Source organism: Lactuca saligna, chromosome 9 (assembly GCF_052625555.1).
Source record: "Lactuca saligna cultivar CGN05327 chromosome 9, ASM5262555v1, whole genome shotgun sequence".
NCBI lineage: Eukaryota > Viridiplantae > Streptophyta > Magnoliopsida > Asterales > Asteraceae > Lactuca > Lactuca saligna.
Window position 1 is genome coordinate 120,026,507 of NC_136425.1, and position 72,089 is coordinate 120,098,595.

The 72,089-nt window shown below is 39.1% G+C and overlaps 2 non-coding genes across 2 annotated transcripts; both read left to right on the forward strand.

Annotated features, from left to right (window-relative positions):
* The first annotated feature begins 16,310 nt into the window (after window positions 1-16,310).
* LOC145019034 (small nucleolar RNA R71) lies at window positions 16,311-16,417 on the forward strand. Its single transcript, XR_013667354.1, has one exon. It is a non-coding gene; the product is annotated as a small nucleolar RNA R71 (small nucleolar RNA).
* A 10,971-nt stretch (window positions 16,418-27,388) lies between these two features.
* On the forward strand, window positions 27,389-27,495 carry LOC145019063 (small nucleolar RNA R71). Its single transcript, XR_013667383.1, has one exon. It is a non-coding gene; the product is annotated as a small nucleolar RNA R71 (small nucleolar RNA).
* The last annotated feature ends 44,594 nt before the right edge of the window (window positions 27,496-72,089 follow it).

A 72,089-nucleotide genomic window follows, 5' to 3' on the forward strand; every position in this document is an offset into this window, starting at 1 on the left:
CAGGCTATATTGACCCTAGACACGACTACATAACTGCCCAGGTTTAACCGTAGTACACAACACCCATTTACTTCTGTTCCGTTCTACTTGTGGTTACGGATGGCGACGGTTCGGTATACTTGTATATTTTTGAAAATACTTATATTTTGAAGATACTTTTAATTCAGAGCACTTAGGCCCTTTAGTGTTTATAGTTTTATACCATGTAAGGTTTGGTATACTTTATTCACTATAACCAAGGGCTCTGATACCAATCTGTCACACCCCGAAAACCGAAGGCGGAATACATTTTCGGGGTTGACTACCGTGTTGAGTATCAAACCCAATGTACATTGTAAGTAAACTAAAACAAGCATTACATTACATAATAACAGTTTTACAGTTGTTTCAAAAGTAACATTTGTACAGTTGTGATACATAGTATATATAGACAAAATGTAACGGGTCTTCATGTACACCATCTTCATGCAAAAGGATCTTCGGGTACCTGTTCTAACGCTGACCTGAGAACACAAGCGGTTTGAAAATCAGCATAAAGCTGGTGAGTTCATAAGCGGTTTTTGTTTGTGAAAATGCTTCGGTTTCCTTTCTGTTTCTGAAATGTTATTTACACCAAGAAAATCCTGTATTTTCTTAAAAGTTGGTTATTGTTTCACAAATGTAAAATATAGTAAGTTTGTACACTGAAAACATGTTTACTCATGTGAAAATGTGTAGTTGGTTATCTGACTGGTTAAACTGTTCTGTTTACTTATCATGTGTTACCAGGAAAGTCCCATACTTTCCTTATTGTATGTTACAAATTGTAAAAGATGTAATGTTATCCATTCTGTGACTCTTTCTAGTTATGTAAGTGTTACCCAGGAAAGCCCCATGCTTTCCTGCATGTATGTATCTTATGTAAACGATGTGAAAGATGTAAAAGATGTAATCGTGATTAGATTCCATGTTTTCCCCAGGAAGGTCCCGTACCTTCCTGAATGTTAGTTATAGTAAGTAAAAGATGTAAACGATGTAAACGATGTATAAAGAAATCCATTATTACTGTAAGTAAATCTCTGTTATCCTAATTGCGAGTTCCATAACCATACAATAGACTGAAACCTGTGGCAATAAGTAGTCCACATGTGGCAATAAGTCGTCCACATACTTATGACTTTCGTCACCCTTGAACCATTTCGGTTCGGCTGTAGCTAGCAGCCAGGTGTGGGGTAGTCAGCCCCGTATAGATCTATACACTCAAGTCACGCTCTCTAAATACCAGAGATTCTGGTTATGGGTGTAGTCCTCCACTCGCGTAATCCAGGTGGAGTGTTCTCCGAGGACGTGTCTCCAAGCGTACCGGAATAACAAATTTACTAGTAATAATATGAAAGTCCTCCACTCGCGTATGTGCGTGGAGTGTTACCGAGGACAAAACAGTGTACAAGTATTATATTCAAATGTTTTAATGTCATGCTTTTAACTGATAAATGTGGAAAACCATTTGTGAAATACAGGTAAAACATACTAGTTTAAAGACTTATTTCACAAATATATGTTACGTGATCTGTATGTTCGATCTATTATCAGTTATAAAAGCATAAGAATATGAAACACACATTTGAAAACATGTTATGGGTACAAGAATTCCCTTGTACTTTGCTTGTGTTCCCCCCTGAAAACAGTGAAAACAGTGAAAAAGGGTAGGGGTATGAACTCACCGGACTCGGAAACGTGTCGGTTTTGAATGCTAGACGTCGGTTCGGGGTTTGATTACTTGCGATGACCCTATGTAAAATGATATAATGTCCATATATATACAATTAGAGATACATTCACTAATCATATGGAACATTACACTCCAATGAGGTTAAACACCTCAAAACGAGCGTTTGGAGTGACCCGGGTGACATCTTTGGATTTGTAATGACACAAGGGACTTGGGACTTGAGTTTACTCCCCATAAGTAAACATTTTAAAGAGTTTACAACATTGGAATACCCACATACATGAGTTTACGGCCGTAAACTCATGTGGGTGAGGTTTTAGTGTTTTAAGGGCTCAAATGGACTTAAGGATTGCTAGAAATAATTATCTAAACACCTTGGAACACTTGGAATAGATTTAAAACATTTAAAACATGAGTTTACGGCCACACTCATAGAGTTTACGGCCGTAAACTCACAATGGCTAAGAATAATTGATTTAAGCTACTTTAGGGCAATCACATGTGATTCAAACTAATTTTCTAAGCATTGTTATGAATTTAGAACATCAATTAAGACATTCATTGGAGTTTACGGCCTAGAGGAATGTTCTAAGGCCGTAAACTCTCTTTAACCATTGTAAAATATAGTTTTTGGTGTTTAAAATAATCACATGTGATTCTAGAAATTTGTACAAGCCATTTGGGTGTGTTTGATGCATCTTAAACATTGTTTTATGAGTTTACGGCCAAGGGTATGTTCCTAGGCCGTAAACTCTCATAAATCATACTTTTGTTGTGTTTCAATCCTTTAAACCATTTTTAGATGCATCTAGATTTTACCGCAAAGCCATAGATTGAGTTTGGAAGCATTTGGACATGTTTAAAGGCCTTAAATCATCCTTTTAGAGGAGTTTACGGCCCAAGAGAGTGTCTTGGCCGTAAACTCTTCTTTGTTACACAAAAATCAAGTTTAAAGTGTTCCAAGTCTAGATTAGCAAGTCCATGGTTCATGTCTAAGTCCCAACTAGGTTTTGGAAGGGTTAATTGGCTTAAATACCCCTTGTATATGAGTTTACGGCCCAAGAGAGTTCCTTGGCCGTAAACTCACTTTTGTCCTTCTAAATCCATGTTCTACATGTTATAAGTTCATCTCTTTAAGCCCTTAAGCCATATCTAGTGTCCAACTATGCAAAGGAAGGGTTTTAGGGCTTAAAAACCCTTGAAATATGAGTTTACGGCCCATGAATGTTCCATGGCCGTAAACTCATGAATGTTGGCCTAATTCATGTCTTAAACTCGAAATTGGATGCCAAATATGTTATAGATTAAGGCTAGGAAGGTACCTTAGAGATTAGAAGCCTTAATTTTGAGTTTTGATCTCTTAAACTTGGATTAGGAGAGAGGTGGGTAATGTTTAGTGATAATTTGACCAAAGGCTTCAAATGAAGTCCTAAACACGTTTATATAGTGTTTAAGTTTTGGACACGGTGGAATTTTACCCGATACCGGCGTTAGACGGGGTTTTTGGTCGTACCCGATTGAGTTACCGTAACCCGATACGGTAAATTCTAGAATTATTCCGATCACTAAAGTTGAGTGTTAAAATGATTTCTAAATGTATTAAGACACCCATTAAGTCATTTTAAATGTGTACTAATTAATGACTTAATTAAACGGAGAAATCGGAAATCGGAAATCGGAACGACGATCGGTTGCGCGAGTTGATTTATGAAAAAGTTATATTGAAATGAAGCGGAAATTTCGGGTTGTTACATCTAAGGTGTTGGACAAAGGGCTACAACACTCATGAGTGCTCATAACTTCTGAGTATTAGATTCAACCCGCGCTCATTGGAATCACTTCATGGATTTTATCACAAGTGATCATGAGACGATAATATCTTATATTCTTCAAACCTAGAGATATGAGTTCTTACTATGAGTTGATAGTACATTGATTGCACGAAAACGCATTGGTAACTCGATGTTATAAAACGTGTCTTTGTGTATGATTCAACAAGTAGTAGAACAAGCCATATGAGTCGAAGTTTATCCATTCCTTTTACCTTCGGGATAAAAGCAATATCTGTGGGCCCCTCGATGATTTGATGATGACAAATGGAAGTGCTCGGCCGGGCCAGGACTGATTTGATTTGTTCGATTAGTCAGTCGTCATAAATCGGAAATCGGGAAACAACAAATGGACAGAGAGAATGATTATAATCCATGTCTCGGTCCATATGATATCTAGAATGGAGGAATATATGATCCCTTATCTAATGGACAAGTCATTGACAAAGGTCAGAGTTTATCGACAAGGTCAGAGTTCGACAGAAGCTTTTGAGAGCTATGATTGCCAGTTGGTTCCTGAAGTCATACGCAATAATAGTTTTAGACTTATCCAAGTGGGAGACTGTTGGATTAATGTCTAAGTGCATAACTATAATTGGTAAGACTTGACCCGACCCGGCATGGTCCATTTGGGTTGCATGGCATCATGCACTTGGATAGACTATAATGAGAGAAATAAGACACTTATGGTTATTAATATATTATAAGTTCTAGTATATTAATAATAAGAATAATGAGATTATTTAATTAGTATTGATCAAGAATTAATCTAGGAATAATTAAGTGATCAAAAGAAGACTAATTAAATATATGGGTTGATTGTGTAAATCATCCATACTTGTATAGTGGGCTAATGCTCCATGGATAATCAAGTTAGGATAAAACCCATAGGATGGTCCATGGATGATCCATGGTGTATTTGAACCCATGGATCCAAGGAAATGGAAAGTCATGACAATTAGGGTTTACCCTAATTGTAACACTATATAAAGATCTTATTCTTGACAAAATCGGCACTAGTATCATTCTAGAGAGGGCTAGCCGATTTCATGAAGTGTAGAATTCTCTCTAAGTTATTCCAAGTGCTTATGGTGTTGTGTGAACCATTTGAGGTGTCACACTTGGGGCACTAGGCACTCAAGCTTCATGAAGACAAGCACTAACAAAAGGTATGTTATTCAAACTTGTGTTATTCAAAGTTTAGTATGCTAGAATAGAACAACACCTTGGAAAGTTTATATTTGCATGTATAATAGAGAAAACATAGATCCAGGGTATTTAGGGTTGCATGTACACTTAGGAGTGTTAGAATGCTCATAACCCAACAGATATATCGAAGAAAGCTTTCAAGACTCGGTATAGGCACTATGAGTTTGTTCTGTGTCATTTGAGCTCACCAATGCCCCCAACAACATTCATGGATCTCATGAACATAATATGCAGACTGATGTTGGATTGGTTAGTGATTATTTTTATTGATGATATCCTGGTCTATTCTATGGCCAAGGAGCAGCATGACCAACATCTGAGGGAGGTATTGGATACACTAAGGGTGGAGAGACTTTATGACAAGTTCCCTAAGTGTCATTTTTAGCTGCAAGATGTACAGTTTTTGCGGCATGTCATAAACCAGGAGGGCATTTTGGTTTATCTAGCTAAGGTTAAGGTAGTGATGCGGTGGGAAGTACTGAAGAACGCATCCAAGATCCATAACTTCTTGGGTTTAGTGAGCTATTATCAGAGATTCATCCAGGATTTCTACAAGATTGTTGTGCCTTTGACTCGCTTGACCAAGAAGAATGTGACATTTTGATGGGGTACGGATTAGCAGTTGGCTTTTGAGACACTGAGTGGAGGTTATGCGAGGCTCCGATTCTACTACTACCTGAGGGGTTAGATGATTAGGTAGTGTAGTATGCTACATTGACCTCAGGGTTAGGCACGGTAATGGTGCAGAAGGGCATGTGATAGCTTACGCCTCGAGGCAGTTGAACCCTCATGATGCAAATTAACCCACCCACAACCTAGAAATAGGGGCAGTGGTATTTTTCCTCAAGATTTAGAGGCACTACCTGTATGGAGTACGGTGCCCTATTTATACTGATCAAAATATTTTTAAGCATTTGATGGATCAGTAGAACCTCAACATGCAGTAGAGGAGGTGGTTGGATGTGCTGAAGGAGTATGATTGTGAGATCTTATACCATCCAGGGAAGGCCAACATGGTGGTTGATGCTTTGAGCCACAAGGCAGTAGGTTTCCCAATTGGGAATGTTTGTTTGAGGATGATGGTGATCTCTCCATTATTGGATATGATCAAGGAGACTCGGGTCGAGGGTGTGAAGAATGAGAATTGGAAGATAGAGCGGATTTGGGGATAGTATTCCTTGTTTGTTTGGGATAGCAGAGGTCTTCAGACACAGTGTGGTTGGGTGTGGATACCGGTGACTGGAGGAGTGAGACAGAACATATTGGAGGAGGCATGCAAGTCCAATTTCTGTTTACACCCAGGGGCTACAAAAATGTATAGATACCTAAGAGTAAGCTATTGGTGGTCGTGCATGAAGTGGGAGATCACTTGGTTTGTGAAGCGGTGCTTGACCTGTAGGAAGTTCAAGGCCGAACATCAGCGGCCTTATGGAAAGGTTGAGTCGCTACCCATTCCCATGTGGAAGCGGGAATAAGTCACTATGGACTTTATCATGAAGTTACCAAGGACAACGAGGGGTGTGGATGTCATATGGGTGATTGTGGACAGGTTAAAAAAGAGTGCCCACTTTATTCCGATCTCTGAGAGTATGTATGTTGAGAAGTTAGTGGATATTTATGTGCGAGAGGTGGTGGCTAGACACAGGGTGCCAGTGTCGGTAATCTCTGACAGAGATGTTCGATTTACATCTAGATTCTGAAAGAAGTTCCACGAGGAACTGGGCACTCCGTTGCATTTTAGTATGGTGTACCACACCCAGACAGATAGCCAGAGTGACATGACGATCCAAACACTCGAGGATATGCTTCGAGCATGCGTGCTGGATTTTGGAGGTAGTTGGGATACATACCTCCTGTTGGTAGAGTTTTCATACAACAGTTACCATGCTAGTATCGACTGAACTTAGTTTGAGATGTTGTATGGTCGGAGGTGTAGGACCCTGGTTTGTTGGGGCCAGGTTGGACACCGAGTCATGAGGAGCAATGAGGTAGTGATCAAGACTACCGGGCTGGTTCAGTAGTTGCGCGACCAACTACGAGTCGTGCAGAGCCGTCAGAAAAGCAATGTTGATCGGCAACGATCGGATATTAAGTTCCATGTGGGGGACTTCGTGTTAATAAAGATGTTGCCATGGAAGGGAGTCATCAGGTTTCGCAAGAGAGGAAAGTTGGGGCCCCGATATATTGTACCCTTCAGGATTACAGCCTGGTGGATAAGGCGGCCTATCGTTTTGAGCTGTTGGATGAGCTTAACCAGATTCACAACACCTTCCATGTGTCACAGCTTCATAAGTGTGTCACTGATGAGGCAGCGGTCGTTTCTTTGGACAACATTCAGGTGAGCGAGAGCCTGAACTACATTGAGAGGCCTGTTTTGATTTTGGATAGGAACACCAAGGTTCTTCAGAACAACAAAGTGAAGTTATTAAAGGTGTAATGGCAGCACCGAAGGGGCTTCGAATGGACATGGGAGCCATAGGATGAGATGCGGGAGCATTAACCCAATTTATCTGTGTCTACGGACTTCAAGGACGAAGTCTAGTCCAAGTGGGCAAAAGTAGTAACACTCTAATTCAGGTATTACTCTTTAAACCTTCAAAAATGAAAAGATGGCATAAAAGGTCCCTTAGTACGCGGGGCATACTCCAGAAGTACGCTTAGCGTACTAAGGATGCATTATCGCGGAAGGTGGCCGCATATGCAGGGCGTTCATATAGGTATGCGGGGCATACACCACAGAGGGCCAAAACCCTAATTCTCAAACTTGAAACCTATTTAAACACCCTTAAGACTCTTGGACTAAACCCTAATTAGCCTCCATGGTCTTATTTCACCCTTCTACACCAGTGATACCATGTGAGAGTGTTTTTGAGCGTAAGGAGTGTATTTATCGCCATTTTAGTGTCCATCCAAGAAGAAGAAGTTTCTAAGGAAGCTTAGAAATGCATTGGGCTTCAAGGATCTGCATCTAGTTCACCTTGAAGATCTTTTGGAGGTATAAAGATTTGAACTTTCCATATTATTCATTAGATCTAGTTAGCGTTTTCTATTTGGTCCCTTCAGTTGGTTTTGGACCTTCTCTTGAGAGTTGAGCAACTCCAGAGGCTGAAATGGTTAGATCTAAACTGTGTAAGCATGCTAGATGCATAAAGGTGCTAGCTTGAAGAGTTTCTAGACTCCATGCATGAGTTTAAATCTTTATATAAATTCCTATATAAATTCCTATCTGAGAATGAAGTCTTTAAGTTCCATATAGCATGCAAGGGCATAAAGTTGCAACCTTTATTCCCTAGGATGTCTTAATGAGCTTAGATCTGGTATTGGATGTTAGAACCTCGAGTATTGAGCACTTAATGGAAGAAAGTGCTTAAACTTTTTGTACATTAGGTGCAAGTTAGAGCACGTCGTGCATACAACTCAAAGACTTAGTACGTTGCACTTACTAGGGTGGTACACAAGGTGTACGCACCTCAGATGGAGTCATAATTGTTTTGGGCTTGTAAGCTTTTGGACCTTAATTAGTTATTTGGCCTGGTTATGTTTTGGAGTTAGTAGACCAGCTTATCTGTTTTGGTCCATGGATATTATGATTGGGATTTATTGGGCTAAAAGGCCCTTTAATGATTTTAGACATCGACTTTGGGCCCATTAACAAAGGAAGTCTTTTTGGGCCATTGTGTAAGGACTTGGGGTTTGGGGTCCTTCAGTTGGATTGTGTTCAGTCCTAACCTTAGTTAATGTTATTATTGTTTAGCATGGGTGGTTACAGATTGTTAGGAGAGCAGCTTTCGGATTCAGCAGACAAAGGTGAGTCTCCTCACCATGGCAAAGGGTCGAAAGCACCAAGGTCGACCCATTTGGTTAGTTGTAGTGTTTATTTTGGATTCACTACTGATATGTATGGTATGCATGTATATGAGAATGTGCTAGTACTTATTTACTAGATATGTGAAGACCCTGAGGGGAGCCCATGGCAGATGGATATAAGACGATGTGGGGGAGCCCATGGCATTCCTAGGTAAAGACCATGTGGGGGATCCAATGACACATAAGAGTAAGACCCTGGAGGGAGTCCACGACATCCTTATATGTTATATATGAGTTATGTGGTATGATAGATATTTCTTTTATATATGATATGCTAGTCGACGATTATGTTATTTGCATGGAAGACCCCGAGGGTAGCCAATGGCAGTTGGAAGTAAGACCATTTGGGGGAGCCCAATGCATTCCTAGGTAAATACCATGTGGGGGAGCCCATGACAAGTAGGTATAAGACCCTGGGAGGACCCCACGGAATCCTTATATGTTTGTATGCATGGATTATGTGATATATGTAGCTTGTATATGTAATATGATATGTGTTATGCGGATTGTGTGTGAGATATGATATGGGGAACTCATTAAGCATTAGCTTACAGTTTGTGGATTTGTTTTAGGTACATCTAAACCCAAGGGCAAGGGCTAGGCTTGATGGCGCGTCGTGCACTCTCAGGCGTTTTTATGGGACACTCTGACGATTTGAAATAAAATTGTATCTGACATGAAATTTGAAAACAATCGTATTTGGGATTTCATGGTCTGGGGAAAGTATTTTGTTTAATCAAAAATGAAAACTGTCTCTTGAAAATTGGGTCGTTACAAGTACAAATGTGTATGCCCATCGTACTAGGGCACGCCCTAGTACGCTTAGCGTACCCACATGTACGCCTATCATACAACTCAAGATCCCAAAAATTACCAACTTGCCACTAGGGCTTCTTAGGTCTAATTCCAACCAATTTCATTGACCAAAAATGACATATTTAAATACCAAGGGAAGGATTCGAAAATACCTGAAATCCTAGGATGTTACAGGCCTCCTAAATTTCGAAATCTAGGGTTTCCTAACCCTTGGGTTTACCGAAATAAGGCAAGGTTGAAATCCTTACCTTCCACTCCAAGTTCAAGATTTCTAAAATCAAGGGTTTGATATGGTTGTTATATTTGGTAATTATCTTCTTAATTGTTTAACTAGACAATTATAGAATCTTATAAATCCCCCTAATATTTTCGGAATTAAGTGATAAGGGATTCTGTTAAATCAATTTTTTTAATTTATAGGATAATCATTTATTGATTTCAAAGATTAATTAAAGGTTTAATTAATAGATAATTAGTAACCCAATTCATGACCCTAGTATTTTGAAATGTTTAATTCAAAGATTAAATAGATTTAAAAACCCTAGTATTTTGAAATGTTTAAAATACACACGTATACTATATGTAATATTTAAAGGTTAAAACTATACTATATGTCTAAGACAAGTCAGTCGAACTGCTAGTACGCCTCATTCACGAAGCCGATCTATAAGGGGAGTTTAAGGAAACGGCCAATAAAATGATGTCGTTGGGTATCCAATCTTACTCACCGCTCCTTTGATTGGTGGAGGGTCATTAGCCAAACGGGTTTGATAGGACACTTAATTCTCATTAATAAGTATAATGGAATAAATAAAGTAACTAAATGTTTTTATTAAATTCCCAATCTTACTTACTTTAGGAAAATATGAAATTGATGCTAATCCATGAAATTTCACATTGCACTTTATAAAGGTCATTAGTGGAGCATGTGTGGTTAACCGGAACACTAAGATAGACTTCTAAAGGGTGGAAATGGGTGTCTCATAAATTATCATTGATTTATAGAGCATGTGTGGTTAACCGACACATTAATTAGGTGATAAATGACATCGAGAGTGCCAAGCTAATTTACACGGTTATTCACACCTTGTTTGTGATCCTCGGTATCCCAGTCATAAAGGGAAAGGGGATAATCAAGATTAAACATGCCATTGAATAGTTCAATAAATCTCAAAATATCTAGGAATTTCGTTTAAAGCCTAATTCATTTAAATTTCATTTTCGTGGTGAAATTGGTAAATGGTTATTTACCTACCTTTAAATAATATGCAATTAGATTACGGAATCCCCCTTCTGAATTGTGAATTATTTAGTTGGATCCTAGCCTTGATATTTCATTTAGGTGTTATATTGACGATTTTGTTATCTAATCAAATATTGTCCTTCTTTTTTTTTCAGATGTTAACTTCGAACAATGCTTCTGGTTCCTCCTAACATTACCTAATTTATGGCTAAATTGAAACCCTAGAATTTGAGGAAACCCCCAAATCCAAAATCAAGCAAAATCGGGGCAAATTTATGATAAAGATCGAACCTTTAATTAGTTTATAGTGTAAAGATGTAACCTTTTTCTTTGAATGATGAAGATTGAGTGGAAAATTGAAGAGAATCGGACGAAATCGCTGGCTGCTTGAGAAATCGTTGTGCACGGCGAGTATGGGGGTTAAATGGTGAAAACCCTCTTTTTTTACAGATTTATATTTCACCCATGTAAATTGGCTACTCGCCAAGTAGAAAGGTTCTACTCGCCGAGTATAAATGTCGTTACACGTTTTATCGGGCTACTCGGGCAGGTACTCGCCGAGTATACGTGCCTACTCAGCGAGTAAACCTTGCAGATTGAAAAAATTGTGATAATTTTGAAAAATTAATGTATTTTATCATGTTTTTAAGCCATCCACCCCACACTCTACGCATTGCTTGTCCTCAAGCAGTTATGTTCTTAAACGTAGATGAAGAAAAGAAAAAAAATAATGAAAATAAAGAAAAGGAAAGAAAATGCAAACTTGAAACTCGGGTTGCCTCCCGAGAAGCGCTTCTTTTTAGGGAGTCATTAGTTGGACTCCTCCCCTTTCTACGTGGTTGCAATCCCTTCCAGCAGCAGCAACTCTTCCATTCCTTCATTCCGGGGGACTCCTTCTTTATACTTTTTGACCCTATGACCATTGACCTTGAAAGGTGTGCCATCTCTTGATAATAGCTCTATAGCACCATATGGAAACACCGTATTCACTAGAAAAGGACCATCCCATCTTGACTTGAGTTTTCCCGAGAAAAGCTTTCGTCGTGAATTGAAGAGCAACACTTTTTGGCCTTCATGAATTTCTTTATCTTTAATCCTTTTGTCATGCCACATCTTTGTCTTCTCTTTATAAAGCCATGAACTAGAGTATGCATCATTCCTCAGCTCTTCAAGAGCATTCATTTCCATTAACCGGTTGCTCTTTAGTTCCTCCATGTTGAAGTTACAACTCTTTAAAGACCAAAACGCCTTATGCTCTAGCTCTACCGGTAAATGGCATTGCTTTCCATAAACTAACCTATATGGTGTAGTACCAATAGGTGTTTTGAAAGCTGTACGAAAAGCCCATAGTGCATCATCTAGCTTATACGACCATTCCTTGCGGTTGCTCCCCACCGATTTCTCCAAAATTCGTTTTAAAGCTCAATTTGTCACTTCGGTTTGTCCACTAGTTGTGGATGGTATGATGTGGAAAACTTATAGGTGACCCCATATTTCTTTAACACCTTTTCCAATTGTTCATTGGCAAAATGTGTGCCTTGGTCACTTATAAGGGCTTTCGGGACTCCAAAACGTGAAAATAATTTCCTTAAAAACCGCACCACTACCCGACCGTCATTTGTTGGTAACACTTGTACCTCCGCCCATTTGGATACATAATCAACTGCCACTAATATGTATTTGTTTCCTTTGGACATGGGAAATGGTCCCATGAAGTCAATTCCCCACACATCAAACACCTCGCACACTTGGATACTATGTTGTGGCATTTCATTTCGTGATGAAATGTTTCCCACTCTTTGACAAGCATCACATTCTTTGACAAATTGGGCTGCATCTTTAAAAATTGTGGGCCAATAGAACCCAATGTCAAAGATCTTCTTTGCAGTGTAGTGTGCTCCATGATGTCCACCCGTGGGCCCACTATGACAATGTTCTAATATTTTCTGGCTTTCCTTCCCGAATAGGCATCTTCGTATGATCCCATCCGCACAGCTCCGAAAGAGGTATGGCTCGTCCCAAAAGTAATATTTTAATTCAGCAAACAATTTCTTCTTTTGTTGACTGCTAAAATCTTTCGGGATGTATTTTGTAGCTAAATAATTAGCTATGTCTGCGAACCATGGCTCTTCTCCCACTGTCACCATAATGTATTCGTCCGGGAAGTCGTCTCTAACTTTATCTTCTTGCAATTGCGGGTTCTCAAGCCTTGACAAGTGGTCAGCTACTACATTCTCCATTCCCTTCTTGTCTCGTATCTCTATGTCAAATTCTTGAAAAAGTAGCACCCATCGTATCAGTCTTGGCTTACCATCCTGTTTTGAAAACAAATACTTGATAGCCGAGTGGTCAGTAAAAACAGTAGTTTTAGATAAAACCAAGTAAGGGCGGAATTTGTCAAAGGCATACACCACAGCTAATAACTCTTTTTTCAGTGGTGGTGTAATTTTCTTGGGCTGGGTTTAGAGTCTTGCTAGCATAATATATAGATTGAAAGTGCTTATCAACACTTTGACTAAGGACAGCTCCTAATGCATAGTCACTGGCATCACACATAATCTCAAAGGGTAAGTTCCAATTTGGTGCAATAATGATCGAGACATTAGTTAATTTTTCCTTTAAAAATTCAAATGCCTCTAAACACTCTTTAGTAAAATTAAATGGTGCATCTTTTAGTAGTAATTGTGTTAGAGGTCTAGTTATTTTGGAAAAATCTTTTATGAAATGCTGGTAAAAACCCGCGTGTCGTAGAAAACTCCTAATGCCCTTCACATTAGTTGGTGGGGGTAATTTGGCAATGGTGTCAATCTTTGCCCGATCCACTTCAATTCCCCTTTTGGAAACTTTGTGGCCCAAAACTATACCCTCCTTGACTATAAAGTGACATTTCTCCCAATTGAGGACCAAGTCGGTTTTTTCACACCTAGCAAGCATTAAGTCAAGATTTGTGAGACAATCATGGAAAGAAGATCCAAAAACGGAAAAGTCATCCATAAAAACTTCCATGAATTTTTCCACCATATCGTGGAATATGGCTGTCATACACCTTTGAAAAGTCGCGGGTGCATTGCATAACCCAAAAGGTATGCGTCTATAAGCAAAAGTCCCACTTGGGCAAGTGAATGTGATCTTTTCTTGGTCCATTGGGTCTATGGGTATTTGAAAATAACCCGAGAATCCATCTAGAAGGCAATAATAGCTATGTCCCGATAGTCTTTCTAACATTTGATCAATAAAAGGTAAGGGAAAATGGTATTTGCGAGTGGCATCGTTTCGCTTTCGATAATCGATGCACACTCTCCAACTGGTTACCGTTCGTGTCGGAATTAGCTCGTTCTTTTCGTTGGTTATGACCGTCATCCCTCCTTTCTTGGGCACCACTTGGACCGGACTCACCCATGCACTGTCGGAAATGGAATAGATAATTCCTACATCTATGAGTTTGACCACTTCCTTCTTGACTACTTCTTGCATGTTCGGGTTTAACCTTCTTTGGTTCTGTACAACCGGCTTTGCTCCTTCTTCCAGATTGATCTTGTGGGAGCAATAGGATGGGCTTATTCCCTTGATGTCGGTGATGCTCCATGCTATGGCCCGTTTGCGCTTCTTCAACACTTGCACGAGCTCTTCCTTTTCAGAATTGGACAGGTCAGATGCTATAAATACTAGCTTTTGGTTACCTTCTTCAAGAAAAGCATACTCCAAATGTTCTGGTAAAGTTTTGAGCTCCGTTTTTTGTTCTGACTGCTGGACTCGACGAGTGCAGGTAGTGTACTCGGCGAGTTTGCGGCTGTATTCACGATTTCTGCCTTTTCTTCAGAGGAACTCGGCGAGTAGATCGGTCCTACTCGGCGAGTAGGACTGTCAGTTTGTTTCACCAATTCTTCATAATCTACTTCTTCCAGCAGTCTTTCAATTTCCATTAAGTCTTTTTCGGGATCAAATGCTTCATCATAAGTTGTGAACTTGCTAGAATCTTCACTTACGCATTCCTCCAATAATTCGTCAAGCATATCGATTGAGAATGTTGTGTCGTCACTGTTCCTTGAATACTTCATAGATTGGTCTACCCCAAATGTGACTGAATCTTCTCCTACCCGCAAGGTGAGCTTTGAGTCCCTAATGTCTACTATAGCGCTTGCCGTGTTATGGAAGGGCCTTCCAAGGATGATTGGAACTTGTGGATCCGCCTCCATATCTAGAATGAAGAAATCAGTGGGAAAGACGAATTTGTCCACCTTCACTAGTAAGTCTTCGCATATGCCTCTTGGGAAGGTGACTGTCTTGTTTGCCAAGTGTATTGCCATGTGAATTGGCCTTGGCTCCGGGAGATACTGCTTCTTAAATAATGAGTATGGCATTAGGTTCACACTTGCTCCCGAATCAGCTAAGGCATGAATAGCAACCAAGTTGCCGAATTGGCAAGGTAAAGTCAAACTCCCCGGATCACCTTTCTTCTTCGGTAGCTTATTTAGCATAGCAGCAGAGCAGTTTTCGTTGAGTACTACCTTCTTCACTTCTTCCATCTTCCTTCTATTAGTTAGAAGTTTCTTAAGGAACTTTGCATATTTGGACATTTGCATGATGGATTCAATGAAGGGTATGTTGATTTGAATAGTCTTGATATGATCTAGAAACTTCTGATACTCCTCTTCCTGCTTCTCCTTCTTAGCTCAGGCTGGGTATGGCATTGGAGGCTGGTAAAGATTTTCAGGGACCTGCTCGTTGGTATTTGATGGTGTACTCGTCGGGTCCATACGAGGTACTCGGCGAGTAGGGCTATCAGAATGTACGTTTTGGTTTTCTGCTTGCTTTTCTACCTCCTCCTTCTATGATTCCTTGGATGCCTCAGTCTGAATAGGTGTCAGGGAGTGATTATCTTCCCACTTCTTGTTGTGATTATGTTTATGTGCGCGCCTCGTGGGTTATTTTCAGTTTTTCTAGGAAGTTCGCCCGGTGACCTTTGGTTAATTTGTTGAGCAAGTTGCCCAAGTTGCGTTTCTATATTGTGGATAGATGCTTGTTGGTTCCTAAGCATGGTTCTTGTTTCTTGAATTGCAGCATCATGATCACTATGTCTTTTTTCTGAGGCAGCTACAAATTTGGTGAGCATTTCTTCCAAGCTTGACTTCCTCTCTTGCACCGGCTCCTCCTTTTGGAAGAACCCTCTCCCTTTTTGCCTAAACCTTTCATCCTTGGCTTTCTTGTACTCTTCATAAGGGAGCCACTCTTTCTTTTGTTTATGCCAAACTTCATCATATCGGTCTCCACTTGAGTAACACACTTGCGCCTTCTTTTCCCATTCTAATCGCAGTCTCTAGTGAGGTGAGGCCCATTGCAGTTTTCATAACCTACCCAAATATCATGGATCGTTTGATCCATTTTATCCATTCTCCTATCCATGGTTTTTAGCATAGCCATGACCGCAGATAAGTCTTCAGTAGCTGCATAAGCAGCTCCCCTAGTGACATCATGTCAAGGGTTGTGGTATTCTCTAGAGTGTTTAGAGAATTCTTCAATCAATTCTTTGATAACCGGGGGCGGCTTCTTTGTGAGCTGGCCTTGCGAGTCTAGTAACTGCCTGGTTGTGACATTGACTCCGTCATAGAAGATGGAGACTTCTTGCTGGCTGTTTAGGTCATGGTGTGGGCAGTTTCTTAGTAAGCTCTTGTACCTCTCCCATGCTTCATATAGCGACTCTCCAGCTTGTTGTTCAAAGTTAGCAATGGCCTTCTTCAACTTGGCTATCTTGGAAGGTGGGCAAAAGTGATCAATGAATTCTTCTTTCATCTTGGCCCAAGTGGTAACTGATCCGGGGGGAAGTGACTTGAGGCAGTCTTTTGCAGCACCTTTGAATGTCACCGGAAGCATACGAAGTAGTTGAGTCTCACGGGGCACATTTGGAACATTGCAGTAATCAGCTACATCATTGACTTCATCCAAATGCTTGTAGGCATCTTCATGGTCTTTTCCATAAAAAGGTATTTCTTTAAGTGAAGCTAGGATATGACCCTTTAGCTCGAAGGTAGCAATCGCGGGAATTGCGGGTTGCACAAGTCCCGGGCCAGTGTCGTCGCGCATCCTCTTCTTCCATTCTCCCATGGGGATTTCATCAATGTTAGCCATTGTGATAGCTAACTCTTCCTCGGACTCGGTTTCATGCTCGTATGTAAGCTCCTCTTCTTCCTCGGTCTCGTACTCGATATCTTCTTGAATTGGGTCTTCGATTGTCAAAGAGGCATTGGATGCTCCTGATTTGATGCTCTTCTTTTTCCCCAAAATAGTCTTCAAATTGGACAAAGGTGACTTCTTTGGTGTACTTGAGCTCTCCACGTCCTTTCCTTTGTTCCTTTTCAATGCGGATTCGGGATCTTCAAACGGGGGTACCAGCGGAGTGTTTGATCCTCTGGTCATGAAAGTCCTGAAATAAACAGAATAAAAACGAAAAAAGAACAAAAAAAATGTACTAAAAAAATCGAAAATTAAACTGCTAAATACGCTTGTACTCGCCGAGTAGGTGCGACTGCACTCGGCGAGTATCAGTGTGATTTTGAAAAAAATTTAAACTTAATATTAAAACTAAAACAAATGCTAAAACCTAATTACTAACTACTAAATTGCAATAAATGAACTCTATGCAAGTAAACTCGCACAAAGGATCGAAAAAATTAGGAATTAGATTAATTATTTAGAACTGTTCCCCGGCAACGGCGCCAAAAAACTTGATGTGTGTAAAATGCACATGTTTTATCCTTACTTTTTATTAATAAATTTAGCACACAAAGGCAGTGAACCTGTCTTTTAGTGGTATAGTTAAGTAAGTAAGGTATCGAACTCAGGGAACGGAAAATTAAACTAATAACTAATTTTAACTAAAACAATTAATGAAAGTAAAAGGTTTTTCTTCTAGTTTTGCAAGACTAGAACCATAAAACACTTAATTAACTAAATAACTAAAGCAAACAACTACTTCTCCAAATTTGATAAAGATGTTTCTATTTAGGTTCAACCAATTCACTCCTATGGTTATTTGTATTTATGATAGATTAATTGTTATTGGCTACCAATTATAGTGGTTAGGTTCATGTTCATTACTCCTCACCCTTAGACAATTAACTAATTTAAGCGGTGATCAAGTGCTTAAACTAATTAATTCCGTCGATTAATAATTTGGATTAAATAAGATTTGTAGTGGTCAATTAAGTTGTTAGTTCAATTAACCTCTTGTTTGATGGTTTCTCAAACAAGCTCACACATTAATCTTCCTATTGTCTTATTAATCTTAGTTTCATAATCATTATTCCTAAGCATATGGTTAAGTGTTCACATAGACATATGAGGTTAACAACTAAGAGATGTTCATTCAGCCTAATTATCTTCCAATTAACGGAAAATAGTTGTGATTAATGCATAAGGTTCTGTAACAAACTTAATTTAATAGATCACCAATAAACAATCAATCAAAAACTAAGAATTAAACCATAGGAGTTCCTTGGTATTCTCAAAACAGAAACAAAAACGTATTTAGCTCATAGTTGCAGTAAAAAAAACCACAAAAACAAGTTTAACTAAATTAAACATATTCAATTCCTAAATCTAAGTGGAATGATTAACCTAGTTTCTTTAATTCTTCAAGAGATTGAAAATTACAATTCCTCAGCGTCTTCAAGGGTTCTTAGTCACAAATGGATCTTCAAAAACCGCTAGAAAAGTTATCCCCTCGTATAAAGGCTTGGTTTTTATAGATATCTCAAAATAGGGTGTACTCGGCGAGTAGCAGACCCAACTCGCCGAGTAGACTCATAGTTATCCGTCTTAAATCAAGAGTCGTGGTTATCTTCTGGAATATTCTGATGGACTCGCTGAGTAGGCTCGTGTACTCGCCGAGTAGATGAGCTTTTGTCCCTCAATCTTCATTCTTTGGTCTTCAATCGCTTTCCCTTGTTCCCTTTCACTCCCAAACATGCCTTTTGGACTGAAAACAAAATTTAAACAGTTTTAAGTACGTTTTGTCCACATTATGCACATAATTAGTTAAAAATGATTAAAAATGTAAACTAAATAATTAACTAATTATGCACATATCAAAATACCCCACACTTGACTTTTGCTTGCCCCCAAGCAAAACTAAATTTTAAACATATTAGAATCACATATGACAACTCCAATCTAACCCAACCATTATGCCAAGACCGCAACGCATGCATTTGTGTCTAAAGTTTTTCCTAAGGACCCCCCATACTCCAAATACTCACAATCCTCATAAACATTCGCCCACTCACCCCGAACTATGCTCATTTTATGCAACCCTCCGAATCCATCCACAGAAAACCTCTTACCCTCAAGGTATTTTTAGTTGAGCAACCCAAGCATACATAATCTAGAATTACAACTTATGATACCACATTGGAGCTCTTTTGAATTCTTCACTTCCTTGATAATTTGATCTTTGATATCTTTGAATTCACCACCTTTGTTGTTTGATTTTTGGTATCTTCAACTTTTTGAATTTCTTGGAATTTTGATCTTTAGATCTTCACTTTCTTTGCTCCAAAATTCTTACAACTTTTCTTGTAATTCTCTCTTTTTTTTACATGTACCTCTATTTTTCACTCAAATCCCTACATGCTTAAGCAGGGGCGCTCAACCTCAACCTTTATTGGTTAACGATAACAATTTTCCTGGATACATTTCAGGTTTAGGCTGCTAAACATATTGCATCCCTCAGGCTAAGCGAGGTCGTGTTTTTGTCCCATGATTTCACTGGAATAAGGAAGCCACAAATGCACTAGAACGTATATAGGCTCAACTAAACATTTGGGTTTTCATGCAATCATCAAATATAATACTAACATGGAATCCTAATTTACTTTTACCAAAATTTTCTAAATTAAATCCTAAGTAATATTTTTGATATTCAAATTTTTTTTTAAATTAGCCTAAATTAAGATTCTAAATTGTCTAATATGTGACCAACCCCCTACCCCACACTTGTTTTATGCAATGCCCTCATTGCATATTATGCAAATAATAAAAATGCAAATATAGAGAGAGAATTGGAACAAACTCCCCTGGGGTAGCAGTCGATAGGTTGATACTCTCTTCTTCAGCTCCTTTTTTCTTGACTTTAGCCATGGGAACAGCTCATCCATGGCTCGGGTATCATGCGTCTTGTGTGGTTGATAGCTCGAAAATTTCACGGAACAAACTTGTTAGAAAGTCTCCAATGGCAATTCCTTACAAAAAGTGGGTAAATGTTGCAGTGAAAGTGCTCAAAGCAGTTCTGGAAATTAAAAAATGGCACTCTACTCAGCGAGTAATAGTGTGGTCTCGGCGAGTATCTCTTGACTTGGAACGATATCGTGTAATATCTCAAGTACTCGCCGAGTAGAGTTTGTGCACTCGGCGAGTAAGCGTTGTTTTTCCAAAACTGATATAGTTGATGCTTCTTTCGACTCTGGTTTTGAAATTGGAAATGCAAACTGACCCTCACTCTAATTCCTTCAGCAGCAACACTCTCCATTACTCTCGACTCTCACGGACTCAATCCTAAGGACAAGACTCCATACTTTTCTTGAAAATCTTTCATTCCTTTCTTGTCCCTCAACAAATTAGTATGCTTGCTTATCTTCTATCCCTGAAAAATAAACAACTAAAAGTGACAATAATAATCAACCAAAAAAAATAAAAATCATCCAAGTGTTTGACAATTGTTCAAAACATAACATCATAATCATAAAAACATAAAAGAAAATTCTTCATTCTTCATCTTCCATGTCAGCTCCTCCCATGCCACTTCCTCCTTCTCTATCTCTTCTCCTCATTCTCTCGTCCCAATTCATAATATATGGATAGCCGGGTCCAGGTCTTGGGGCAATGTTCATCTGTTGGAAGAGGTATTCATCAGATTGATTACTATAATTCACCCCTTGTCCAATGTCGTCCAAGTAGTGTCGGTACTCCAATTGGTTCCATCCATCATTGTCCTCCTCCACCGGAATAACCGGTCGGTCTTCCCGCGCCTGCTCACTACGTTGTCGGACCTGCCTTCCCGGCTCCTCGGGAATTGTCGGCTCGTCTTCATGTGGAATGGTGAATGAGTCGCCAAACTTCTCAACTATCCGAGTCCTCCGATATAGTGTAGTGTTGAATGGTGGATGGTGGATAACCGTGAGTGCCCGAGCTTGTGGCAAATCTAGAACCCCAAACGACTTGGCCAGCCGAGTGATAAACATGCCTCCATTGATTTTTGAGTTGACTTTTTCTTTAACTGCCCATTCAGCAAGGAATTTTGCAACGCAGTAGGGGAGGTTGCACAAAGCGTCGGGAGTAATGATACTCCATAGATAGACGATATCAAGAGTTGGGACCTTGTCCCAATCCTTCCGCATGTTGATGGTGGTAGCCACAAAGCGGTGAATGAGGCGGTGGATTGGTGAGCGAATGTGGCCCTCTTGAGCGGTGGAAGGGATATAAACTCGGTTAGCGATCGTGTTCCACCATGTAGAGGCTACCACTTCCTCGGGAAGTTCCTTATCACAGTTCTCCAAAAAAGCTTCAAAGTCGTCAGTCATCATCATGCTCTGATCATAAATTTCTAATCTCCAAGACAACTCAGCAATGCTGCATTGTCGCAGCTCCCCACCCAAAGAAAAAGAAATTGTGTTGGGGTTGTAATACTCACTACCACCTCGGAATGAGATGGTAGCGAAAAATTCCCAACACAACGCGACATATACAGGCTCTTCAATCTTGAATAATTGTAACCACCCATCACATGTGATGGTGGTATACCCCAGACTGCATTCCTTCACCAAGTAAGGTGTAAGTTCCTCTTCCAATCCCACATTTACCAACCACCCCCAGTCAACTGCGTTTGGTAGATGAATTTCCTTTTGTTTGAGCGCCTCCCATCTGTTTCTGGCCCTTGTTTGTGATGACTTAGAAGTGATTTGTTGAAAAGAAAGCCATGGGATATCACTTTGGCTCCCCCCAAGAGAAGACTGCCCCCTTCTGGCCATGATACCTGCATACAAACATCAAAAAAACACACAAACAAACAATACCCAGTAATTAAAAACGTAGAAATTGGGTCTGAATAATCATCTACTCGCCGAGTACACGACCTACTCGGCGAGTAGGATGAACATCGAAACTGTTCGGTGACGGTCCTGTATAAACTGTCCAAAAATCCAAATTTTTCACAGGGTTTTGTTGTAATGACTTATCTAACCATAAATCCTAAAAAAAAAAATTCCTCCTAACATTACCTAATTTATGGCTAAATTGAAACCCTAAAATTTGAGGAAACCCCCAAATCCGAAATCAAGCAAAATCGGGGAAAATCTATGATAAAGATCGAACCTTTCATTAGTTTATAGTGTAAAGATGTTACCTTTTTCTTTGAATGATGAAGATTGAGTGGAAAATTGAAGAGAATCGGACGAAATCGCACGAAATCGCTGGCTGCTTGAGAAATCGCTGTGCACGGCGAGTATGGAGGTTTAATGGTGAAAACCCTCTTTTTTTATAGATTTATATTTCACCCATGTAAATTGGCTACTCGCCGAGTAGAAAGGTTCTACTCGCCGAGTATAAATGCCGTTATGCGTTTTATCGGGCTACTCGGGAAGGTACTCGCCGAGTATACGTGCCTACTCAGCGAGTAAACCTTGCAGATTGAAAAAATTGTGATAATTTTGAAAAAGTAATGTATTTTCTCATGTTTTTAAGCCATCCACCCCACAATCTAGGCATTGCTTGTCCTCAAGCAGTTATGTTCTTAAATGTAGATGAAGAAAAGAAAAAAAAAATAATGAAAATGCAAACATGAAACTCGGGTTGCCTCCCGAGAAGCGCTTCTTTTTAGGGAGTCATTAGCTGGACTCCTCCCCTTCTACGTGGTTGCAATCCCTTCCAGCAGCAGCAACTCTTCCATTCCTTCATTCCGGGGGACTCCTTCTTCATACTTTTTGACCCTATGACCATTGACCTTGAAAGGCATGCCATCTCTTGATAATAGCTCTATAGCACCACGTGGAAACACCGTCTTCACTAGAAAAGGACCATCCCATCTTGACTTGAGTTTTCCCGAGAAAAGCTTTGGTCGCGAATTGAAGAGCAACACTTTTTGGCCTTCACGAATTTCTTTATCTTTAATCCTTTTGTCATGCCACATCTTTGTCTTCTCTTTATAAAGCCATGAACTAGAGTATGCATCATTCCTCAGCTCTTCAAGAGCATTCATTTGAATCAAACGGTTGCTCTTTAGTTCCTCCATGTTGAAGTTACAACTCTTTAAAGCCCAAAACACCTTATGCTCTAGCTCTACCGGTAAATGACATTGCTTTCCATAAACTAACCTATATGGTGCAGTACCAATAGGTGTTTTGAAAGTTGTATGAAAAGCCCATAGTGCATCATCTAGCATATCCGACCATTCCTTGCGGTTGCTCCCCACCGATTTCTCCAAAATTCGCTTTAAAGCTCGATTTGTCACTTCAGTTTGTCCATTAGTTTGTGGATGGTATGATGTGGAAAACTTATGGGTGACCCCATATTTCTTTAACACCTTTTCCAATTGGTCATTGGAAAAATTTGTGCCTTGGTCACTTATAAAGGCTTTCGGGACTCCAAAACGTGAAAATAATTTCCTTAAAAACTGCACCACTACCGGACCGTCATTTGTTGGTAACGCTTGTGCCTCCGCCCATTTGGATACATAATCAACTGCCACTAATATCTATTTGTTTCCTTTGGACATGGGAAATGGTCCCATGAAGTCAATTCCCCACACATCAAACACCTCGCACACTTGGATACTATGTTGTGGCATTTCATTTCGAGATGAAATGTTTCCCACTCTTTGACAAGCATCACATTCTTTGACAAATTGGGCTGCATCTTTAAAAATTGTGGGACAATAGAACCCAATGTCAAAGATCTTCTTTGCAGTGTAGTGTGCTCCATGATGTCCACCCGTGGGCCCCCTATGATAATGCTCTAATATTTTCCGGCTTTCCTTCCTGAATACGCATCTTCGTATGATCCCATCCGCACAGCTCCGGAAGAGGTATGGCTCGTCCCAAAAGTAATATTTTAATTCAGCAAAGAATTTCTTCTTTTGCTGACTGCTAAAATCTTTCGGGATGTATTTTGTAGCTAAATAATTAGCTATGTCTGCGAACCATGGCTCTTCTCCCACTGTCACCATAATGTATTCGTCCGGGAAGTCGTCTCTAACTTTATCTTCTTGCAATTGCGAGTTCTCAAGCCTTGACAAGTGGTCAGCTACTACACTCTCCATTCCCTTCTTGTCTCGTATCTCTATGTCAAATTCTTGAAAAAGTAGAACCCATCGTATCAGTCTTGGCTTACCATCCTGTTTCGAAAACAAATACTTGATAGCCGAGTGGTCAGTAAAAACAGTAGTTTTAGATAAAACCAAGTAAGGGCGGAATTTGTCAAAGGCATACACCACAGCTAATAACTCTTTTTTCAGTGGTGGTGTAATTTTCTTGGGCTGGGTTTAGAGTCTTGCTAGCATAATATATGGATTGAAAGTGCTTATCAACACTTTGACTAAGGACAGCTCCTAATGCATAGTCACTAGCATCACACATAATCTCAAAGGGTAAGTTCCAATTTGGTGCAATAATGACCGGGGCATTAGTTAATTTTTCCTTTAAAAATTCAAATGCCTCTAAACACTCTTTAGTAAAATTAAATGGTGCATCTTTTAGTAGTAATTGTGTTAGAGGTCTAGTTACGTTGGAAAAATCTTTTATGAAACGCCGGTAAAAACCCGCGTGTCCTAGAAAACTCCTAAGGCCCTTCACATTAGTTGGTGGGGGTAATTTAGCAATAGTGTCAATCTTTGCCCGATCCACTTCAGTTCCCTTTTTGGAAACCTTGTGGCCCAAAACTATACCCTCCTTGACCATAAAGTGACATTTCTCCCAATTGAGGACCAAGTCGGTTTTTTCACACCTAGCAAGCATTAAGCCAAGATTAGTGAGACAATCATGGAAAGAAGATCCAAAAACGGAAAAGTCATCCATAAAAACTTCCATGAATTTTTCCACCATATCGTGGAATATGGCTGTCATACACCTTTGAAAAGTCGCGGGTGCATTGCATAACCCAAAAGGTATGCGTCTATAAGCAAAAGTCCCACTTGGGCAAGTGAATGTGGTCTTTTCTTGGTCCATTGGGTCTATGGGTATTTGAAAATAACCCGAGAATCCATCTAGAAGGCAATAATAGCTATGTCCCGATAGTCTTTCTAACATTTGATCAATAAAAGGTAAGGGAAAATGGTATTTGCAAGTGGCATCGTTTAGCTTTCGATAATCGATGCACACTCTCCAACTGGTTACCGTTCGTGTCGGAATTAGCTCTTTCTTTTCGTTGGTTATGACCATCATCCCTCCTTTCTTGGGCACCACTTGGACCGGACTCACCCATGGACTGTCGGAAATGGAATAGATAATTCCTACATCTATGAGTTTGACCACTTCCTTCTTGACTACTTCTTGCATGTTCGGGTTTAACCTTCTTTGGTTCTGTACAACCGGCTTTGCTCCTTCTTCCAGATTGATCTTGTGGGAGCAATAGGATGGGCTTATTCCCTTGATGTCGGTGATGCTCCATGCTATGGCCCGTTTGCGCTTCTTCAACACTTGCACGAGCTCTTCCTTTTCAGAATTGGACAGGTCAGATGCTATAAATACTAGCTTTTGGTTACCTTCTTCAAGAAAAGCATACTCCAAATGTTCTGGTAAAGTTTTGAGCTCCGTTTTTTGTTCTAACTGCTGGACTCGACGAGTGCAGGTAGTGTACTCGGCGAGTTTGTGGCTGTATTCACGATTTCTGCCTTTTCTTCAGAGGAACTCGGCGAGTAGATCGGTCCTACTCGGCGAGTAGGACTGTCAGTTTGTTTCACCAATTCTTCATAATCTACTTCTTCCAGCAGTCTTTCAATTTCCATTAAGTCTTTTTCTGGATCAAATGCTTCATCATAAGTTGTGAACTTGCTAGAATCTTCACTTATGCATTCTTCCAATAATTCGTCAAGCATATCGATTGAGAATGTCGTGTCGTCGTTGTTCCCTAAATACTTCATAGATTTGTCTACCCCAAATATGACTGAATCTTCTCCTACCCACAAGGTGAGCTTTGAGTCCCTAATGTCTACTATAGCGCTTGCCGTGTTGAGGAATGGCCTTCCAAGGATGATTGGAACTTGTGGATCCGCCTCCATATCTAGAATGAAGAAATCAGTGGGAAAGATGAATTTGTCCACCTCTACTAGTAAGTCTTCGCATATGCCTCTTGGGAAGGTGACTGTCTTGTTTGCCAAGTGTATTGCCATGTGAATTGGCCTTGGCTTAGGGAGATCCTGCTTCTTAAAGAATGAGTATGGCATTAGGTTCATACTTGCTCTCGAATCAGCTAAGGCATGAATAGCAGCCAAGTTGCCGAATTTGCAAGGTAAAGTCAAACTCCCCGTATCACCTTTCTTCTTCGGTAGCTTATTTAGCATAGAAGCAGAGCAGTTTTCATTGAGTACTACCTTCTTCACTTCTTCCATCTTCCTTCTATTAGTGAGAAGTTCGTTAAGGAACTTTGCATATTTGGACATTTGCATGACGGCTTCAATGAAGGGTATGTTGATTTGAAGAGTCTTGATATGATCTAGAAACTTCTGATACTCCTCTTCCTGCTTCTCCTTCTTAGCTCGGGCTGGGTATGGCATGGGAGGCTGGTAAAGCTTTTCAGGGACCTGATCGTTGGTATTTGATGGTGTACTTGCTGAGTCCATACGAGGTACTCGGCGAGTAGGGCTGTCAGAATGTACGTTTTGGTTTTCTGCTTGCTTTTCTGCCTCCTCCTTCTATGATTCCTTGGATGCCTCAGTCTGAATAGGTGCCAGGGGAGTGATTATCTTCCCACTTCTTGTTGTCACTATGTTTATGTGCGCGCCTCGTGGGTTATTTTCAGTTTTGCTAGGAAGTTCGCCCGGTGACCTTTGGTTAATTTGTTAAGAAAGTTGCCCAAGCTGCATTTCTATATTGTGGATAGATGCTTGCTGGTTCCTAAGCATGGTTCTTGTTTCTTGAATTGCAGCATCATGATCACTATGTCTTTTTTCTGAGGCAGGTACAAGTTTGGTGAGCATTTCTTCCAAGCTTGGCTTCGTCTCTTGCACCGACCGACTCCTCCTTTTGGTAGAACCCTCTCCCTTTTTTCCTAAACCTTTCATCCTTGTCTTTCTTGTACTCTTCATAAGGGAACCACTCTTTCTTTTGTTTGCGCCAGTCTTCATCATTTCGGTCTTCACTTGAGTAACACACTTGCGCCTTCTTGTTGCCATTCTCATCTAAATTGCAGTCTTTAGTGAGGTGAGGCCCATTGCAGTTTTCACAACCCACCCGAATAGCATGGATCGTTTGATCCATTTTATCCATTCTCCTATCCATGGTTTTTAGCATATCCATGACCGCGGATAAGTCTTCAGTAGTTGCTCAAGCGGCTCCCCTAGTGACATCATGTCAAGGGTTGTGGTATTCTTTAGAGTGTTTAGAGAATTCTTCAATCAATTCTTTGATAACCGAGGGCGGCTTCTTTGTGAGTGGGCCTTGCGAGTCTAGTAACTATCTGGTTGTGACATTGACTCCGTCATAGAAGATGGAGAATTCTTGCTGGCTATTTAGGTCATGTTGTGGGTAGTTTCTTAGTAAGCTCTTGTACCTCTCCCATGCTTCATATAGCGACTCTCCAGCTTGTTGTTCAAAGTTAGCAATGGCCTTCTTCAACTTGGCTATCTTGGAAGGTGGGCAAAAGTGATCAATGAATTCTTCTTTCATCTTGGCCAAAGTGGTGACTGATCCTGGGGGAAGTGACTTGAGCCAATCTTTTGCAACACCTTTGAATGTCACCGGAAGCATACGAAGTAGTTGAGTCTCGCGGGGCACATTTGAAACATTGAAGTAATCAGCTACATCATTGACTTCATCCAAATGCTTGTAGGCATCTTCATGGTCTTTTGCATAAAAAGGTCTTTTGCACAAGTCCCGGGCCAGTGTCGTCGCGCATCCTCTTCTTCCATTCTCCCATGGGGATTTCATCAATGTTAGCCATTGTGATAGCTAACTCTTCCTCGGACTCGGTTTCATGCTCGTATGTAAGCTCCTCTTCTTCCTCGGTCTCGTACTCGATATCTTCTTGAATTGGGTCTTCGATTGTCAAAGAGGCATTGGATGCTCCTGATTTGATGCTCTTCTTTTTCCCCAAAATAGTCTTCAAATTGGACAAAGGTGACTTCTTTGGTGTACTTGAGCTCTCCACGTCCTTTCCTTTGTTCCTTTTCAATGCGGATTCGGGATCTTCAAACGGGGGTACCAGCGGAGTGTTTGATCCTCTGGTCATGAAAGTCCTGAAATAAACAGAATAAAAACGAAAAAAGAACAAAAAAAATGTACTAAAAAAATCGAAAATTAAACTGCTAAATACGCTTGTACTCACCGAGTAGGTGCGACTGCACTCGGCGAGTATCAGTGTGATTTTGAAAAAATTTTAAACTTAATATTAAAACTAAAACAGATGCTAAAACCTAATTACTAACTACTAAATTGCAATAAATGAACTCTATGCAAGTAAACTCACACAAAGGATCGAAAAAAATTAGGAATTAGATTAATTATTTAGAACTGTTCGCCGGCGACGGCGCCAAAAACTTGATGTGTGTAAAATGCACTTGTTTATCCTTACTTTTTAATAATAAATTTAGCACACAAAGGCAGTGAACCTGTCTTTTAGTGGTATAGTTTAGTAAGTAAGGTATCGAACTCAGGGAACGGAAAATTAAACTAATAGCTAATTTTAACTAAAACAATTAATGAAAGTAAAAGGTTTTTCTTCTAGTTTTTCAAGACTAGAACCATAAAATACTTAATTAACTAAGTAACTAAAGCAAACAACTAATTCACCAAATTTGATAAAGATGTTTCTATTTAGGTTCAACCAATTCACTCCTACGGTTATTTGTATTTATGATAGATTAATTGTTATTGGCTACCAATTATAGTGGTTAGGTTCATGTTCATTACTCCTAACCCATAGACAGTTAACTAATTTAAGCGGTAATCAAGTGTTTAAACTAATTAATTCCCTAGATTAATAATTTGGATTAAATAAGATTTGTAATGGTCAATTAAGTTGTTAGTTCAATTAACCTCTTGTTTGATGGTTTCTCAAACAAGCTCACACATTAATCTTCCTATTGTCTTATTAATCTTAGTTTCATAATCATTATTCCTAAGCATATGGTTAAGTGTTCACATAGACATATGAGGTTAACAACTAAGAGATGTTCATGCAGCCTAATTGTCTTCCAATTAACAGAAAATAGTTGTGATTAATGCATAAGGTTCTTTAACAAACTTAATTTAATAGATTACCAATAAACAATCAATCAAAAACTAAGAATTAAACCATGAGAGTTCCTTGGTTTTCCCCAAACAGAAACAAAAACGTATTTAGCTCATAGTTGCAGTAAAAACAAACAAAAAAACAAGTTTAACTAGATTAAACATATTCAATTCCTAAATTGAAGTGGAATGATTAACCTAGTTGCTTTAATTCTTCAAGAGATTGAAGATTAGAATTCCTCAGCGTCTTCAAAGGTTCTTAATCGCAACTGGATCTTCAAAAACCACTAGAAAAGTTATCCCCTCAGATAAAGGCTTGGTTTTTATAGATATCTCAAAACAGGGTGTACTCGACGAGTAGCAGACCCAACTCGCCGAGTAGACTCATAGTCATCCATCTTAAATCAGGAGTCGTGGCTATCTTCTGGAATATTCTGATGGACTCGCCGAGTAGGCTCGTGTACTCGCCGAGTAGATGACCTTTTGTCCCTCAATCTTCATTCTTTGGTCTTCAATTGCTTTCCCTTGTTCCCTTTCACTCCCAAACATGTCTTTCGGACTGAAAACAAAATTTAAATAGTTTTAAGTACCTTTTGTCCACATTATTCACATAATTAGTTAAAAATTATTAAAAATGTATACTAAATAATTAACTAATTATGCACATATCAGTCTGCTCAAACTCAATGTGAACTTCGATGAGGAATTGGCTATTAACATAGTCTTCCACTCATTGCCTAGCTGTTATGATCAGTTCATTATGACTTATCATTTGAACAAGGAGGAAACCACATTGAGTCAACTTCAAAGCTTGTTGAGAAATGTTGAAGTGGAATAAAGGGAAAGTGTGTTGCCTCTACTCCTGTTATTTTTGCTCCTGTCTTGGCCATTGGGCAAGGGAACGGGAAGAAAGGGAAAGCTCCTCCCATGCAGAACTGGAAGGGAAAGTTTCCAGCCGGGTCATCAAGCAATGGTCCTAAAGGAAAATCTGGTTCTAAAGCTCCTCTACCTCAGATCATAAGGAGGCTACTTGCTTTTACTTCCATTACAAGGGGCATTGGAAACAAAGATACCCCAAGTACTTGCAAGATATAAAGGATAACAAGATTAATCCAACCTAGACAGGTATTTACATTATTCTACCTAAAAATTTTTCACATTCTAATTATTGGATCCTTGATACAGGAAGCGGTTTTCACATTTTTTCTAACTTGCAGGGACTAAAAAGAAGTGAGGATGTGCAGCATGGGAAGATGAACTTGATTATGGGTAATAGGAGATGGCCACCTGTTACCAAGATTGTTATTTACTCTTTAGTTTAGTAGTGGGTTATGTTTAGATTTAGATAATTGTTGCTACTCGTCAAAGATGACACGGAACATCTTTTCTTTCATGGTTTGTAAAGACAAGGTTTTAGATATTCTTTTGATAATGAGAATGGTTATATTTATGCTTATAAAAATAGTGTATTTTATTTTGAAGCCATACCTTGTGACGGCATGTATGAAACTATAATGGTTGTAGACAACTTAGGTAATAGTGTGTTGCAAATTGGTTCGTCTAATGTTTACACAAAGCATGCTTGTAGCATTGTCGTCTTGGACATGTCAACAAGAAACGTATTGCCTAACTCCAAAAGGATGGAGTGTTGGAATTATTTGACCTAAGGTTGGATAACACATCCGAGTCTTTTTTTCTTGGAAAGATGAGTAAATCACCCTTCACTAATTCTTCTGAAAGAGGTGAAGGATTGTTGGATCTCATACACACAGATGTGTGTGGGTCTTTCAGATCTACCACAAGGGATGAAAATCGATTCTATGTGACTTTTACTAATTATTATAGCAGATATGGATATATCTACATAATTAAGCATACGTCAAAAACTTTTGAAAAGTTCAAAGAATTCAAACATGAAGTTGAGAATAAATTGGGCAGGAAGATCAATATGCCCAGATCTGATAGTGGTGGTGACTATCTTAGTATCGAGTTCCATGAATCTCTCAAGAACTATGGAACTGTTTCACAATTAATACCTCCTAGGACACCACAACTTAATGGTGTAGTTGAGAGGCGTAATTGAACCTTATTGGACATGGTTTGTTCCATGATGAGTCAAACTTCGCTTCCAATCTCATTCTGGGGGTATGCCTTATAGACTGTTTCCCATATTCTTAATCTTGTCCCAACAAAGAAGGTTGCCAAAACACCTGACGAGATATGGACAGGGAAGGTTCCCTCATTGGCACATATCAATGCTTCGGATTGTGAAGCTTTCGTTAGATGAGAGACTAACAACAACCTTAAACCTCGAAATGAGAGATGTCTTTTCATCGGCTAACCACAAAAGTCCTTTGGATACTTCTTCTAGTGAAAATGTGGTCTTCGTATCATGAAGGGGAGTCTTTTACGAGAGAGAGAGAACTCATATGAAAATAGGACAGTGGGAATACAACTGATCTTGAGGAAATTCAAGAGCCAAGCAATAAAGGAACCTCTAACACTAGCAATCAACCTGAGGAAGAAATTCCTGTTGAACCAGTTGATGAATCGTTACCTCTTAGATGTTCCAACAGAGTTAGGATGACAACAGATGTTCCAACGGTACACACTTTCAAGGCACGACTGGTTGCAAAGGGAATTACTCAAACCCCAGGATTTGACTATGATAAGACCATCTCACCATTGGCTGATTATATTCTAGCGATAAGGATTTTAAGAAATAGTAGTAAAAGACTAATTGGACTTAGTCAAAGTACATATTTGGATAAGTTGCTAAAACGTTTTAGCATGGAAAATTCGAAGAAAGGAGAGTTGCCTATCTAGACTAATACCAAGTTGAGTAAGACTTAGAGTCCGAGTACCGATGCAGAGATAGAAAAAATGAGTCGAGTTCTATATGCTTCCACCGTTAGATTGATCATGTATTCTATGACATGTACTCACCCTGACGTGGCTTTTACTTTGAGCATGGTTACTCGATATCAGGGAAATCCAGGTAAAGCTCATTGGATAGCTGTCAGGAACATTCTTAAGTATCTGTGAAGGAGTAAGGACTGGGTCCTTGTGCTTGGAGGTAGTGATGACTTAAGAGTTTCTAGGTATAGTGACGCCAGCTTTTAAACAGACAAAGACAACTTCCGTTCTCAATATGGTTGGGTGTGTACCCTTAATATAAGAGCGGTAACTTGGAAAAGTTCCAAGCAGGAAACGGTGGCTGATTCAACCAGTGAATCAGAGTACATTATAGTGAGAAACGCATCGAAAGAGGCTATATGGTTGAAGGAATTCATTGGAGACCTTAGAGTTGTGCCAGCCATTAAAGAGCCGATGGAGATTTTCTGTGATAATGAAGGAGTTGTTTCCTTAACAAAGGAACCAAGAGATCATGGTAGATCTAAACATATTGACAGAAAATACCACTTCATCATACATCGAGTAGAAGGACACCTCGTCGTAAAGAGGGTGTCATCTGAAGAGAATCCTGTTGATCCACTCACAAAGGGTCTATGTAGGGTTAAGCACGTCCAGTATGCGAGGAGCATTAGTTTGAAGGATGATATTTGTTTTAGCGATTAGATAGATAGATAGAAACTTGTAACAAATAAATGTAATTGACATTTGGCGATTAACTAATGGAGATTTATTTATAAGTATTGTTTACTGTCTTTTGTCAATTGTTTGTCATTGTGTTTCATTTTTGCATGTTTTACTTCCCGAATAATTAGATTATTCAAATATCCACAGTTGATCATACTTTGGAAGTATGTAGTGAATTAAGGCTGTCATGAATTGGGTTATAGATTGTCTAAGGGTTTAGACATAGAAATGGTTTGCTACAACATTCATGAGTACTTTTCAAATAGGTATTTAAGCATTGGATTTAACCCACACTCAATGAATTATTTCATCAGATGTATCACGAGTAATTTTGAGACGATAATATCATATAATCTTTAAACAGAGATATATGAGTTGTTATTTACGAGTTGGTTGTGCATTGATAATACGAAAATGCATCAGTAACTTGGTGTTATAAAACGTATTAATGTGCATGATTTGATGAGTAAATAGTGCAAGAATATAAGACAAAGTTTATATGTTCCTTTCTCCCTAACAGGAAAAGCGATATCTTAGGCCCCTCGATGATTTGGTGTTAACTTATGTGTCCGGACTGAGTTGATGTGTTCAATTAAGTTCTTTGTCATTACAAATCATAAATAGGGAAACAAAATGTTGGACGATGAGAATGACTCTATTCCATGTCATTTTTCCACATGATATCTTGCAGAATAGAGAATTATATGATCCCTTATTATAGGACACGTTACTGACTAGGTTAGAGTTCGACAGTGGCTTTGAGAGCTACAATTTGCTAGTCAATTTATGAAGTTATACTTTCAGTTATATTTATTAGACTTATCCAAGTGGGAGACTGTTGGATTAGGTGTCTAAACCCATTACTATAATTGGTATGTACTTGAATTGATAGTAGCACAGTCATTTTGGGTTGGCTTCATACTAGCTGTTAGGGCCAGTATCCTCAAAGCATTCAGGATCCTCAAATCTCCTCAGATATTTAGGATCCTCACCTATCTCAGGATCCTGACTATTACTGTTATTATTATTAACATTTATAACGGTTATATTCGTTCATGACTAAAACATGTGCAGAAATAGTCAAGGCAAGACTTATTCTCAACAGAGTTTCATCTCAACTATGCTAAAGACCCAGAGAACCAAGTCATACAACGTTTACAAAGATGGTCATAGAGGATCCCAAGAATATCGAACATCTTTTTGGCTAGTTCAGACTATAAATTGACACTTGTATCTCGCACACGACACACTGCTAACTCGGAGGTTACTCAAAGAACTTTTTCCTTTGTTTTAATTGAAATATTCTCTATAATCATCATTTTATATTAATAAAATCATCAAGGCAGGTGATCATCATCACCTCCCAAGGTTTTGTGTTGGAGATCCTAGCAAGCATTAAGGGGTTTCCTTGTAAACAATCGTGTCATTCTCTTTACCTTTTTCTATTGCACAATTCGAAAATCATAGCCTCCCATTAAATTTGGTTGATCATTACTTGTGTAATTTTTTACCAAAATAATTTGGCATCCACCGTGGGGTTGTGGTGTTCAAAATCCTCGAAAAGATCATGTCTACACAACCGATCCTTTCTTCATCCTCCGCTCCCTCCATTCCATCCAAAAACCTACCACCTCCTACGGGTAGACCCCCTGGTCAGAGGAAGAGGAACTTCCTAAGATCACTTACTATTGTTTTTCTGTGGGTGTTTTAGGTATAATCCATGCTATGCAGGATCTCGGAGACAAAAAAAGTGGACAAAGAAGGATAACAAGTCCACCAGTTGGAAAGACAAGTCCAAATGGTGTGCTTACCATGAAGATTTTAGTCACATCATGGAGGATTGTATAGCCCTAAGGAAATAGATCATCTACCTCCTGGGGAATCTCAAAGAAATCCTCGGGAGAAAGAAATAAAAATCCAAGGAGAACAGCCAGGATGGTCAAAAGATCTTGGAGAAACCAGGATCTCCACCCCCAAATGCCAAGATAATTAATGTTATCTAAGGCGGATCTAATATTTGTGGTACTTCTTACTCTCAGGCTAAAAGTCACACCAAGGTCTCTAAAATAGAAAAGGAGGATAGACCACAGAAGAATAGCATGCTTAGCAATGAAAAGGAAATCACATTTGACAAGATGGATAGGGAAGGGATCCAGGATCCTCACCATGACGGACTCGTGATAACACTGTACATGGCCAACCACTTCGTCAGAAGGATCCTTGTTGATGGAGGATCCTTAGTCAACTTTGTACTCTTAGATGCACTAAAAAGGATGAACATCCCCGAATCGGAGAAAATCGAAAGATCCTCGGTCCTTATAGGATTTAGCGGGAAACAAAACACACTATTAGGGAGATAAAGCTACCAATATACTTAGAGGGGGTAAACTCTATACAAAATTTATGTGTTATTGACACTTTATCTTCGTATAGTGTGATATTAGTGAGACCGTGGATCCATGAGATGAAAGTGGTTCCATCAATATATCATCAGTGTGTAAAGATGCCTACTCCATGGAAAACAATGAAGATGGTGGGAGATCAACATGAATCAAAGGAATGTTATAAAACCTCTATGAAGCACATGACCAAACATTAGCAAGCATAGCATTTAAGGAAGGCGGAACAACATGTTATAGAAACTAAGGAGCAAGATGCGAAGGAAGTGCCCCTAAGCACTGAATATCCTAAAGCCGAATTCCTCATAGGATCCTCAATACCTGAGTAAATCGAGCAAGACCTGTTAAACTTCCTTCAAACCAGAAGCAAGAAATTCGCATGGAAACATGATGATATGACAGGTATAGGTAAGAGTATTATCACTCACTAACTTAATATTGATCCTTTTTTTAGGCCAATAAACCAAAAGAGACAAAATTTTGCATCCGAAAGGAATTAGTGTTGGGTTTTAAGCAATCTAACACTCCTAAGTGTACATGCAATCCTAAATACCTTGGATCTATGTTTTCTCTATTGTACATGCAAATATCAACTTTCCAAGGTATTGTTCTATTCTAGGATACAAAACTTTGAATAACACAAGTTAGAATAACATACCTTTTGTTGGTGCTTGTCTTCATGAAGCTTGAGTGCCTAGTGCCCCAAGTGTGACACCTCAAATGGTTCACACAACACCATAAGCACTTGGAATAACTTAGAGAGAAATTAGAACTCTTCATGAAATCGTTTATGCCCTCACACATACACATAGTGTTAGTCCACGATTTCTTGAGCCATAGGATTCTTTTATATGGTGGCTATTAGGGTTACACCATGTAACTCATGACTTTACCCATTCCTTATGCTCCATGGATTTTAACCTCCATGGAGCATCCATGGGTCACCCCATGGACTTAGTCCAACATAAGGAATCTTTGATCACAAGCCCACATATATAAGAATGAATGATTTACACAATCAACCATATATATTTAATTAGTCTCCTTTTGATCACTTAATTAATTCCAAATTAATTCTTGATCAATACTAATTAAATAATCTTATTAATATATTAGAACTTATAATATATTAATAAACCTTAAGTGTTATTTCTCTCATTTTAGTCTATCCAAGTGCATGATGCCATGCAACCCAAATGGACCATGCCGGGTTGGGTCAAGTCTTACCAATTATAGTTATGGACTTAGACATTAATCCAACAATCTCCTACTTGGATAAGTCTAAAAGTATTATTGCAAGTATGACTTCCAAACCCAACTAGCAATCGTAGCTCTCAAAAGCTTCTGTCAAACTCTGACCTTGTAGATGAACTCTGACCTTTGTCAATGACTTGTCCATTAGATAAGTGATCATATATTCCTCCATTCTAGATATCATATGGACTGAGAAATGGATTAATCATTCTCTCTGTCCATTTGTTGTTTCCCGATTTCTGATTTATGACGACTGACTAATTGAACAAATCAAATCAGTCCAGGCCCAGCCGAGCACTTACTTTTGTCATCACTAAATCATCGAGGGGCCCACAGATATCGCTTTTATCCCGAAGGTAAAAGGAATGGATAAACTTCGACTCATATGCTTGTACTAACTATTTGTTGAATCATACACAAAGGCACGTTTTATAACATCGACTTACCAATGCTTTTACGTGCAATCAATGTATAACCAACTCATAGTCAACAACTCACATCTCTAGGTTTGAAGAATATAAGATATTATCGTCTCATGATTCACTCGTGATAAAATCCATGAAGTGAATCCAAAGGAGCATGGGTTGAATCCAATACTCAGCCCTTATGAGTACTCATGAATGTTGTAGCAACTATTGCATTGTCTAAAGCACTTTAGACAAATCATACAAGCCAAATTCACGACAGTCTTGATTCATATCTACTTCCAACATATGACCGACTGTGGATGGTTTGAATAACTTGTTCATTCGGGAGAACGACCTAGTTATTCTGGAAGTCAAAACATGCAAAGTGAAACACAAAATAATACTAGTCCTATATGGCCTCAACACTTTGAGCGTAAATAAAACACCTTTTATCTAAGCACCATATTGATCACTCATTATTCATGTTTCGATTAATCAACTTAATACTTGAATTGAAACAGTAGTGATGCCATGCTCCAAGCATGCATACTATGTTTCTCTAAACAATAGCTATGCCATACTCCAAGTATGCACACTATGTTTACATATGGTCATCTCTTTGTGAAATGTATATCAATTGAACATAACTTCAATGATCCTCATCTCACAATCCCAATCCTTATTGTAAATGTAAGAATACCAAGTTCTTGTCATTTACCGTAATCTATGCAATGATCCTCTTTTAATGATATTCACACAAGTCACAAAGACTTGGCAACAAACATTACAAAGTATTCCCATGGAAAGCAATTCCTTGGAGATAAAGTCTCAAATTCAAAGTACATTCCTTTGAACATCCTTCTTTGCATTTACACAGATTCAAAGAATAACTTCCACCTATGGAAACAATTCCATATTCCCATCTTGACCATCACTTATGAACAAGAGTTGCCTCTTTCCAAAATATGTCAATACGATCCTTACTCTATACTTCCAATTGTCCATGAGTAACCAAACTTTGGAAAACCCCAAATTGTTCTCGACAATTGTTTAATCATCTTAGTCATATCCAGTTCTAATCCATTTTCCCTTCTTAACGCCCTAAGCATTAGGAAAATTTAGAATGGATGAATATTATAACACATGCAACCGATCCTATATCCGAAGCATATGGGATACGATTCATGCTATAATATTTTTATTTGCCATGTTCTCATAATTCGAACGATGAAGAGGGATGCCGTAATCATAATCGAATTTTGAGAAAGCAACATATATAGAAATCCCTTATGTTGAACCATTCCAACATAACATTCATATATATTCTTGACTAAAGTTGATAAAAATCTCAATCTAAGCTTGTAGAATTAAAATGAAGTATAAATTTCTCTCCCTTAATTATAGTAAAAGAACTTTTTCAAAGAGAGTTGAAACTTTTGTTTTCTATAATTAACATTGCTAACTTGCAACATAATCATCAAGCTCCCACTAGCATAATGATTATTATCTAACTAGCATAACACTTTATGCTCCCACTAGCTTTGACATGTACCTAGAAATCAGTCAGATTTCTGATACTAGATTGCCTTGATAAGACTTTATCAAATCATACACCTGGAGTCTAATCCTTTCCTTAGATAGCTCACATGTGAGTCTAAACCTTTTTCCATTCTCATTAGTTAGTGTGTCGGTTAACCACACATGCTCCACTAACGACATGAGAATGCAAACTTCACACTTGCTATCCACTTAAATCTACTTAGTGAAAGAGTTTCCTCACTATCATTTTCATGAATCGGAGAGAAACCTTATGACACTTAGATTTAATGGTGTATGTTTTCTTATCCATGTGAATTGTCAAAACCATAGTCACAAGACAAGGATAATGAAAAATCCAAAACTCATATGGACTGAACTCAATCTAATTTCTTGCCACCTGGCAGCTCAAGGGCCTACCATTGCTTCCAAGTTGTTATGCAACCAGTTGAGAACTCTCAGAACTCCAATGCAAACCCAACTTTTACTGGAATGGGCATAGAATATGTCAACACGATAGGTTACAAACCTCAAGTCGTGGTCTAGTGATTAACAAAACTCCTGATTAGTTCTTGAATCTATCTTAAGATCCTTTTAAGACTCCCACTGACCTCTTGACATATAAGACTCTCTTTGCCAAGAACCATTCCTTGACAAAAACGAATATTCAAGAGTTAGTGCAGATTCTTATCAAGTTAAACACTTCTCACAATTGATCTTAGTTGGTCTTTGTTTTATCCAAAACATCACAACTTACCAATTACAAATGTACAAGAGTAAGAACACATTCTACTCTACATTTAACAAGTGTTTTAAACCTTTTTAAGATTATGTCACTCAAGGCTTAATCTTGGAGTATGACTCTAAGATTTAATTTTGGAACGAAGTATAATTTATCTTTTGATCTAACCATTTCAACAATTCACGATTCCTCTCCTTAGTCAAACAAAATGTACTAAGGTGTCCTTAGAGGATCAATTGTGACATGGTTTCATAATCATTAAGATAATCATAAAACAAGATACTCAAGTACTCTCCCATCTCTTCAGATTAGAGAAACTTTTATCTTTCTGCCTTATTTGATTCTTCTTACTCATTATATCTATCATTAAAACTTTTCCAATGATCCAGGACTATACTTAAACCTGTAAGTATAACCATATTTACTAAACTTTAGTAAATCATAATGAATAACCTTATCAACTTTGTGGTGGACCTGATCAGCGCACAACCAAGTGTATCCGATCCCTTAGTCCTTCACTTGACTCACACGCGAATGTGAACAAGGAATTAGTCTTAATTTCCCAAATATATAAAAAATTCTCATGATCATACAATACAAGTTGTATGATTCCAAGTTTCTATCCAACTGAAACTTGAGTGATGAAAATCTTTCCTTATTTGGTAAATTATGACACTACCACTAATGAAAGAATCAAATCCATTTACCCATATTGCTTCTCAATGGAAACATATAATCAACAATTTTTCACAAATGCCATTGTAAGGATACTTAAAATAAATAAAATCAAAACCATTTTTCTTTTATTTTAAAATTTTGCGGAAAAATTTATCCTTACAATCCATATGGAAAACTTGTTGTTATCTATTCCTAAGCAATATATCATAACTCTTAAGTAACAGCTCAAAATTCTGATCACCGAACCATGCGATCGAAATCCATCTTCGCGATCAGAATCAACATATACTTCCTTCAAGTTTCTTCACCTTTTCTTTTATTATTAAAACATCAACATATGACCTCGTCACATTATGCAATAAGAATCTCAGAATAGAAACTTAATAGAGTTAGACAATGGACTTTACCTGAAGTAGAGTCAAACCTATTGACTTTACCATCCTTAAGATGTTTTCAGGTAAATTTAGCAGCTTCGTAACCAATGTCTTTCCTTTGGCAACAGAATCATATGGATTCTTTGGAAACGGTACATGGAACTATCACAAACTTAACCTTTCTCTTTACCATTTGGTCAACCAAGTTGACTATGGCCGATCCCTTTCCATTGGGAAGAGAAAGTTTTTCCTGGACCTCCATTGTCACCATTTTCAATGTCCAAATAGGTTTGGAAAGTAGATCTTCCAATTCAATTTGCTTTACTAATGCTCGAAATCATTGCTGATTTAGCATCTTCGAGCAAATAGGTAAGATCATTAAGGGTCTTGTCGCGACCTGTCATTAGGGAGTGACTGAAGAACCAAGTCAGCAGCCAGCTACCTCGAGACTTCGACACCCGACTCTCCCGACTTGTCAATATGTGGCTTAATCTCCAAGATCTAAGCACATATAGACTTTGTTTGCCAATAGGGATTGAGTGACTTAGAACTTATCAAGTCTTAAAACTTGTGGGATAGGGAGATTTATTAGAGGAGGTGGATGAAGTGAAGTATGATTTCTAGTCCCACAAATACCCAACAAAGGGATTGATCTTTCACCTTGATTGCCATTTGGGATATCATCTTCATTAGGTAGCTTGTTCCTAAAGATTTGGGAAGACCATAGTTGTCTAAACTAGACATCTATAATGGGAGAAATTCAAGTTAGTTGATTTAAAGTCCTTAATATAACACCCAATATGAAATATTAAGGCTAGGACCCAACAACCTATTTATAACTGGAAGAGGGATGCCGAAACCCAAATTATAAAATAGTTGAAGGTAGGTAAATGACGATTTACCAATTTCACCATGAAAACGAAATATTTTATTATTGGGTTTTATTGGTTTTTGAAACTACTAGATCTTTTGAGATACATTGAACTTTTCAATGGCATGTTTGAATCTCAATTGTGCCCTCTCAAGTTTGTGACTGGGATGCCGAGGATCACAAACAAGGTGTGAATAACCATACAAATTGACTTGGTACCCTCAACAATATTACCTAATCGATGTGCCGGTTAACCACACGCGCTCCACTGATCTATAATAAAGTCAAGTTACCCTTTGCCACTCTTACTAGTCCATGTTAGTGTGCCGGTTAACCACACACGCTCCATTAACGACTTGGTAAGGTACAAAGTGTAATTTTATGGGCTAGCACCTTTTCACATTTTCCTAAGTAACTAAGATTGGGAATTTATAAGTGTTTAGTTACTTAGTATTTTTCATTATACTTTTAATGAATATTTAAAGTCGTATCCTACCCGTTCGGCTAACGACCCTCCACCGATCAAGGAAGCGGTGGGTGAGAGTGGACACCCATTAAATTGCCATTTTATAGGCAGTAACCTTATACCCCCCTTATAGACCGGCTTCGTGAATGAGGCCTACTAACGGTAAGATTGACTTCCTCTTATACATATCTATATAATTTAAATTATAATAATAGTATAAGGGTTGAATTTTAAACTTTTCAAAAATTCAATGTTTAATTTGGAATTAAAGTATACATGAGGAGTAACTTTTCAAATTCCAAAACTTGAGGGCAAGTTTTGAAACTATTTCAAGACTCTTTAAATCATAACTTATGAGTTTAATGGTTCATTAATGAAGACTCTTCATTTTAATGTAACCCCTTATTCATTAAAAACACTTTAAAGAAGTGTCTCTTCAACATCCATAACTTGAGGACAAGTTATGAAGTCATTAAACTATTTAATGGAAAAAACTCTTACATTTTATGTAACCTACAAAACTTTTATGAGTTTTTAAGATTCATAAATATGACTTTTCACATAACTTGAAGACAAGTTACAAAAACATATTTTATGAACTTCTAAATTAACTCATAAATCATAAATCAAGGAAACATAAAATTCTTGAAAAATTCATAACTTAAAGACAAGTTATGAACTCCATACAATTTTCAACAAGATCATGAATTATATCAACAAACTATTTGCATAGAAATTGCTATGATCTAACAAAACTCATAAGCATGATCATTCATAATCAACAATTTTCAAGAATAACATGAACACATATAAACTTGAAAATTTTATTATAGCATTGAAATTGGTTTAACATAATCATTACCACATTAAAAACAAGTTTTATAAGCCCAAAACAGTCAAAGGTAATGATTCTAGACCAATTCCAGCACCAAAACTCGAAAATATGTTGTCTGGGGTTCCAACTCGTCGAGTGCACGAACAAACTCAGCGAGTTGGATGCATTTTGCCTTGGACTCGTCGAGTCCCTTCATGGACTCGGCGAGTCTGCTGCGCAGACAGCACCAAAAGTCGATTTTTAAGCAGTTTAAGCAAGTACAATAAGAAAACAAGCCTAGGCTCTGATACCACTGTTGGGTTTTGAGCAATCTAACACTCCTAAGTGTACATGCAACCCTAAATACCTTGGATCTATGTTTTCTCTATTGTACATGCAAATATCAACTTTCCAAGGTATTGTTCTATTCTAGGATACAAAACTTTGAATAACACAAGTTAGAATAACATACCTTTTGTTGGTGCTTGTCTTCATGAAGCTTGAGTGCCTAGTGCCCCAAGTGTGACACCTCAAATGGTTCACACAACACCATAAGCACTTGGAATAACTTAGAGAGAAATTAGAACTCTTCATGAAATCGTTTATGCCCTCACACATACACATAGTGTTAGTCCACGATTTCTTGAGCAATAGGATTCTTTTATATGGTGGCTATTAGGGTTACACCATGTAACTCATGACTTTACCCATTCCTTATGCTCCATGGATTTTAACCTCCATGGAGCATCCATGGGTCACCCCATGGACTTAGTCCAACATAAGGAATCTTTGATCACAAGCCCACATATATAAGAATGAATGATTTACACAATCAACCCATATATATTTAATTAGTCTCCTTTTGATCACTTAATTAATTCCAAATTAATTCTTGATCAATACTAATTAAATAATCTTATTAATATATTAGAACTTATAATATATTAATAAGCCTTAAGTGTTATTTCTCTCATTTTAGTCTATCCAAGTGCATGATGCCATGCAACCCAAATGGACCATGCTGGGTCGGGTCAAGTCTTACCAATTATAGTTATGGACTTAGACATTAATCCAACAATTAGATCATCCAAGAAGAAGTGGAAAAGCTCCTTAAGACAGGGATGATCAAGGAAGTGAAGTTCCTATTATGGCTAGCTAACATGGTTGTCGTATAGAAGAAGAACGACAAATAGCAAGAATCTGTAAACTACACGGATCTTAACAAGTCTTGTCCTAAGGATCCTTTTATTGGGTTTTGATCATTCTAACACTCCTATGGTGTACATGAAATCCTATAAACCTTGCATCTATGTTTTCTCTAAAATACATGCAAATTTGATTTCCAAGGTTTACAACCTAACTAGCATGTTATGGGGTACTTGTAATATAAAACATTAAGTAGAATAACATACCTTTCTTTTGTAGTTGATTGCTTGGAGTTTTAGAGCCTAGCACCAATAATGTGGATGCCTCATGTGGTGTCACAAATCACCCAAAAAAACTTGGAAATACCTGAGAGAATATGATGCTTGCTAAAATCGGCCACCTGTTGTTTCTCATACACACTAGTGTCAATTCTAGAACCCAAGGACCTCTTTATATACTATGGAGGATTAGGGTTACACCCTGTCATAACTTGAGAAATTCTATAGTTATTGGAGTCTAAACCCTATCTAGATACTTATAAATTCACAATGTAATAGTCTATGTTAACTATTGTAATTTATGTTGAAATAATAAAAATAGAAATTTATGGAAATTAAAAATAAGGTCAAAAATGAGTATTAAATAAACTCGTTTGGAATGAACCAAGCACTAGATATTTTAATGAGGATTCCAAAAATATAAAGAAATCCCAGAACCGAGTTATAACGAAGAAGTTATGACCAATCGAAGATCTGCGACAAACCTGGCAAAACACTGTAAGTGTAAAAATAAAGTTTTTAAATAACATAATTTTTAGCCTTAACTATCTAAATGAAAGTTGTAGAATACGTTAACCTGACAAAGTCTGTAAAGCGAACACCCAAATCTGACTTCGTATGAAGGAGTTATGATTTTTCTAAGATTCGACTTAGCAGTACACAAGTTAAATATTCAAAATAAAGATCAGATGATTTTTAGCCGACATGACCTAAACGAGAATCGAAGGTGTTGTTAATACTAGTACAATGGTAAAAAGGCAGAGAGAAACGGACTTTGGATGAAGAAGTTGTGAATTTTTAATGGATTTTCTTGTCCCGGTCTGTTAAAAATAATAATATTAAAAATAAAAGTAAAATACAAAGATTTCTCGTATGAATAACATCAATTTGATTATTTAGTTTATGGTTATTATAAAATAAATATTTTACTGGTTTAGAATTTATTACATTAACAAGCAACTAAACTTTAAAATGTATAGTTTAGAGAGCACATTTTTTGGTTTCAAGTTTGAAAGCACATAAACATAGTATAATACAAATAGAATAAGCATATAAAACAATCATCAAAAAACAAATGTAATACTTTACTTTGAAATAAACATATACAATTATGTTTTATATAGTTTATGAAACTTACTTTCAGTATAGTTATTACAAAGTAAATTCTTACGATCCTACATATTATCAATAAAGCTTTTGTGAGACTTGCTTCAAGTACTTATATGAGTATAAAACAAAAGTCCTGAAAAATTATAACCAAAGTCTCCTGGAGGGAGAGCGTGACACCTGTGTATAGATCTATACGGGACTGACAATCCTGCACTTATGTTGCTTGCAACAGCTAAGCCGGCAGGCCTGGGGTGACAACTGTCGTACCATATTACAATGCCTGAAGAACATTGTGTTTCAGGCGTAGCTTAGATCATCAAGTATGGTTATTGTCACACCCCGCTAAAGCGGAAACGCAAGGTATGACAGCGATAACGGTTTCAATGCAAAAGATAAAGATACAACACCATAGCAGTATTTAAAAGTTTACAACCCATAGCTTCAAAAGAAACAAAATACAAGTTTTTCAAAATAACATTGTTCAAAATATAGCTTCATAATAGCTTCAACACGATGCAGCATGCTCTATGATGATGAATCTTTACATCCACTTACTAATTACTTCCTGAAAAAGCATGTAAAACGAGCGTCAACTATGAAAATAGTTGGTGAGTATCACAAGTTTATAAATCGAGGGTACAATAATGCTTTTCGTAAGTACAAGTACATTGCTTTAATGATAAAACAAAGTTGATTGCTATTAAGGTATACAAGTTTATTGCTAGAACGGGAAACGCATTTGTATGTGTATGAGCAAACAATGAGTCTCAACCAAACCTATGACTGAAGCCCTATCGAGATCTATGCTTATCGTTCCATAGATGAATATGGTATCATGCACTCCAGCGATTCGGGCGAGTGAGGAGTTGTCAATTCCTAATAGCGCTATCCATAACGACCATTGGCTCAAAGAGTTAATGGTTAGAGATAAGGGAAGGGCCTTAGTACGATAAGTTCTCATGTTCCGTGTTGCATAGACATACATAAAGAAACATAGCAATACAATAGCAATCATGTTTGATACAATTCAATTTAAATACAACATGCAAACAGTAGTTTTTCTGGACATGCTTTTCCACCCCAAAACATAAAAAACGAAAATAGGGGAGTGCGTGAATACTCACGATGTTTTGTGTAGACACAAGCGGTACTTCGGGATGCACCAACGTCTTACTACCGGGATCCTACGACATCAAACACACGCACTAGTGAGTTTCCATGTCGATATCTAATGCTAATATACTAAACTCTACATATAGGGAAATGCCAATTTATGTTTTAGTATTGGATTTTATATCAATTAGTTACACTTTTTATGAAGTAATGAAATTCTATATATCGGGCGATTAATTACAACCTTGGAATATAAACTTTCCAAATTTTTAAGTCCTTATTACAACATAAATTCACGAAAATAGCATTCGAGGGATAAAAATTCTCAAACTTTTTATTTAACTGTTATTACACAATACTAAGCTGGGAAAATTATAAAAATGGATTTCCAAGCTGTTTAATTATATTTTATGATTTTTGAGCATTTATTTCAATAAAAATTGAAATAAATAGAAAACAGTTTCCAAAATTACCCAAACTTTTTATTTAATTGTTATTATACATAAATAGGCTGGGAAAAATATAAAAGATATTTTTCAGTGGGTATTTCTATTTTTCCTTGCTTTATTCCTTTAAATAGTCATTAATTAAAGAAATAATATTAAACAGTTAAAATAAATCACCATAAATTTTTGTAACATTATTTACAGTATAAATATCCTGGGAAAAATATCAAAAGTGGTTTTCATAATGTATAAACTGGTTTTGGGTATTTATGTATATTTAAGTGTATTTTAGTGCAATTAACTTTAGAAAATAAGAGAAAAATAGTTTACAGTAGAGAAAAATATTCAAAATTTTTATGTAACCTCCTACTCTATAATATTATATCCTGGTAAATTGTCATGAATTTTGGATAATCAGAACTATTTCTCCCATTTTTAGACCATTATAATTACCAAAAATTGGGAAAAATATTAAAACATGATGGAAAATCTTGAAATTATTTTCTGGAGTCACCCATCATAGGTAAGGTATGAGAAAATTGTTAGATACAATTTTCACATCCTATAAAGTGGTTTTGTAATTTATCATGTCCTAAATAAAAGAAAATTAGAAATCATATGAAACAGTAACAAAAATTGCTGAAATTTGGTGAGGGGTCATTATTCCCCAGATTAGCAATAATTCTAATAAATCAAAGAAATAACAAAAGCTCTTGAAATTTTCCAGATTATCTCATGCATGCAAGGGCTTTCAAAAGGAAAAATGTAAAAAAATGTATTCAGAAGAGAAATGAGGGTTATGATTCCAAACAATTTAAGAAAAGTTGCATGCAATAATGCATGAAGTGTAAATGTGGCTGAAGTTCATGAATTTGTGTAGCCCATTCAATGAGGTTTTAAGCCACGAAATTTCAACCATAATTCACTAGATATGTTAAGTTTCTAAGGTATTTTTCCTCAGATTTATGGTTGGGTTTAAGGCCATTGTTTAAGCAAGATAAAAATAGTGATCACAGAAAAAGAGCTGTATGCGCAACCTTTTTGTAAAATCTGCTAAAAATCGGATATTTAATATTTTACAGTGAGACCAGTTGGGTTTGAAATTTAACTCGTGGAACTAACCAATACAAAAGGAATATCATGATTTGGTTAAGAAATGACTGAGTTATTACTGTTCAAAGTCGAACAAAGTAATCTGGCAGATTGCATGTTTGCTTGTGTGCATTATTAGGGTATTTCAACAAGAACATCATGCATGTCTTTGGTAAGGCCCGATTCCTAACACATGCATGGAATGAATGAGCATCCAAGACGTACTAGAAATGGTTTAAATGCTTTTGTTCATGCATGAACACAAAAGAAATGGAGAAGAACATGAAATATTAGGTTTTGATGTCACATGATCATATGTGCATCTTTTCCACTCCTTGCATGGGTTTGATCCCGGATTTTCACCATCTCTAACACATGCATTGTGTTATGGTGAGAATCTATAAACCACAAGGGGAGAATAAAGATTTCTAGCCATGGAAAGGCATAGAATCCAAAAAGTAGAGAAGACTAAGAAGAAAAAGAGGTTTAACCATGAAACTATGGAAGAAGATGTTGTTGTTTACCTTGGTTTTGACCTTGAGAGAAGTAAGAACACTTCAAGGGCTTCACAATCTCGAAATTTTGCAGGGAAATGAGAGGATTTTCGTGAGTTTAGAGAGAGGGAAGAAGAGAGTGAAGTGTGTGAAAAGAGTGAAGTGAGAGAGTGAAGAGGGAAGAGGTGGAGTAAGGGTTTAAGCTTAATGATTGTGTTTTGGGGAAGAGAGAGGGCATGGGGAGGGGTGATGGCCGGTTTTTGCATGCATTTTGGCCTCCTCTCTCCTAAATTTTAAACTTTATAAACTTCCCTCCAATATTTTATATAAAAACATTCATTTTTATAAAATGTTTATTAAGCAATTTGATTTATTTAAAAATCTTGTTTTCAACAAATAATTTATGATTAATACTTGTAATTTATATTTCTAGTTCATTGGTATAATCCATAATTTGATTAATAAAATTTGATATTAGGAAGTTTATAGCCAAATTTTATAAAGTTTTTAAGCTTTATAATTTATAACTTTGGATTTTTGGCTCTTTAGGGTTTTTGGAATATTGTTTGATATTCAACAACATGTTGAAGTATAATTAGAATGTTTTAATTTATTTTTAGAGTTTTATACCCTATTTCAATTATAACAAAGCTTGAAGCTTTATTCTAATTATAGTATTGGCATTTCCTATTGTAGCTAAGCAACTTACTAGAATTGTAAGTATCAAGTATATTAGTCCTAGATCTTAGTTGGATCCTAGTTTATGCAAGATTTTTGACCTAATTTATACTACTAGGTCATGGCATGTTGTGCATGAATGGTTATTATAAAGATGCATGAGTCCAAGAATGACCTGAATTGGCAGTTGTCACAGTTATGATAACTCACAATTTGGTATTGAATAATAAGTAAACAACTTTACATAGTTTTATAATAATAAAACTATAAAGGGTAAAATCTTGATATTTACAACTTTGTACAAGTAGAACTACAAGATACTATTCAAATACAAAGAACAGTTTTTTAGTTTTATGGGGATTTAAAATGTTACTAATTCGGAATACAAATACATATATAACAAAAGATATAGGATTTTCTCGGTGAACATATTTACAATACAGAAAAACAAATGATAGAATATTTTCATTTTATACTTATGAACTCACCAACTTAATTATTGACACCCTTTTCAAAACCACTTGTATTTTCAGGAAATCGTTAAATAGGTATCGAAAGGTTTAGAGGAAGACACAATATTATATTATTATGTTTGTAAATTATACTTTTTGGTGTCAAATATACAAATATTTGAACACAGATGTAAATTTATATTTTATGAATTTAATGAATGTTGTACTTTGATTACTATTGTGCGTTGTTGTGATACTACACATGACGTCCTCTGCCCCCGAACGTTTCTACTGTTTAGGTTTGGGGGTGTGACATATTGGTATCAGAGCATTGTTTATAGTGAACTTAGTATATCGATTCCTAAAATGATATATAAACTATAAATACATTGGGGCTAAAAGCTCTGACTACAAGTATACTTTTAAAAAATTTAATTATTTTGTAAAAATGTATACTAACATGCATACATATACAAGAAACAATGCTACAATACAAAAGTATTTAGATTTTGAACACTGTAGTTAAACTTGGACAATTATGTAATCATATTTGGGATCAATATAGCCTGATCAACTATATTTATTTGAGATAGGACCAACATGTGTTTGGGAGTGATAGTAGTGTTGTGACATATCTAAAACTTACCAAATCTACCCAATAGGAGTATTTTACTATTCTTATCCTTACTTCAAATACAAACAATATGGTTGAGTATAATTTACCTAGAGACCCCTACAATCAACAAGATGTGGGTTGGAATCCAGATTCAGATGAAGAAGCCTTCGAAGACAGTGATTCACGTGGTACAGACACTGAGCCACAAGTCTACAATCCTGAAGAACGCCTCCTGAGACAAGGTGAAGCAATACCTATACTAGAATGGGGAGAGTATATAAACCACTGGTGTCGGCAAGAAGGCCTACACCATCCTTATGGGATGGCAAGAGATTTTTATAACTTCGATAATGGAGGCACAACCGATAGTTCTCTTCCAGTTATGATCCATCGAATAAATCGTTAAACCGATCAAGCAAGGATTTCGATCAACCGAATCCTTGAAGTAAATGCCATTGTGCTAATTAACATTGCGGATATCCTTCGCCTTGATGAAATGTAGGATGACACCCAAAATCATACTGCATCCCTCCAAAGACAAGTCAATGAGGCTCAATTTGAAATAAAAAAATTAAAGGGTCATCAAGCTACACAAGAAAAACACTGGAAAATGCAAGATGAAGCAGAATCCAACAAATATCGTAGTACTCGCTGCAAGTAGTGTTTACACTACTTCTACTTTCGATAAATTATCAAATGTATATACTACTATATCCTACGATTAAGTAATGTACTACTCGTAGGTAGTAATGTTATAAAATTTTCCTTTTCGACAATGTAAAATAAACCTATATCTAGGATGACTTCATGTATAATATAAAGTATTTTACTTAATTTAAGAAGTTATTACAACTTTTAATAACCATATCATTTCATGAATCTTAGTTACAAATTTATTATGTTAAAATTTAATTACAAATGTTGTACTTATCCTTATTTTCTTAAAACATTTTGTATAAAACATGCCTCCAAGAAAATCCAACAAGAAGAACAATAATCCACCAAATACCCCCACCGATGCTACCCCCACAATATGATGATGCTATCTTTCAAGCAGCAGTAACCGCTGCTATGGTAGCAACAATAACTCATATCAATGTTAGTGGCAACAGTGAGGCACCTAATGGTGCCCATCATCCTAATCATGAGGATTATCATAATCATCCTAAAGAATGCTCATATAAGGATTTCAACAATGCTAAACCTCGATCCTTTGATGGAATGGGAGGTGTCATTGTTTTAACTCGTTGGTTCGAGAAAATCGAATCAATATTCGAAATTTGTGCATGCCCCGAGGCTAACAAAGTGAAATTTGCAGCATGCACTTTTATAGATAGAGCTCTCACTTGGTGGAATAGCCAAGTCAAATCCTTGAATCTTCCAATAGCTAACAATATGGGTTGGAAGGATTTGAAAGAATTAATGCTAGGTGAATACTACCCAAGGGGCATAATGCAAAAACTAGAACAGGAACTCTGGGGTCTAAAGATGAAAGGGTTTGATATCATTCCTTACACTCCTAGGTTCAGTGATCTGGCTCTACTATGTTCCTGGATGGTCACCCCGGAGAGCAAGAAAGTGGAAAGATATATATGGGGATTAACTCCCCCAACTCAGGGGAATGTTTTAGCTGTCAATCCTCTTACCTCCGATAGTGCCAAACATTTGGCACAGACATTAAGAGATCATGGAGTTATTCAAAATTCCACACCAATTGTCCCTGAAAAGCCCAAAGAAGAAGGTGGTAAAAATTTTTTTGGAATAAACGAAAGGGCCAGTCATCACAAGAACCATCTAAGAAGAAACAAACTTTGGCGGTGCACACTGCTATTATTCCAACTACCGTTCCTACTCCTACATCTACCACAATTTCTACCACTCCAACAACACCGAGTCGATGTGCTGGAACTTTACCAAAGTAGTATAAATGCAACTTTCATCACACGGGAGTTTGCAAGGAAATGCACTGCAAAAACTGCAATAAGAAGAGGCATACTGCCCACTTCTGTAAAACACCAGCACAACCAATATCTCAAGTCCCAGACACGGGAATTAGTCAAGCTTGTTATGAGTGTGGCGAAATCGAGCATTTCAAGAGAAGCTGCCCAAAAACGAAGAATGTTAGGGGTATAGGAACAGTTTTAGCAATTAGCCACGAAGAAGCGATGGAAAATCCTACCGTGGTGACCGATACGTTTCTTCTCAACAATTTTTACGAATGCATTCTTTTTGATAGTGGTGCAGAGAGAAGTTTCGTGAGCCATAAATTCAAACACCAACTAAAACAAAATCCCTAATCCTTAAAAGACACATTCACTATAGAGATCGCTAATGGCAAGAATGAGAGCACAAATGATATATACATAGGGTGTACACTCACTTTAAACATCTATTCCTTCCAAATAAATCTTATGCTAATCTCCATAAAAAGCTTTGACATCATTATCGGCATGGACTGATTAAGTCCTCATCGTTCCAATATTCTATTTTTCGAAAAGGCCGTTCACCTCAACTTACCAAATGATGAATCTCTTCTTATCTATGGCGATAAACCTAGTCGATAAAACACAAGAAGTGAAAAACATCAAGGATATTCCTGAGGTCCGTAAATTTCCTAATATATTTCCTAAAGATCTCTCAGGAGTTCCTCCTGAATACCAATTCAAATTTCGAATCGACTTAATTCCTGGAGCTACCCCTGTAGCTAAATCTCTGTATATCCTTGCACCTTCGAAAATGTAGGAACTAGCCATTCAATTGAATGAAATTCTCAAAAAGGGCTTTATCAGACCAAGCTACTCAACCTGGGGAGCACCAGTTTTATTCGTGAAAAAGAAGGATGGATTGTTTCGCATGTGTATAGAATACAGAGAACTAAACAAATCTACCATTAAGAACCAATACCCTTTACCCCGAATTGATGACGTCTTTGATCAACTCCAAGGAGCGATTTTCTTCTCCGAAATTGAACTAAGATCGGGATACCATTAGGTACGAGTCCAGGAAGCCGACGTTCTAAAAATTGCTTTCAGAACTCGCTATGGTCATTACGAATTTGTAGTAATGCCCTTTGGTCTAATGAATGCTCCCGCAATATTCATGGATTTGATGAATCGAGTGTGTCGAGCTTACCTAGAAAAATTTGTTATAGTATTCATTGATGATATACTAGTCTATTTAAAAAGTAAGGAAGAACACGACCAACACTTGCATCAAGTATTAGAAACCTTAAGGGCTGAGAAATTGTACACAAAGTTCTCAAAATGTGAATTCTGGATTCGAAAGGTGGAATTCCTGGGTCATGTGGTCAGCAAGGATGGAATACATGTTGACCCCTCCAAGATCAAGGTTATCAAAAGTTAGGAGACCCCACAAACCCCAACATAAAATCATCAATTTTTAGGTCTCGTTGGCTACTACAGAAGATTCATTCAGGAAAAGGAGCATATTGGCTATTAACACTCGAAAGAGACATTTTGCTAAGATCCTAGAATGCTATACATCTTAAAGTATACTATATGTAAACAAGATCGATTGATCTTTAACAAGACCAAGGTGTACACGTTCTTTACCTTAAAGTTTTCATCATTACTTATTTTCTACTCGAATACATTACTAACTTAAGCATTGGAAGGGCGTTAGCTACACTAACTCCCACCCCTAGCTAACGTTTGCTATCCAGAACGACATATTGTTAAGGATCTCCATAAGTAATGATCCTAAAACATAAGGATCCTCAAGATCCTAAAACATAGGGATCCTCCAGGTTGAAGATCCTGAAATATAGGGATCCTCGAGGTTGGAGAACCTGAAAATTAAGGATCTTGACACTTAAACAACCCCATTGTATTAATGGTATAATATTTCAACTATCATATACATGTTGGATTAAATTTCTAAGCCCAAATTAATATTGGTTTGTATACGACCTGACGTGGCATGGTCTATTTGGGTTGTATGGCATTCGAACAATTTGGATAGACTTTTGTGAGAAAAGGACATTAATGATTTGTTAATATACTATAAGTTCTAATATATTACTATGAAATCATATTATTTAACTAGTATTGATCAATAATTAATTTGGAATTAACTTTTTGATCAAAAGGACACTAATTATATATATATATATATATATATATATATATATATGGGGGTTGATTGTGTAAATCATTCATTCTTATATATGTGGGCTTATGATCCATAGTTCTTCATGGTGGGCTAAACCCATGGAGTAACCCATGGATACTCTATTGAGTTTTTAACCCATGGAGCATGAAGAATATGGAAATACATGAGTTACATGGTGTAACCCTAATAGCCACAACATATAAGGACCCCATGGCACAAGAAATTGGTATGAGTGTGTGTACACATGAGGGCTAGCCGATTTGAGCATAGTAACCTTTTCTCTCAAGTTATTCCAAGATGTTGGGGATGTTGTGTGAACCATTTGAGGTGGCATGTTTTAGGCACTAGGCTCTTAAGCTCCATGGAATCAAGCTATGATCAAGAGGTATGTAATTCTACTAGAATTTAAATTATATGTACTTTATATTATGCTAGTTAGAACAATACCTTGGAATATCATATATTTTCATGTGTAATAGAGAAAACATAGATCTAGGGTTGCATATCCACCATATGAGTGTTAGAATGCTCAAAACCCTTCAGTGCTATCAAAGCCTATGATTGTTTTCAATTATACTTGATGCAAATTGCTGAAAAAAGCTGAAAAATCGATTTTCTGGCTGTCTGGGCTGTGGACTCGCCGAGTCCATGAAGAAATTCATCCTACTCGTCAAGCAGGTTCATACACTCGACGAGTAAGAGCCCCTGACAACATATTTTCGACTTTTAAGGCTGGAATTGGTCTAGAATCATTACCTTAAACTCTTTTGGACTTATAAACCCTATTTTTGATGTGGTAATGATTATGGTGAATGAATTTCGAAGTTATTATCAAAATTTCAAGTTGTAAATGTGTTTATGAAACTCTTGAAATTGTTGATATGACTGTTCATACACTTATGAGTTTTGGTAGATCATAGGAATTATTTGCAAATAGTTTGTTAGTTAATTGTTGATCTAAATGTTTTTAATAGAGTCCATAATTTTTCCTCAAGTTATAGATTACCAGAATTCATTTCTTTTAAAGTTCCATTAAAAAACATAAGTTATAAAAGTTGAAGAGTCTTTTTGTCTTATGAACTCCATAACTTGTCCTCAAGTTATGGATGTTCAAGAGTCTCTTCATTGAAGTTCTTAAAACCTTAATTAAAATCATAAGTTATGAAAATCCAAAGCTTTTCGAATTCATTCCATAAGTTATAAAAATGAAGAGTCTCATTTTTAAATTTTTTAAAGTCTTCCATAACTTGTCCTCAAGTTATGGAACTTGAAGATTTTTTTCATTAAAACTACTTTAAACTCATAATTTATGGAATAGAAAAGTTTTTGAATATTTCAAAACTTGCCCTCAAGTTTTGGAATTTGTAAAGTTTCCCCTCATGAGTTGTAACAACCCGAAATTTCCGCTTCATTTTAATGTAACTTTTTCATAAATCAACTCGCGCAACCGATCGTCGTTCCGATTTCCGATTTCCGATTTCTCAGTTTAATTAAGTCATTAATTAGAAAACATTTAAAATGACTTAATGGGTGTCTTAATACATTTAGAAATCATTTTAACACTCAACTCTAGTGATCGGAATAATTCTAGAATTTACCGTATCGGGTTACGGTAACTCAATCGGGTACGACCAAAAACCCCGTCTAACGCCGGTATCGGGTAAAATTCCACCGTGTCCAAAACTTAAACACTATATAAACGTGTTTAGGATTTCATTTGAAGCCTTTGGTCAAATTATCACTAAACATTACCCACCTCTCTCCTAATCCAAGTTTAAGAGATCAAAACTCAAAATTAAGGCTTCTAATCTCTAAGGTACCTTCCTAGCCTTAATCTCTAACATATTTGGCATCCAAATTCGAGTTCAAATCATGAAATAGGCCAACATTCATGAGTTTACGGCCATGGAACCTTCATGGGCCGTAAACTCATATTTCAAGGGTTTTTAATCCCTAAAACCCTTCCTTTGCATAGTTGGACACTAGATATGACTTAAGGGCTTAAAGGGAAGAACTTATAACATGTAGAACATGGATTTAGAGGGACAAAAGTGAGTTTACGGCCAAGGAACATTCTTGGGCCGTAAACTCATATACAAGGGGTATTTAAGCCAATTAACCCTTCCAAAACCTAGTTGGGACTTAGACATGAACCTTGGACTTGCTAATCTAGACTTGGAACACCTTAAACTTGATTTTTGTGTAACAAAGAAGAGTTTACGGCCAAGACACTCTCTTGGGCCGTAAACTCCTCTAAAAGGGTGATTTAAGGCCTTTAAACATGTTCAAATGCTTCCAAACTCAATCTATGGCTTTGTGGTAAAATCTAGATGCATCTAAAAATGGTTTAAAGGATTGAAACACAACAAAAGTATGATTTATGAGATTTTACGGCCTAGGAACATACTCTTTGGCCGTAAACTCATAAAACAATGTAATAGACGCATCAAACACACCCAAATGGTTTGTATAAAATTCTAGAATCACATGTGATTGTTTTAAGCACCAAAAACTATCTTTTTCAAAGGTAAAAGAGAGTTTACGGCCTTAGAACATTCCTCTAGGCCGTAAACTCCAACAAAGGTCTTAATTGATGTTCTAAATTCATAACAATGCTTAGAAAATTAGTTTGAATCACATGTGATTGCCCTAAGTAGCTTAAATCAATTTTTCTTAGCCATTGTGAGTTTACGGCCGTAAACTCTATGAGTGTGGCCGTAAACTCATGTTTTAAATGTTTTAAATCTATTCCAAGTGTTCCAAGGTGTTTAGATAATTATTTCTAGCAATCCCTAAGTCCATTTGAGCCCTTAAAACACCAAAACCTCACCCACATGAGTTTACGGCCGTAAACTCATGTATGTGGGTGTTCCAATGTTGTAAACTCCTTAAAATGTTTACTTATGGGGAGTAAACTCAAGTCCCAAGTCCCTAGTGTCATTACAAATCCAAAGATGTCACCCGGGTCACTCCAAACGCTCGTTTTGAGGTGTTTAACCTCATTGGAGTGTAATGTTCCATATGATTAGTGAATGTATCTCTAATTGTATATATATGGACATTATATCATTTTACATAGGGTCATCGCAAGTAATCAAACCCCGAACCGACGTCTAGCATTCAAAACCGACACGTTTCCGAGTCTGGTGAGTTCATACCCCTACCCTTTTTCACTGTTTTCACTGTTTTCAGGGGGGAACACAAGCAAAGTACAAGAGAATTCTTGTACTCAAAACATGTTTTCAAATGCGTATTTCACATTTCGTATGCTTTTATAACTGATTACCGCAACTGATAACAAATCGAATCTACAGATAACGTAACATATATTTGTGAAATAAGTCTTTAAACTAGTATGTTTTACATGTATTTCACAAATGGTTTTTCCACATTTTATCAGTTAAAAGCATGACATTAAAACATTTGAATATAATACCTGTACACTGTTTTGTCCTCGGTAACACTCCACGCACATACGCGAGTGGAGGACTTTCATATTATTACTAGTAAATTTGTTATTCCGGTACGATTGGAGACACGTCCTCGGAGAACACTCCACCTGGATTACGCGAGTGGAGGACTACACCCATAACCAGAATCTCTGGTATTTAGAGAGCGTGACTTGAGTGTATAGATCTATACGGGGCTGACTACCCCACACCTGGCTGCTAGCTACAGCCGAATCGAAATGGTTCAAGGGTGACAAAAGTCATAAGTATGTGGACGATTTATTGCCACATGTGGACTACTTATTGCCATAGGTTTCAGTCTATTGTATGGTTATGGAACTCGCAATTAGGATAACAGAGATTTACTTACAGTAATAATGGATTACTTTATACATCGTTTACATCGTTTACATCTTTTACATCTTTTACTTACTGTAACTAACATTCAGGAAGTTACGGGACCTTCCTGGGGAAAACATGGAATCTAATCACGATTACATCTTTTACATCTTTCACATCGTTTACATAAGATACATACATGCAGGAAAGCATGGTGCTTTCCTGGGTAACACTTACATAACTAGAAAGAGTCACAGAATGGATAACATTACATCTTTTACAATTTGTAACATACAATAAGGAAAGTATGGGACTTTCCTGGTAACACATGATAAGTAAACAGAACAGTTTAACCAGTCAGATAACCAACTATACATTTTCACTTGAGTAAACATGTTTTCAGTGTACAAACTTACTATACTTTACATTTGTGAAACAATAACTAACTTTTAAGAAAATACGGGATTTTCTTAGTGTACATAACATTTCAGAAACAGAAAGGAAACCGATACATTTCCATAAAACAAAACCGCATATGAACTCACCAGCTTTTTGCTGATTTTCAAACCGCTTGTGTTCTCAGTTCAGCGTTAGAACAGGTACCCGAAGATCCTTTTGCATGAAGACGGTGTACATGAAGACCCGTTACATTTTGTCTATATATATTATGTATCACAACTGTACAAACTTTACTTTGAAACAACTGTAAAACTGTTATTATGTAATGTAATGCTTGTTTTACTTTACTTACTATGTACATTGGATTTGATACTCAACACGGTAGTCAACCCCGGAAATGTATTCCGCCTTCGGTTTTCGGGGTGTGACAGATTGGTATCAGAGCCCTTGTTTATAGTGAATAAAGTATACCAAACCTTACATGGTATAAAACTATGAACACTAAAGGGCCTAAGTGCTCTGAATTAAAAGTATCTTCAAACTACAAGTATTTTCAAAAGTATACAAGTATACCAAACCGTCGTCATCCGTAACCACAAGTAGAACAGAACATAAGTAAATGGGTGTTGTGTACTACGGTTAAACCTGGGCAGTTATGTAGTCGTGTCTAGGGTCAATATGGCCTGGCCAACCATATTCATTCGAGACACGACCAACATGTGCTTGGGAGTGACTGTGGTATGTGGCATGCCTAAAACTTACCCTAATATCCCGAACATCGAATCATTGTCGTAAACAATTCATGAAATACTATGGGAGTATTTCTCGATCCCGATCCTCTGTAGTAGTCCTTATTCAATTGGTTTCCCTGTGATCACTCTTAGCGATAAATTATCTGTCCGATAACTTTTTCCTGCTTTATCGCTTACTCGAATCATATAACTGTCATGTCTATCGATTCAATGTAGAGGACTTACCATCCTCTCTTTCTTGATCTTATTAGATCAAGATGCCTCCCCGAAAGAGACCTACCTCAAAGAACAACAACAATCCTTCTTCGCCGCCACCTCCTCCCCAGTTTGACCTAGCATCAGTTCAGACAATGATGACAGCTGCAATGGTAGCAGCTATGTCACAAATGAACCCTAGTGGTTCGGGTGGTGGTACTCAATCTCAAAACCCTGAGGGTAGCCAGGGACACCAAAGAGGGGGTTCCTATAAGGATTTCATGAATGCGAAACCAACATCATTTAATGGCGCTGGAGGTGTCATTTCTTTATCTCGATGGTTTGAGAAAATCGAGTCCATCTTTGAAATCTGTGCTTGTGCGGAATCCAATAAAGTCAAATTTGCAGCCTGTACCTTCGCGGATAAAGCATTGACTTGGTGGAATGGCCGAGTCAAATCTCTAACCTTACCCACAGCCAATGCCATGGGCTGGGAAGCCATGAAGGAACTTCTCATTGCTGAGTATTGCCCCCGTGGTGAAATGCAGAAATTAGAGCACGAGCTCTGGAACCTGAAGATGAAAGGTTCCGACATTGTTGCATATACTTCCCGATTTGATGATCTCGCACTTCTCTGCCCGGGGTTAGTCACTCCTGAAAACAAAAAGATCGAAAGGTTCGTTTGGGGATTATCTCAACCAATAAAGAGTCATGTTTTGGCTGCTCGTCCGGATACCTATGATAGTGCCAAGACCTTAGCACAAATTCTGATTGATCACAACGACGATGTCAAGGAAATCACTACCACTTCTGAGCCGACTCAAAGGAGTGGTGAAAAGAGGAAATTTTGGAAAAAAGAAGAAAGGTCAATCTTCTCAAGGATCATCCAAGAAACAACAGACGGTAGCAGTCCATGCTGCTACTACTACTCCTGTTGTTGCTGTTTCTGCCATGGGATCCACTGCCTCAACTCCTACCAGTAAATATGCTGGTAATCTTCCTCTGTGTGACAAGTGTAAATACCACCATCATCCTGGTCCCTGTCGAGAATTGTCTTGCACCAACTGTGGTAAGAAAGGGCACACAGTTCGATACTGCAGAACTCCTACCCAATTAGCTAATCAATCATCGGGAGCAGGTGTTAGTCAAGCCTGCTACAACTGTGGTGAAGTTGGGCACTTTAAAAGAGATTGTCCCAAGAAGTCAACTGCTGGTAACACTGGAAGGGTCCTAACCATGGGATGGGAGGAAGCAGTTGCCGATCCCACTGTTGTTTCGGGTACGTTCCTTCTCGACAACTCATATGCTAGTATTCTTTTCGATTCGGGTGCTGAAAGGAGTTTTGTTAGTCATGCATTCAAACATAATCTAAAACCAAATCCTCAACCACTAACTGAAACGTTTACCGTCGAGATGGCTAATGGTGAGAAAGAAAGTGCTAACGACATATTCATAGGTTGTACGCTTACCCTAAATGATCACTCATTTCCTATAGACCTCATGCCCGTTTCCATTAAGAGCTTTGATGTTATCATTGGCATGGATTGGTTGAGTCCCAATCATGCTGACATTCTTTGTTACGAAAAAGCTATCCGTCTCAATCTTCCTTCGAATCAAACTCTCATAATCTATGGCGATAAACCCAGTTCCAACCTTCATATCATTTCTTGCATCAAAGCTCGAAAGCTCCTTCGAAAGGAGTGTTTTGCATTCTTAGCTCATGTGATCAACGAGAAACAAGAAGTTAGAGACCTCGCGAGCATTCCCGAAGTCTGTAACTTTCCCGATGTGTTTCCCGAAGAACTTCCAGGGATTCCTCCCGAACGTCAGGTCGAATTCCGTATTGACCTAATTCCTGGGGCTACTCCTGTAGCAAAATCCCCGTATCGCTTAGCTCCCGCAGAAATGCAGGAGTTATCCAGTCAACTCAATGAGTTGCTCAGTAAAGGATTCATTAGGCTGAGTTCCTCACCCTGGGGAGCTCCGATTTTGTTTGTCAAAAAGAAAGATGGATCCTTTCGAATGTGTATCGACTATCGTGAACTGAACAAGTTAACCGTTAAGAACCGATATCCTCTTCCAAGAATAGACGACCTCTTCGATCAACTCCAGGGAGCCAGTTACTTCTCTAAGATAGACCTTCGGTCGGGGTACCACCAGTTACGAGTCCAGGAGAATGATGTTCCCAAGACAGCTTTTAGGACTCGGTATGGACACTACGAGTTTGTAGTGATGCCCTTCGGTCTAACCAATGCACCGGCTGTGTTCATGGACCTGATGAACCGGGTGTGCCGTCCCTTCCTAGACAAATTCGTTATCGTGTTCATTGATGACATCCTCGTCTACTCCCGAAGTGAAGCAGACCATAAACAGCACTTGAGGCTAGTGTTAGAAACTCTTAGATCCGAAAAGCTTTACGCAAAATTTTCCAAATGTGAATTCTGGTTACGGAAGGTAACTTTCCTCGGTCATGTAGTAAGCGAGGAGGGTATTCATGTAGATCCTTCCAAGATTAAAGCGATAGAGAGTTGGTCGGCACCGAAAACACCCACGGAAATTCGTCAATTCTTAGGTCTCGCCGGCTACTATCGACGATTCATTCAGAACTTTTCCAAAATCGCCAAACCGTTAACCACTCTAACACAGAAAGGTGTACCCTTTTGTTGGAGTGATAAGCAAGAAACTGCATTCCAAATATTGAAGAGAGCCTTATGCAGCGCGCCTGTTCTGTCTCTGCCTGAAGGGACAGAGGACTTCGTTGTCTATTGCGACGCGTCTAATCACGGTTTAGGCTGTGTGCTTATGCAAAGAGGAAAGGTGATTGCCTATGCCTCTAGACAGCTGAAAGCACACGAAGTCAACTATACCACACACGACTTGGAGCTAGGAGTAGTAGTCTTCGCATTGAAGATTTGGAGACATTATCTCTACGGAACCAAGTGCACAATCTTCACTGATCACAAGAGTCTGCAGCACATCTTTAATCAAAAAGACTTAAACATGAGGCAACGACGATGGGTAGAATTACTCAGTGACTATGAGTGTGAAATCCGTTACCACCCCGGCAAGGCCAATGTAGTAGCAGATGCCCTTAGCCGAAAGGATAGTACAAGCCACAAAGTGAAGAACCAGACGATGACCATCCATTCCAACTTACCTACGCAAATCCGAGAAGCTCAGTATGCAGCCCTCAAATCCGAGAACGTGTCAGATGAAACCTTGAGAGGAATGGAAAAGAAACTTCAGATCAGAGGTGACGGAGTTCACTGTTTCATGAATCGAATCTGGATTCCCAAATCCGGTGGATTCAGGGAAATAGTCATGGAGGAAGCACATAGAACCAAATACTCTGTTCACCCAGGTTCGGACAAGATGTATCTGGATCTCAAGAAACAATACTGGTGGCCAAACATGAAAGCTGATATAGCTACATTTGTGGGCAAGTGTCTGACTTGCGCCAAAGTCATAGTCGAACATCAGAAACCTTCAGGTCTGCTCCAACAACCCGAGATTCCCGAGTGGAAATGGGAGATGATTACCATGGACTTCATCACCAAACTACCCAAGTGTTTTAGTGGGTACGATACCATATGGGTAATTGTAGATCGCTTGACAAAATCCGCTCACTTCATCCCAATCAAAGAATCATACAAAATGGAGAGACTCGCGCGAATCTACATCCAGGAAGTAGTGCGTCTACACGGAGTACCTGTATCCATTATCTCTGATCGAGATAGTAGGTTTACCTCCAGATTCTGGCAATCTCTTCAGAAAGCCCTTGGAACCAAACTAGATATGAGCACGGCGTATCATCCTTAGACCGATGGACAGAGTGAGAGAACAATCCAAACCCTGGAGGACATGCTTCGGGCATGTGTCATTGACTTTGGAAAGTCGTGGGATACCCACCTATCCTTGATCGAGTTCTCATACAACAACAGTTACCACACCAACATTAGGGCTGCTCCGTTCGAAGCCCTATACGGTCGTAAGTGCAGATCCCCTCTGTGCTGGGCCGAGGTGGGGATACACAGTTAGCCAGGAGTCGAGTCCCCGACAGTGCTCTCACTGGTCCTGAAATCATCCGCGAAACCACCGAAAAGATCATTCAAATCCGTAACCGACTGAAAGCCTCACGTGATCGTCAAAAGAGTTACGCTGATAATCGTCGGAAACCACTAGAATTCCATGTTGGAGATCGTGTCCTGTTGAAAGTCTCGCCCTGGAAAGGCACTGTACTCTTTGGCAAGCGTGGGAAACTTAATCCAAGGTACATTGGAACCTTTTAGAACCTCTCCAGGATTGGTCCAGTTGCCTATAAACTTCATTTACCTCACGAACTCAGTAACATTCATCCTGTCTTCCATGTTTCAAATCTTAAAAAGTGCCTATCCGATGAAACCCTAACAATTCCCTTAGACGAGATCGAGATCAATGAAAACCTCAACTTTGTGGAGGAACCAATCAAAATCATGGATCGAGAAGTCAAACGTACAAAACAAAGTCGCATCCCGTTAGTGAAGGTTCGCTGGAATGCCAAGCGGGGACCGGAATTCACTTGGGAACGGGAAGACTCAATGAAACAGAAGTATCCACAACTCTTTTCTTATCCGTGATTTGTATCTTGTCTTATGTTCTAAACTTGAATTTCGGGATGAAATTCCCTTTAACGGGGGGATAATGTAACAACCCAAAATTTCCGCTTCATTTTAATGTAACTTTTTCATAAATCAACTCGCGCAACCGATCGTCGTTCCGATTTCCGATTTCTCAGTTTAATTAAGTCATTAATTAGAAAACATTTAAAATGACTTAATGGGTGTCTTAATACATTTAGAAATCATTTTAACACTCAACTCTAGTGATCGGAATAATTCTAGAATTTACCGTATCGGGTTACGGTAACTCAATCGGGTACGACCAAAAACCCCGTCTAACGCCGGTATCGGGTAAAATTCCACCGTTTCCAAAACTTAAACACTATATAAACGTGTTTAGGATTTCATTTGAAGCCTTTGGTCAAATTATCACTAAACATTACCCACCTCTCTCCTAATCCAAGTTTAAGAGATCAAAACTCAAAATTAAGGCTTCTAATCTCTAAGGTACCTTCCTAGCCTTAATCTCTAACATATTTGGCATCCAAATTCGAGTTCAAATCATGAAATAGGCCAACATTCATGAGTTTACGGCCATGGAACCTTCATGGGCCGTAAACTCATATTTCAAGGGTTTTTAAGCCCTAAAACCCTTCCTTTGCATAGTTGGACACTAGATATGATTTAAGGGCTTAAAGGGAAGAACTTATAACATGTAGAACATGGATTTAGAGGGACAAAAGTGAGTTTACGGCCAAGGAACATTCTTGGGCCGTAAACTCATATACAAGGGGTATTTAAGCCAATTAACCCTTCCAAAACCTAGTTGGGACTTAGACATGAACCTTGGACTTGCTAATCTAGACTTGGAACACCTTAAACTTGATTTTTGTGTAACAAAGAAGAGTTTACGGCCAAGACACTCTCTTGGGCCGTAAACTCCTCTAAAAGGGTGATTTAAGGCCTTTAAACATGTTCAAATGCTTCCAAACTCAATCTATGGCTTTGTGGTAAAATCTAGATGCATCTAAAAATGGTTTAAAGGATTGAAACACAACAAAAGTATGATTTATGAGAGTTTACGGCCTAGGAACATACTCTTTGGCCGTAAACTCATAAAACAATGTAATAGATGCATCAAACACACCCAAATGGTTTGTATAAAATTCTAGAATCACATGTGATTGTTTTAAGCACCAAAAACTATCTTTTTCAAAGGTAAAAGAGAGTTTACGGCCTTAGAACATTCCTCTAGGCCGTAAACTCCATCAAAGGTCTTAATTGATGTTCTAAATTCATAACAATGCTTAGAAAATTAGTTTGAATCACATGTGATTGCCCTAAGTAGCTTAAATCAATTTTTCTTAGCCATTGTGAGTTTACGGCCGTAAACTCTATGAGTGTGGCCTAAACTCATGTTTTAAATGTTTTAAATCTATTCCAAGTGTTCCAAGGTGTTTAGATAATTATTTCTAGCAATCCCTAAGTCCATTTGAGCCCTTAAAACACCAAAACCTCACCCACATGAGTTTACGGCCGTAAACTCATGTATGTGGGTGTTCCAATGTTGTAAACTCCTTAAAATGTTTACTTATGGGGAGTAAACTCAAGTCCCAAGTCCCTAGTGTCATTACAAATCCAAAGATGTCACCCGGGTCACTCCAAACGCTCGTTTTGAGGTGTTTAACCTCATTGGAGTGTAATGTTCCATATGATTAGTGAATGTATCTCTAATTGTATATGTAACAGCCCGAATCCGCAGGTATCTCCATTTCACATATTTTTATCATTCTGTGAGGGGACTCGGCGAGTTGGTAGTCGAACTCGCCGAGTCGGGTCGCGTTTTTGAGCGGGGGTTCGCATCCGGACTCGGCGAGTCCAAGGGACGGACTCGGCGAGTCCGTGCTGTTTAATGAAACCCTAATTTCTCGGTCCTAAGCCCTATTTAAAGGACCTTATGGCTCTCATATGCGGCCACCTTGAACCCTAAGAGCCTCCATACGTCTGTAAGCCCTTGTGAGTGTGTTTGAAGGCCTTTTGTTCATCATTTTGTGTGATATTTCAAGGAAAAGAGGGAGAGGAGCAAGCTTGAGGTGTTGGGGAGCTTAGATATGTTGCTATTTCATCAAGGGGGGTCTTCTTGAGGTAATTTTCTGAGCCAATCTTCGTGGTTTGTGTTGATGGGCCAAATCTAGGGCTTCTTCTTGCATTTCTTGGCTTGAATAAGAAGTATGAGAAGTTCCATGGAGACATGGAACCTAGATCTGGACTTAAGCAGGTCCAGGAGACCCCTCATGTCAAGCTTTATGTCCATTCTTTTGAGTTAGAAGCTAAACTTGCCAAATAAGTGGTTGTTTCTTCAAAATGAGCCTTGTATGCATTGCATGGCACCCAAGACTGAGACTTTACGTGACAAATAAGCTTGGGAAGGCCAGATCTATGTATATATGGAACGGATCTGACCACAAAAGCCAGTTTTAGCTGGTGCATGGCATGGACTCGCCGAATCTGAAGAACAGACTCGACGAGTCGCTTGAAGATTGTCCTTGAGACCATCCTGTGTGTAGTCCGGACCGAGTTGTGGGCGACTCAGTGAGTCGCAGAGAGTTGGAAAGGTGTTGACAGGTGGACCGAGTCAGGTTGGGACTCGCCGAGTTGACCTTCGACTCGGCGAGTTGAGTCGCGGTGGCCCTATGATTCAGGCCCAGGTGGAACTCGTCGAGTCGGGGGAGTACTCGACGAGTCAAAGGGAAAATTCCTGAGAGTTGGTAAAAATGCGTAGACTCGCCGAGTCGCTATTGTGCACTCGCCGAGTCTGGTCCAAATTGTCTAAAGACTGCTGACCAAGTCAACCTGTGTTGACTTGATATGGATGGTCCACCTTAGTGGTACAAGTAATAATTATAGATTTATAATATCATAGGAGGATTGCAGCTCGAGGGTTCGAGCCCGAGTGATTCCAGGATTCACGATTAGCGACTTAGCGAGGCATACGAGGTGAGTCTTCTCACTATACTGTACCCGGAAGGGTTTTGACTGTGTGACCGGAAGGTCGAATATGATATGAAATATATGCCTTATGTGTGTTAAGTTATTTGCTATATGTGTCCTGTATGATATGTTTGATATCGGCCGGAAGGCGTAGTCATATGGACTATAAGGGTTGACGTGGGTAGGACCGGAAGGTTTACCCAGTCGAGACGGAAGTCCCCTGAATACACATGGACCGGAAGGTCAAGGCCTGGAAAGGCGTATGTGCGTATGTTGTATTTTGGGAACTCACTAAGCTTTATGCTTACAATTATTGAATTATGTGTTTCAGGTACGAATGAGGACCGTGGGAAGGCGCCAGCGTGACCGTACACACACTCGGGGAAAACTATTTTATCTTTTGTTATGTAATCGGGTGTGACTACATTGTTACTTTGGAATTTAAACCTTTTACTCATGTTTTGATGGTTGTAAAAACGAAAATTTTTGGTTGGAAATTTTATGACGTTACAAGTTGGTATCAGAGCCTAGGTTTGAGGGATTCGGGTACACCTTCGGGCGTAACTGAACTCAAACCGAGGATTTGAGAAAAATTTAAATTTTTGACGAATGAGACGACCAAAGAAGAAAAAGTGTGTACGGTCAGCCAGCGCCCGAACGGTAAAAATCCCCAAAATACTCCTATTATATGTGTTACGATACATGATATGATACGCATGCTAGTAGACTAGGTATACATATTAGGACTAGAGTGGCCTGATCTTGTGATGCCTTAGTCTAGAGAAACTTGCTTATATGAGGTGCTCGAGAGCGAGTGAGTAACTAGAGTATGATAAGAATAGAGTGCTCAGGATTCGGGATTCGGGGAGGAGGACTTGGAGTGAATACCGACGCGGTGTAATTGGTAGTATTGGGCCCGTACTATCAAGGACGCCGGGTCAGTAGGCAGCCCAAGTAAGAACCCCTGAGTATCGGAGACTAAGTAGGACTGCGTTATCGAGTGCGATTTTGCCGATAGAGTCTCTGATATTTTTATGTTGTATTTCAGAGACATCATGGTTTGACCTCGACACAGATCTGGCACGAGTAGAGCGACTGACGAGGAGCTTCGTCAGATGATTCATGAGGAGGTAGCTGCAGCGATCCGGGCCGAGATTCCGGAGATGTTTGGGTCTATTAAGACCACGCTGATAGAGACATTTGATGAGCGGTACGCCGCGTTGTCTGAGGTTGCCGCCGCTGCAGCTACCGCAGCTGTGGCTGCTGCCAGACCACAGGGGGGTGACTCGTTGCTGTTCCGGGAGTTCAGCAACACGAAACCACCAGAGTTCGATGGGGCGCAAGATCCGATTGCAGCAATGAGGTGGATTGCTGATATTGAGGGATGCTTTTATACTTGTTCATGTCCGGAGCATCTGAGGGTGCGGTTCGCCTTGAACCAGCTCCGCCTGGGAGCAAAGGATTGGTGGAAGTTCGTGACGGCGAACTTCACTCTTGCCGAGGTTTCAGCCATGACTTGGGAGAGATTTACGGCTATGTTCAGAGACGAGTATGTTCCCCCGGTAGAGAGGGAACGATTGGTTCAGGAGTTCTTGACCCTCAAGCAGGGTAACGATTCGGTTACAGTGATCACGCGGAAGTTTCACGAGCGGGCGATGTTCTGCCCCGAGCAGGTGTCCACGGAGCAAGCTCGGATGAGCCGGTATTTGGCAGTGCTGAGGAGAGACATCCGGGAGTTCGTATCGAACTCGTCATATCAGACTTTTGCTGAGCTTCAGGCGAATGCCAGGAAGCGGGAGATCGAGTTGGAGACCCAGGCCAGGGAGGAGGTCGAGTCTCAACGGGCGGATAGGCGGCCGGCTCAGTCGCAGCCGGCAGCCAAGCGGACCAGGTCCGATGATTTGAGATCCGGAGGACAGAAGAGCCGCACTTGTGGAAAGTGCGGCAAGGGTCACGAGGGGGCATGTCGATCGGGTGCTTGCTACAAGTGTGGCAAGGAGGGGCACATTGCGAGGGATTGCCCCAAGGGATTTATGGTTTGCTTCCATTGCAACCAGACTAGCCATCGGAAGGCCGAGTGCCCCCAGCTTCGCCAGGGATCTTTGCCTGCTGCCAGGGTACCTGAGGTTCGGCCAGTGAAGACCGAGGCCCCGAAGGCTCGTGGGAGAGCTTTCCAGTTGACTGCGGAGGAGGTCCGCGCGGCACCTGATGTAGTGGCCGGTATGTATTCCTTCATGAATTTACATTTATGCTGAGGTATTATGCTTATATTGTTATCTGCGTAGGTACTTTTCTTGTGAATCATGTGCCTGCTTTGGTATTATTCGACTCAGGTGCGAGTCGGTCCTTTGTTTCGTTGGCCTTTAGCCAGCACATCGATATCGATCGGGAGACGATGAGTCGTCCCCTGCGAGTTGCTATAGCAAACGAGAGAGCGGTATACGCCACCGAGGTGATTCGAGGATGCGTGCTCGAGATTTTTGGGGTCGAGTTTCCTATAGACTTGGTCCCTATAGCTATGGGGGATGTTTGCGTTATCGTAGGCATGGATTGGTTGAGTAAGTTTGGAGCAGTCATTGACTGCGAGAGACAGCTGGTGATGATTCGAGACCCTAGTGGGGGAGTGCTCACGGTTTATGGTGAAGGGACCCGGTGTGGGTTGGCGTTTTGTTCAGCGGCCAGGGCAAGGCAGAGTCTATAGCAGGGCTGCGATGGATTCATAGCCTATGTGATGGATACTCGTGTGACCATGGAGAGGCCCAATTCGATTGATGACGTTCCGGTTGTATGCGAGTTTGCGGATGTGTTCCCCGAGGAGTTACCAGGTGTGCATCCGGAGAGGCAAGTGGAGTTTCGTATCGATTTGGTTCCGGGAGCGGCGCCCATCGCCAAGGCGCCTTACTGTCTCGCTCCACCGGAAATGCAGGAATTATCCTCGCAGCTTCAGGAGCTGTTGGGGAAGGGATTCATTCGACCAAGTAGTTCGCCTTGGGGAGCGCCGATTTTGTTCGTCAAAAAGAAGGATGGTTCACATCGGATGTGTATCGATTATCGGGAATTAAACAAGTTGACGATTAAGAACCGATACCCGTTACCTAGGATCGACGATCTATTCGATCAGTTGCAGGGGGCATCTTGGTTTTCCAAGATTGACTTGAGGTCGGGATATCATCAAATGAGGGTTCGCGAGGAGGATATCCAAAAGACTGCCTTCAGGACTCGTTATGGACATTATGAGTTCGTGGTGATGCCTTTTGGGCTCACCAATGCCCCGGCCGCATTCATGGATCTCATGAACAGGGTGTGCCGACCGATGCTGGATCGGTCGGTGATCGTATTCATCGATGATATTTTGGTGTATTCGAGGACTAGGGACCAGCATGAGGAACATTTGCGGGAGATTCTTCGGGTTTTGAGATCGGAAAGACTGTATGCCAAGTTCTCCAAGTGTGATTTCTGGTTACGAGAGGTCCAATTCCTCGGGCATCTTGTGAACCAGAAGGGGATATTGGTCGACCCGACCAAGATTGAGGCGGTGTTGAGGTGGGAGGTGCCGAGATCACCCACCGAGATCAGGAGTTTTCTGGGTTTGGCTGGATATTACCGCAGATTTATCAAGGATTTCTCCAAGATCGCTGTGCCACTTACCAGGATGACCCGAAAGGGTGTTGCGTTTTCATGGGGACCGGAGCAGCAGTCCTCATTTGAGACGCTTCATCAGAAATTGTGCGAGGCTCCGGTGCTTGCACTCCCGGAAGGGATGGAGGATTTTGTGGTATATTGTGATGCCTCTATATCGGGTTTGGGGGCGGTACTTATGCAGAGGGGTCATGTGATAGCGTATGCTTCGAGGCAGTTGAAGCCTCATGAGTCGAGATATCCCACGCACGACCTGGAATTGGGGGCGGTGGTGTTTGCCCTCAAGATCTGGCGACACTATTTGTACGGGGTTCGGTGTACGATTTACACGGACCATAAGAGCTTGAAATACTTGATGGATCAGCCAAATCTGAATATGCGGCAGAGGAGGTGGTTGGATGTGGTGAAGGATTACGATTGTGAGATCCTGTACCACCCGGGCAAGGCTAATGTGGTAGCCGACGCATTGAGCCGTAGGGTGGGTAACGCCCCTATCCGAGATATTTGTATGAGGTTAACGGTTTTGACCCCGATTCTGGACATTATTCGAGGTGCTCAGATGGAGGCCGCAAAGTCGGAACACCAGAAGAAGGAACGGGTGGTAGGTCAGGTATCAGGATTTGTTACGGATGGTCGAGGGCTTATGACCTGTCAGGGACGGATTTGGGTGCCGTTTGTGGGCGGTGCGCGCACTATTTTGATGGAGGAAGCACATCGATCGAAATTCTCGATTCATCCAGGTGCTACGAAAATGTATTTGGATCTCAAGAAGGAGTACTGGTGGCCATGTATGAAAAGGGATGTCGCTTGGTTCGTCGAGAGGTTCTTGACTTGTAGGCAGGTCAAGGCCGAACACCAGCGACCGCACGGTAAGCTGCAACCGCTAGAGATTCCCGAATGTAAGTGGGAACAAATCTCCATGGATTTTATCACCAAGTTACCGCGAACGGCGAGAGGAGTCGATGCAATATGGGTAGTTGTGGATCGGCTGACAAAGAGCGCTCATTTCCTAGCTATTAGTGAGAGCTCTTCTGCGGAGAAGTTGGCTGAGATATATGTGAGGGAAGTAGTATCTCGGCACGGGGTGCCGATCTCGATTATTTCGGACCGCGACGTGCATTTCACTTCCAGATTCTGGAAGAAATTCCATGAAGAGTTGGGTTCTAAGCTACATTTCAGTACGACATATCATCCTCAGACAGACGGCCAGAGTGAACGGACAATTCAGACACTCGAGGACATGCTTCGGGCATGTGTGTTGGACTTCGGAGGGAGCTGGGACACCTATCTACCTTTAGCAGAATTCTCGTATAACAACAGCCATCATTCGAGCATTGGTATGCCGCCCTTTGAGCTGTTGTATGGGCGGAGGTGTCGCACTCCCATCTGTTGGGGTGAGGTGGGACAACAGGTTATGGGTAGCACGGAGATCGTGCTTCAGACGACCGAGCAAATTCAGATGGTCAGGCAAAGGTTGTTGACCGCTCAGAGCCGGCAGAAGAGTTATGCAGACAGGCGATGGTCCGAGCTCGAGTTCCAAGTTGGTGATCTCGTGCTCCTGAAGGTCTCTCCCTGGAAAGGAGTGATTCGGTTCAGGAAGAGGGGCAAATTGGGGCCCCGGTATATTGGTCCTTTTCGTGTGATCGCAAGGGTGGGTCGGGTAGCCTACCGTTTAGACTTGCCAGCAGAGTTGGGACAGATTCACGATACCTTCCATGTGTCGCAACTGCGGAAATGTATAGCCGACGAATCAGCGGTGGTTCCGTTAGGGGATATTTAGGTGGATGCAAGTCTGAATTATGCTGAAAGACCTGTGGCCATCAAAGATCGGAAGATCAAAGTTTTGAGGAATAAGGAGGTACCCCTGGTATTGGTTCAGTGGCAGCATCGGAAGGGATCAGAGATGACCTGGGAGCCGGAACAT